Source organism: Nothobranchius furzeri, chromosome 8, assembly GCF_043380555.1.
Source record: "Nothobranchius furzeri strain GRZ-AD chromosome 8, NfurGRZ-RIMD1, whole genome shotgun sequence".
NCBI classification, from domain to species: Eukaryota; Metazoa; Chordata; class Actinopteri; order Cyprinodontiformes; family Nothobranchiidae; genus Nothobranchius; species Nothobranchius furzeri.
Genome location: NC_091748.1, coordinates 29,425,809 through 29,496,649, shown reverse-complemented (window position 1 = coordinate 29,496,649; position 70,841 = coordinate 29,425,809).

Below are 70,841 nucleotides of genomic sequence, written 5' to 3'. Positions count from 1 at the left end.
AGCAGAAAACAGCAGCAGGACCAGCGAAATCGCAGACACCGACGAGCAGAGCAGACGCAGACGAGCAGAGGTGAAAACAACAGCAGGACCAGCGCAGTCGCCGACGCCGATGAGCAGTGCAGAAACCACCAGCAGGACCAGCGCAGTCGCCGACAAGCAGAGCAGAAAACAGCAGCAGGACCAGCGCAGTCGCAGACACCGACGAGCAGAGCAGATGCCGACGAGCAGAGAAGAAAACAACAGCAGGACCAGCGCAGTCGTCGACGGCGACGAGCAGAGCAGGAAACAGCAGCAGGATCTGCGCATTCGCTGACGCAGACGAGCAGAGCAGAAAACAGCAGCAGGACCAGCGCAGTCGCCGACGCCAACGAGCAGAAAATAAATTAGCAGCAGGATCAGCGCAGTCGCCGACGCCGACGAGCAGAGCAAAAAACAGCAGCAGGAGATGCGCAGTCGCAGACGCCGACGAGCAGAGCAGAAAAAAAGCTGCAGGATCAGCGCAGTCGCTGACGCCGACGAGCAGAGTAGGAAATAGCTGCAGGAGATGTGCATTCGCAGAGGCCAACGAGCAGAGCAGAAAACAGTAGCAGGATCAACGCAGTCGCCAACACCAATGAGCAGTGCAGAAAACAGCAGCAGGACCAGCGCAGTCGCCGACGAGCAGAGCAGAAAACAGCAGCAGGACAAGCGCAGTCGGTGACGCCTACGAGCAGAGCAGAAAACAGCAGCAGGATCAGCACAGTCGCCGACGCCGATGAGCAGTGCAGAAAACAGCAGCAGGACCAGCGCAGTCGCCGAATCCTACGAGCAGAGCAGAAAACAGCAGCAGGATCAGCGCAGTCGCCGACGCCGATGAGCAGTGCAGAAAACACCATTAGGACCAGCGCAGTCGCCGACGAGCAGAGCAGAAAACAGCAGCAGGACCAGCGCAGTCGCAGACGCCGACGATCAGAGCAGACACAGACGAAGAGAGAAGAAAACAGCAGCAGGACCAGCGCAGTCGCCAACGGCGACGAGCAGAGCAGGAAACAGCAGCAGGATCAGCGCATTCGCTGACGCAGACGAGCAGAGCAGAAAACAGCAGCAGGACCAGCGCAGTCGCCGACGCCGACGAGCAGAAAATAGCAGCAGGATCAGCGCAGTCCCCGACGCCGACGAGCAGAGCAAAAAACAGCAGCAGGAGATGAGCAGTCGCAGACGAGCAGAGCAGAAAACAGCAGCAGGACCAGCGAAATCGCAGACACCGACGAGCAGAGCAGACGCAGACGAGCAGAGGTGAAAACAACAGCAGGACCAGCGCAGTCGCCGACGCCGATGAGCAGTGCAGAAACCACCAGCAGGACCAGCGCAGTCGCCGACAAGCAGAGCAGAAAACAGCAGCAGGACCAGCGCAGTCGCAGACACCGACGAGCAGAGCAGATGCCGACGAGCAGAGAAGAAAACAACAGCAGGACCAGCGCAGTCGTCGACGGCGACGAGCAGAGCAGGAAACAGCAGCAGGATCTGCGCATTCGCTGACGCAGACGAGCAGAGCAGAAAACAGCAGCAGGACCAGCGCAGTCGCCGACGCCAACGAGCAGAAAAGAAATTAGCAGGAGGATCAGCGCAGTCGCCGACGCCGACGAGCAGAGCAAAAAACAGCAGCAGGAGATGCGCAGTCGCAGACGCCGACGAGCAGAGCAGAAAAAAAGCTGCAGGATCAGCGCAGTCGCTGACGCCGACGAGCAGAGTAGGAAATAGCTGCAGGAGATGTGCATTCGCAGAGGCCAACGAGCAGAGCAGAAAACAGTAGCAGGATCAACGCAGTCGCCAACACCAATGAGCAGTGCAGAAAACAGCAGCAGGACCAGCGCAGTCGCCGACGAGCAGAGCAGAAAACAGCAGCAGGACAAGCGCAGTCGGTGACGCCTACGAGCAGAGCAGAAAACAGCAGCAGGATCAGCACAGTCGCCGACGCCGATGAGCAGTGCAGAAAACAGCAGCAGGACCAGCGCAGTCGCCGAATCCTACGAGCAGAGCAGAAAACAGCAGCAGGATCAGCGCAGTCGCCGACGCCGATGAGCAGTGCAGAAAACACCATTAGGACCAGCGCAGTCGCCGACGAGCAGAGCAGAAAACAGCAGCAGGACCAGCGCAGTCGCAGACGCCGACGATCAGAGCAGACACAGACGAAGAGAGAAGAAAACAGCAGCAGGACCAGTACAGTCGCCAACGGCGACGAGCAGAGCAGGAAACAGCAGCAGGATCAGCGCAATCGCTGACGCAGACGAGCAGAGCAGAAAACAGCAGCAGGACCAGCGCAGTCGCCGACGCCGACGAGCAGAAAATAGCAGCAGGATCAGCGCAGTCGCCGACGCCGACGAGCAGAGCAAAAAACAGCAGCAGGAGATGAGCAGTCGCAGACGCCGACGAGCAGAGCAGAAAACAGCAGCAGGACCAGCGCAGTCGCAGACACCGACGAGCAGTGCAGACGCAGAAGAGCAGAGGTGAAAACAACAGCAGGACCAGCGCAGTCGCCGACGCCGATGAGCAGTGTAGAAACCACCAGCAGGACCAGCGCAGTCGCCGACAAGCAGAGCAGAAAACAGCAGCAGGACCAGCGCAGTCGCAGACACCGACGAGCAGAGCAGATGCCGACGAGCAGAGAAGAAAACAGCAGCAGGACCAGTGCAGTCGCCGACGCAGACGATCAAAGCATAAAACAACAGCAGGACCAGCGCAGTCGTCGACGGCGACGAGCAGAGCAGGAAACAGCAGCAGGATCAGCGCAGTCGCCGACGCCAACGAGCAGAGCAGAAAATAGCAGCAGGTTCAGCGCAGTCGCCGACGCCGACGAGCAGAGCAAAAAACAGCAGCAGGAGATGCGCAGTCGCAGACGTCGACGAGCAGAGCAGAAAAAAAGCTGCACGATCAGCGCAGTCGCTGACGCCGACGAGCAGGGTAGGAAATAGCTGCAGGAGATGCGCAGTCGCAGAGGCCAACGAGCAGAGCAGAAAACAGCAGCAGGATCAACGCAGTCGCCAACACCGATGAGCAGTGCAGAAAACAGCAGCAGGACCAGCACAGTCGCCGACGAGCAGAGCAGAAAACAGCAGCAGGACCAGCGCAGTCGGCGACGCCTACGAGCAGAGCAGAAAACAGCAGCAGGATCAGCACAGTCGCCGACGCCGATGAGCAGTGCAGAAAACAGCAGCAGGACCAGCGCAGTTGCCGATTCCTACGAGCAGAGCAGAAAACAGCAGCAGGATCAGTGCAGTCATCGACGAGCAGAGCAGAAAACAGCAGCAGGACCAGCGCAGTCGCAGACGCCGATAAACAGTGCAGAAAACACCAGCAGGACCAGCGCAGACGCCGACGAGGAGAGCAGACGCCGACGAGCAGAGAAGAAAACAGCAGCAGGACCAGCGTAGTGGCCGACGCCGGCGATCAGAGCAGAAAACAAAAGCAGGTCCAGCGCAGCCGCCGACCGCGACGAGCAGAGCAGGAAACAGCAGCAGGATCAGCGCATTTGCTGACACAGATGAGCAGAGCAGAAAACAGCAGCAGGATCAGCCCAGTCGCTGACGCCGATGAGCAGAGCAGAAAAAAAAGCAGGATCAGCGCAGTCACTGACGCCGACGAGCAGAGCAGAAAAAAGAAGCAGGAGATGTGCAGTCGCAGACGCCAACGAGCAGAGCAGAAAACAGCAGCAGGATCAACGCAGTCGCCGACGCCGATGAGCAGTGCAGAAAACAGCAGCAGGACCAGCGCAGTCGCCGACGAGCAGAGCAGAAAACAGCAGCAGGATAAGCACAGTCGCCGACGCCGATGAGCAGTGCAGAAAACAGCAGCAGGACCAGCGCAGTCGCCGACGCCTACGAGCAGAGCAGAAAATAGCAGCAGGATCAGCACAGTCGCCGACGCCGATGAGCAGTGCACAAAACAGCAGCAGGAGATGCGCAGTCTCAGACGCCGACGAGCAGAGCAGAAAACAGCAGTAGGATCAGCGCAGTCGCTGACGCCGACGAGTAGAGCAAAAAAAAGCAGTAGGAGTTGCGCAGTCGTGGACGCCAACGAGCAGAGCAGAAAACAGCAGCAGGATCAACGCAGTCGCCGACGCCGGTGAGCAGTGCAGAAATCAGCAGCAGGACCAGCGCAGTCGCCGACGCCTACGAGCAGAGCAGAAAACAGCAGCAGGATCTTCGCAGTCACCGACGCCTACGAGCAGAGCAGAAAACAGCAGCAGGATCAGCGCAGTCGCCGACGCCGATGAGCAGTGCAGACGCCGAGGAGCAGAGGCGAAAACTACAGCAGGACCAGAGCAGACGCCGACGAGCAGAGAAGAAAACAGCAGCAGGATCAGCGCATTCGCTGACGCAGAAGAGCAGAGCAGAAAACAGCTGCAGGATCAGCGCAGTCGCTGACGCCGACGAGCAGAGCAGAAAAAAGCAGCAGGAGATGTGCAGTCGCAGACGCCAACGAGCAGTGCCGAAAACAGCAGCAGGTCCAGCACATTTGTCGACGAGCAGAGCAGAAAACAGCAGCAGGATCAGCGCAGTCGCCGACGCCGATGAGCAGTGCAGAAAACAGCAGCAGGACCAGCGCAGTCGCCGACGCCTACGAGCAGAGCAGAAAACAGCTGCAGGATCAGCACAGTCGCCGATGCCGATGAGCAGTGCAGAAAACAGCAGCAGGACCAGCGCAGTCGCCGACGAGCAGAGCAGAAAACAGCAGCAGGACCAGCGCAGTCGCTGACGCCGACGATCAGAGCAGAAAACAACAGCAGGACCAGCGCAGTCGCCGACGGCGATGAGCAGAGCAGGAAACAGCAGCAAGATCAGCGCATTCGCTGACGCAGAGGAGCAGAGCAGAAAACAGCAGCAGGATCAGCGCAGTAGCCGACGCCGATGAGCAGAGCAGAAAACAGCAGCAGGACAAGCGCAGTCACCGACGAGCAGAGCAAAAAACAGCAGCAGGAGATGCGCAGTCACAGACGCCGACGAGCAGAGCAGAAAACAGCAGCAGGATCAGTGCAGTCGCTGACGCAGACTAGCAGAGCAAAAAACAGCAGCAGGAGATGTGCAGACGCCAATGAGCAGAGCAGACACCGACGAGCAGATGCGAAAACAACAGCAGGACCAGCGCAGACGCCTACGAGCAGAGCAGAAAACAGCAGCAGGATCAACGCAGTCGCCGACGCCGATGAGCAGTGTAGAAAACAGCAGCAGTATCAGCGCAGTCGCCGACGCCGATGAGCAGTGCAGAAAACAGCAGCAGGACCAGCGCAGTCGCCGACGAGCAGAGCAGAAAACAGCAGCAGGACCAGCGCAGTCGCAGACACCGACGAGCAGAGCAGACGCAGATGAGCAGAGGTGAAAACAACAGCAGGACCAGCGCAGTCGCCGAAGCCGATGAGCAGTGCAGAAACCACCAGCAGGACCAGCGCAGTCGCCGACAAGCAGAGCAGAAAACAGCAGCAGGACCAGCGCAGTCGCAGACACCGACGAGCAGAGCAGATGCCGACGAGCAGAGAAGAAAACAACAGCAGGACCATCGCAGTCGTCGACGGCGAAGAGCAGAGCAGGAAACAGCAGCAGGATCTGCGCATTCGCTGACGCAGACGAGCAGAGCAGAAAACAGCAGCAGGACCAGCGCAGTCGCCGACGCCAATGAGCAGAGCAGAAAATAGCAGCAGGATCAGCGCAGTCGCCGACGTCGACGAGCAGAGCAAAAAACAGCAGCAGGAGATGCACAGTCGCAGACGCCGACGAGCAGAGCAGATAAAAAGCTGCAGGATCAGCGCAGTCGCTGACGCCGACGAGCAGAGTAGGAAATAGCTGCAGGAGATGTGCAGTCGCAGAGGCCAACGAGCAGAGCAGAAAACAGCAGCAGGATCAACGCAGTCGCCAACACCGATGAGCAGTGCAGAAAACAGCAGCAGGACCAGCGCAGTCGCCGACGAGCAGAGCAGAAAACAGCAGCAGGACAAGCGCAGTCGGTGACGCCTACGAGCAGAGCAGAAAACATTAGCAGGATCAGCACAGTTGCCGACGCCGATGAGCAGTGCAGAAAACAGCAGCAGGACCAGCGCAGTCGCCGACGCCTACGAGCAGAGCAGAAAACAGCAGCAGGATCAGCGCAGTCGCCGACGCCGATGAGCAGTGCATAAAACACCATTAGGACCAGCGCAGTCGCCGACGAGCAGAGCAGAAAACAGCAGCAGGACCAGCGCAGTCGCAGACGCCGAAGATCAGAGCAGACACAGACGAGCAGAGAAGAAAACAGCAGCAGGACCAGCGCAGTTGCCGACGCCGACGATCAAAGCAGAAAACAACAGCAGGACCAGCGCAGTCGCCGACGGCGACGAGCAGAGCAGGAAACAGCAGCAGGATCAGTGCATTCGCTGACGCAGACGAGCTGAGCAGAAAACAGCAGCAGGACCAGCGCAGTCGCCGACGCCGACGAGCAGAAAATAGCAGCAGGATCAGCGCAGTCGCCGACGCCGACGAGCAGAGCAAAAAACAGCAGCAGGAGATGAGCAGTCGCAGACGCCGACGAGCAGAGCAGAAAACAGCAGCAGGATCAGCGCAGTCGCTGACGCCGACGAGCAGAGCAGAAAAAAGCAGCAGGAGAAGCGCAGTCGTAGACGCCAACGAGCAGAGCAGAAAACAGCAGCAGGATCAACGCAGTCGCCGACGCCGATGAGCAGTGAAGAAAACAGCAGCAGGACCAGCGCAGTCGCCGACGAGCAGAGCAGAAAACAGCAGCAGGACCAGCGCAGTCGGCGACGGCTACGAGCAGAGCAGAAAACAGCAGCAGGACCAGCGCAGTCGGCGACGCCTACGAGCAGAGCAGAATACAGCAGCAGGATCAGCGCAGTCGCCGACGCCAATGAGCAGTGCAGAAAACAGCAGCAGGACCAGCGCAGTCACCGACGCCTACGAGCAGAGCAGAAAACAGCAGCAGGACCAGCGCAGTCGCCGACGCCGACGAGCAGAAAATAGCAGCAGGATCAGCGCAGTCGCCGACGCCGACGAGCAGAGCAAAAAACAGCAGCAGGATCAGCGCAGTCGCTGACGCCGACGAGCAGAGCAGAAAAAAGCAGCAGGAGAAGCGCAGTCGTAGACGCCAACGAGCAGAGCAGAAAACAGCAGCAGGATCAACGCAGTCGCCGACGCCGATGAGCAGTGAAGAAAACAGCAGCAGGACCAGCGCAGTCGCCGACAAGCAGAGCAGAAAACAGCAGCAGGACCAGCGCAGTCGGCGACGCCTACGAGCAGAGCAGTAAACAGCAGCAGGATCAGCGCAGTCGCCGACGCCGATGAGCAGTGCAGAAAACAGCAGCAGGACCAGCGCAGTCACCGACGCCTACGAGCAGAGCAGAAAACAGCAGCAGGATCAGCGCAGTCGCCGACTCCGATGAGCAGTGCAGAAAACAGCATCAGGACCAGCACAGTCGCCGACGAGCAGAGGAGAAAACAGCAGCAAGACCAGCGCAGTCGCAGACGCTGACGAGCAGAGCAGACGCCGACGAGCAGAGAAGAACATAGCAGCAGGACCAGCGCAGTCGCCGACGCCGGCAATCAGAGCAGAAAACAGCAGCAGGAGATGTGCAGTCTCAGACGCCGACGAGCAGAGCAGAAAACAGCAACAGGATCAGCGCAGTCGCTGACACCGACGAGTAGAGCAAAAAAAAAAGCAGCAGGAGATGCGCAGTCGCAGACGCCAACGAGCAGAGCAGAAAACAGCAGCAGGATCAACGCAGTCATCGACGCCGATGAGTTGTGCAGAAAACAGAACCAGGACCAGCGCAGTCGCCGACGAGCAGAGCAGAAAACAGCAGCAGGACCAGCGCAGTCGTCGACGCCTACGAGCAGAGCAGAAAACAGCAGCAGGATCAGAACAGTCACAGACGCCGATGAGCAGTGCAGAAAACAACAGCAGGACCAGGGCAGTCACCGACGCCTACGAGCAGAGCAGAAAACACCAGTAGGACCAGCGCAGTCGCCGACGAGCAGAGCAGAAAACAGCAGCAGGACCAGCGCAGTCGCAGACGCCGACGAGCAGAGCAGACACAGACGAGCAGAGAAGAAAACAGCAGCAGGACCAGCACAGTCGCCGACGCCGACGATCAAAGCAGAAAACAACAGCAGGACCAGCGCAGATGCCGACGGCGATGTGCAGAGCAGGAAACAGCAGCAGGATCAGCGAATTCGCTGACGCACACGAGCAGAGCAGAAAACAGCAGCAGGACCGGCGCAGTCCCCGACGCCGATGAGCAGAGCAGAAAATAGCAGCAGGATCAGCGCAGTCGCCGACGCCGGCGAGCAGAGCAAAAAACAGCAGCAGGAGATGCGCAGTCGCAGACGCCGACGAGCAGAGCAGAAAACAGCAGCAGGATCAGCGCAGTAGCTGACGCCGACGAGCAGAGCAGAAAAAAGCAGCAGGAGATGCGCAGTCGCAGACGCCAACGAGCAGAGCAGAAAACAGCAGCAGGACCAGCGCAGTCGGCGACGCCTACGAGCAGAGCAGAAAACAGCAGCAGGATCAGCGCAGTCGCCGACGCCAATGAGCAGTGCAGAAAACAGCAGCAGGACCAGCGCAGTCATCGACGCCTATGAGCAGAGCAGAAAACAGCAGCAGGATCAGCGCAGTCGCCGACTCCGATGAGCAGTGCAGAAAACAGCAGCAGGAGCAGCGCAGTCGCCGACGAGCAGAGGTGAAAACAGCAGCAAGACCAGCGCAGTCGCAGACACCGACGAGCAGAGCAGATGCCGACGAGCAGAGAAGAATACAGCAGCAGGACCAGCGCAGTCGCCTACGCCGACGATCAGAGCAGAAAACAGACGCATGAGATGCGCAGTCTCAGACGCCGACGAGCAGAGCAGAAAACAGCAGCAGGATCAGCGCAGTCGCTGACACCGACGAGTAGAGCAAAAAAAAGCAGCAGGAGATGCGCAGTCGCAGACGCCAACGAGCAGAGCAGAAAACAGCAGCAGGATAAACGCAGTCGCCGACGCCAATGAGCAGTGCAGAAAACAGCAGCAGGACCAGCGCAGTTGCCGACGAGCAGAGCAGAAAACAGCTGCAGGATCAGCACAGTCGCCGATGCCGATGAGCAGTGCAGAAAACAGCAGCAGGACCAGCGCAGTCGCCGACGAGCAGAGCAGAAAACAGCAGCAGGACCAGCGCAGTCGCTGACGCCGACGATCAGAGCAGAAAACAACAGCAGGACCAGCGCAGTCGCCGACGGCGACGAGCAGAGCAGGAAACAGCAGCAAGATCAGCGCATTCACTGACGCAGACGAGCAGAGCAGAAAACAGCAGCAGGATCAGCGCAGTAGCCGACGCCGATGAGCAGAGCAGAAAACAGCAGCAGGACAAGCGCAGTCGCCGACGAGCAGAGCAAAAAACAGCAGCAGGAGATGCGCAGTCACAGACGCCGACGAGCAGAGCAGAAAACAGCAGCAGGATCAGTGCAGTCGCTGACGCAGACTAGCAGAGCAAAAAACAGCAGCAGGAGATGCGCAGTCGCAGACGCCAATGAGCAGAGCAGACACCGACGAGCAGATGCGAAAACAACAGCAGGACCAGCTCAGACGCCTACGAGCAGAGCAGAAAACAGCAGCAGGATCAACGCAGTCGCCGACGCCGATGAGCAGTGTAGAAAACAGCAGCAGTATCAGCGCAGTCGCCGACGCCGATGAGCAGTGCAGAAAACAGCAGCAGGACCAGCGCAGTCGCCGACGAGCAGAGCAGAAAACAGCAGCAGGACCAGCGCAGTCGCAGACACCGACGAGCAGAGCAGACGCAGACGAGCAGAGGTGAAAACAACAGCAGGACCAGCGCAGTCGCCGAAGCCGATGAGCAGTGCAGAAACCACCAGCAGGACCAGCGCAGTCGCCGACAAGCAGAGCAGAAAACAGCAGCAGGACCAGCGCAGTCGCAGACACCGACGAGCAGAGCAGATGCCGACGAGCAGAGAAGAAAACAACAGCAGGACCAGCGCAGTCGTCGACGGCGAAGAGCAGAGCAGGAAACAGCAGCAGGATCTGCGCATTCGCTGACGCAGACGAGCAGAGCAGAAAACAGCAGCAGGACCAGCGCAGTCGCCGACGCCAATGAGCAGAGCAGAAAATAGCAGCAGGATCAGCGCAGTCGCCGACGCCGACGAGCAGAGCAAAAAACAGCAGCAGGAGATGCGCAGTCGCAGACGCCGACGAGCAGAGCAGAAAAAAAGCTGCAGGATCAGCGCAGTCGCTGACGCCGACGAGCAGAGTAGGAAATAGCTGCAGGAGATGTGCAGTCGCAGAGGCCAACGAGCAGAGCAGAAAACAGCAGCAGGATCAACGCAGTCGCCAACACCGATGAGCAGTGCAGAAAACAGCAGCAGGACCAGCGCAGTCGCCGACGAGCAGAGCAGAAAACAGCAGCAGGACAAGCGCAGTCGGTGACGCCTACGAGCAGAGCAGAAAACAGCAGCAGGATCAGCACAGTTGCCGACGCCGATGAGCAGTGCAGAAAACAGCAGCAGGACCAGCGCAGTCGCCGACGCGTACGAGCAGAGCAGAAAACAGCAGCAGGATCAGCGCAGTCGCCGACGCCGATGAGCAGTGCAGAAAACACCATTAGGACCAGCGCAGTCGCCGACGAGCAGAGCAGAAAACAGCAGTAGGACCAGCGCAGTCGCAGACGCCGACGATCAGAGCAGACACAGACGAGCAGAGAAGAAAACAGCAGCAGGACCAGCGCAGTCACCGACGCCGACGATCAAAGCAGAAAACAACAGCAGGACCAGCGCAGTCGCCGACGGCGACGAGCAGAGCAGGAAACAGCAGCAGGATCAGCGCATTCGCTGACGCAGACGAGCAGAGCAGAAAACAACAGCAGGACCAGCGCAGTCGCCGACGCCGTCGAGCAGAAAATAGCAGCAGGATCAGCGCAGTCGCCGACGCCGACGAGCAGAGCAAAAAACAGCAGCAGGATCAGCGCAGTCGCTGACGCCGACGAGCAGAGCAGAAAAAAGCAGCAGGAGAAGTGCAGTCGTAGACGCCAACGAGCAGAGCAGAAAACAGCAGCAGGATCAACGCAGTCGCCGACGCCGATGAGCAGTGAAGAAAACAGCAGCAGGACCAGCGCAGTCGCCGACAAGCAGAGCAGAAAACAGCAGCAGGACCAGCGCAGTCGGCGACGCCTACGAGCAGAGCAGTAAACAGCAGCAGGATCAGCGCAGTCGCCGACGCCGATGAGCAGTGCAGAAAACAGCAGCAGGACCAGCGCAGTCACCGACGCCTACGAGCAGAGCAGAAAACAGCAGCAGGATCAGCGCAGTCGCCGACTCCGATGAGCAGTGCAGAAAACAGCATCAGGACCAGCACAGTCGCCGACGAGCAGAGGAGAAAACAGCAGCAAGACCAGCGCAGTCGCAGACGCTGACGAGCAGAGCAGACGCCGACGAGCAGAGAAGAACATAGCAGCAGGACCAGCGCAGTCGCCGACGCCGACAATCAGAGCAGAAAACAGCAGCAGGAGATGTGCAGTCTCAGACGCCGACGAGCAGAGCAGAAAACAGCAACAGGATCAGCGCAGTCGCTGACACCGACGAGTAGAGCAAAAAAAAAGCAGCAGGAGATGCGCAGTCGCAGACGCCAACGAGCAGAGCAGAAAACAGCAGCAGGATCAACGCAGTCATCGACGCCGATGAGTTGTGCAGAAAACAGAACCAGGACCAGCGCAGTCGCCGACGAGCAGAGCAGAAAACAGCAGCAGGACCAGCGCAGTCGTCGACGCCTACGAGCAGAGCAGAAAACAGCAGCAGGATCAGAACAGTCACAGACGCCGATGAGCAGTGCAGAAAACAACAGCAGGACCAGGGCAGTCGCCGACGCCTACGAGCAGAGCAGAAAACACCAGTAGGACCAGCGCAGTCGCCGACGAGCAGAGCAGAAAACAGCAGCAGGACCAGCGCAGTCGCAGACGCCGACGAGCAGAGCAGACACAGACGAGCAGAGAAGAAAACAGCAGCAGGACCAGCGCAGTCGCCGACGCCGACGATCAAAGCAGAAAACAACAGCAGGACCAGCGCAGTCGCCGACGGCGATGTGCAGAGCAGGAAACAGCAGCAGGATCAGCGAATTCGCTGACGCAGACGAGCAGAGCAGAAAACAGCAGCAGGACCGGCGCAGTCCCCGACGCCGATGAGCAGAGCAGAAAATAGCAGCAGGATCAGCGCAGTCGCCGACGCCGGCGAGCAGAGCAAAAAACAGCAGCAGGAGATGCGCAGTCGCAGACGCCGACGAGCAGAGCAGAAAACAGCAGCAGGATCAGCGCAGTAGCTGACGCCGACGAGCAGAGCAGAAAAAAGCAGCAGGAGATGCGCAGTCGCAGACGCCAACGAGCAGAGCAGAAAACAGCAGCAGGACCAGCGCAGTCGGCGATGCCTACGAGCAGAGCAGAAAACAGCAGCAGGATCAGCGCAGTCGCCGACGCCAATGAGCAGTGCAGAAAACAGCAGCAGGACCAGCGCAGTCATCGACGCCTACGAGCAGAGCAGAAAACAGCAGCAGGATCAGCGCAGTCGCCGACTCCGATGAGCAGTGCAGAAAACAGCAGCAGGAGCAGCGCAGTCACAGACACCGACGAGCAGAGCAGATGCCGACGAGCAGAGAAGAATACAGCAGCAGGACCAGCGCAGTCGCCGACGCCGACGATCAGAGCAGAAAACAGACGCATGAGATGCGCAGTCTCAGACGCCGACGAGCAGAGTAGAAAACAGCAGCAGGATCAGCGCAGTCGCTGACACCGACGAGTAGAGCAAAAAAAAGCAGCAGGAGATGCGCAGTCGCAGACGCCAACGAGCAGAGCAGAAAACAGCAGCAGGATCAACGCAGTCGCCGACGCCAATGAGCAGTGCAGAAAACAGCAGCAGGACCAGCGCAGTTGCCGACGAGCAGAGCAGAAAACAGCAGCAGGACCAGCGCAGTCGGCGACTTCTACGAGCAGAGCAGAAAACAGCAGCAGGATCAGCGCAGTCGCCGACGCCGATGAGCAGTGCAGAAAACAGCAGCAGGACCAATGCAGTCACCGACGAGCAGAGCAGAAAACAGCAGCAGGACCAGCGCAGTCTCAGACGCCGATGAGCTCAGCAGACGCCGACGAGCAGAGGCGAAAACAACAGCAGGACCAGCGCAGTCGCCGACGCCGATGAGCAGTGCAGAAAACAGCAGCAGGACCAGCGCAGTCGCCGACGCCTACGAGCAGAGCAGAAAACAGCAGCAGGATCAACACAGTCACCGACGCCGATGAGCAGTGCAGAAAACAGCAGCAGGCCCAGCGCAGTCGCCGACGATCAGAGCAGAAAACAGAAGCAGGATCAACGCAGTCGCCGATGAGCAGAGCAGAAAACAGCAGCAGGACCAGCGCAGTCAGCGACGCCTACGAGCAGAGCAGAAAACAGCAGCAGGATCAGCGCAGTCGCCGACTCCGATGAGCAGTGCAGAACACAGCAGCAGGACCAGTGCAGTCACCGACGAGCAGAGCAGAAAACAGCAGCAGGACCAGCACAGTCGCAGACGACGATGAGCAGAGCAGACGCAGACGAGCAGAGGCGAAAACAACAGCAGGACCAGCGCAGTCGCCGACCGCGACGAGCAGAGCAGGAAACAGCAGCAGGATCTGCGCATTTGCTGACGCAGACGAGCAGAGCAGAAAACAGCAGCAGGATCAGCCCAGTCGCTGACGCCGATGAGCAGAGCAGAAAAAAGCAGCAGGAGATGCGCAGTCGCCGACACCGACGAGCAGAGCAAAAAACAGCAGCAGGAGATGTGCAGTCGCAGACGCCGACGAGCAGAGCAGAAAACAGCAGCAGGATCAGCGCAGTCGCTGTTGCCGACGAGCAGAGCAGAAAAAAGTAGCAGGAGATGCGCAGTCGCAGACGCCAACGAGCAGAGCAGAAAACAGCAGCAGGATCAACGCAGTCGCCGACGCCGATGAGCAGTGCAGAAAACAGCAGCAGGACCAGCCTTGTCGCCGACGAGCAGAGCAGAAAACAGCAGCAGGATCAGCGCAATCGCCGACGAGCAGAGCAGAAAACAGCAGCAGGACCAGCGCTGTCGCAGATGCCGATGAGCAGAGCCGACGCCGACGAGCAGAGGCGAAAACAACAGCAGGACCAGCGCAGTCGCCAACGCCGGCGATCAGAGCAGAAAACAACAGCAGGACCAGTGCAGGCGCCGACGGCGACGAGCAGAGCAGGAGACAGCAGCAGGATCAGCGCATTCGCTGACGCAGACGAGCAGAGCAGAAAACAGCAGCAGGATCAGCCCAGTCACTCACGCCGATGAGCAGAGCAGAAAACAGCAGCAGGATCAGCGCAGTCGCCGACGCCGATGAGCTGTGCAGAAAACAGCAGCAGGACCAGCGCGGTCGCCGACGCCTACGAGCAGAGCATAAAACAGCAGCAGGATCAGCACTGTCGCCGACGCTGATGAGCAGTGCAGAAAACAGCAGCAGGACCAGCGCAGTCGCCGAAGAGCAGAGCAGAAAACAGCAGCAGGATCAGCGCAGTCGCAGACGCCGACGAGCAGAGGCGAAAACAACAGCAGGACAAGTGCAGTCGCCGACGAGCAGATCAAAAAACAGCAGAAGGAGATGCGCAGTCGCAGACGCCGATGAGCAGAGCAAAAAACAGCAGCAGGAGATGCGCAGTCGCAGACAATCAGAGCAGAAAACAGCAGCAGGGTCAGCGCAGTCGCTGACGCTGACGAGCAGAGCAGAAAAAAGCAGCAGGATCAGAGCGGGCGCTGACACCGACGAGTAGAGCAAAAAACAGTAGCAGGAGATGCGTAGTCGCAGACGCCAACGAGCAGAGCAGAAAACAGCAGCAGGATCAGCGCAGTCGCTGACGCCGACGAGCAGAGAAGAAAAAAGTGGCAGGAGATGCGCAGTCGCAGACGCCAACGAGCAGAGCAGAAAACAGCAGCAGGACCAGCGCAGTCACCGACGCCGAAGATCAAAGCAGAAAACAACAGCAGGTCCAGCGCAGTCGCCGACGGCGACGAGCAGAGCAGGAAACAGCAGCAGGATCAGCGCATTCGCTGACGCAGACGAGCAGAGCAGAAAACAGCAGCAGGACCAGCGCAGTCGCCGACGCCGACGAGCAGAAAATAGCAGCAGGATCAGCGCAGTCGCCGACGCCGACGAGCAGAGCAAAAAACAGCAGCAGGAGATGAGCAGTCGCAGACGCCGACGAGCAGAGCAGAAAACAGCAGCAGGATCAGCGCAGTCGCTGACGCCGACGAGCAGAGCAGAAAAAAGCAGCAGGAGAAGCGCAGTCGTAGACGCCAACGAGCAGAGCAGAAAACAGCAGCAGGATCAACGCAGTCGCTGACGCCGATGAGCAGTGAAGAAAACAGCAGCAGGACCAGCGCAGTCGCCGACGAGCAGAGCAGAAAACAGCAGCAGGACCAGCGCAGTCGGTGACGCCTACGAGCAGAGCAGTAAACAGCAGCAGGATCAGCGCAGTCGCCGACGCCGATGAGCAGTGCAGAAAACAGCAGCAGGACCAGCGCAGTCACCGACGCCTACGAGCAGAGCAGAAAACAGCAGCAGGATCAGCGCAGTCGCCGACTCCGATGAGCAGTGCAGAAAACAGCAGCAGGACCAGCACAGTCGCCGACGAGCAGAGGAGAAAACAGCAGCAAGACCAGCGCAGTCGCAGACGCTGACGAGCAGAGCAGACGCCGACGAGCAGAGAAGAACATAGCAGCAGGACCAGCGCAGTCGACGACGCCGACAATCAGAGCAGAAAACAGCAGCAGGAGATGTGCAGTCTCAGACGCCGGCGAGCAGAGCAGAAAACAGCAACAGGATCAGCGCAGTCGCTGACACCGACGAGTAGAGCAAAAAAAAAGCAGCAGGAGATGCGCAGTCGCAGAAAACAGCAGCAGGTCCAGCGCAGTCGCCGACGAGCAGAGCAGAAAACAGCAGCAGGATCAGCACAGTCGCCGACGCCGATGAGCAGCGCAGAAAACAGCAGTAGGACCAGCGCTGTCGCCGACGCCTACGAGCAGTGCAGAAAACAGCAGCAGGACCAGCACTGTCGCCAACGAGCAGAGCAGAAAAAAGCTGCAGGACCAGCGCAGCCGCCGACGCCGATGAGCAGTGCAGAAAACAGCAGCAGGACCAGCTCAGTCGCCGACGCCTACGAGCAGAGCAGAAAACAGCAGCAGGATCAGCGCAGTCGCAGACGCCGATGAGCAGTGCAGAAAACAGCAGCAGGACAAGCGCAGTCGCCGACGCCTACGCCTACGAGCAGAGCAGAAAACAGCAGCAGGATCAACGCAGTCGCAGACGCCGATGAGCAGAGCAGAAAACAGCAGCAGGATCAGCGCAGTCGCCGACGCTGATGAGCAGTGCAGAAAACAGCAGCAGGACCAGCGCAGTCGCCAACATTGATGAGCAGTGCAGAAAACAGCAGCAGGACCAGCGCAGTCGCCGACGAGCAGAGCAGAAAACAGCAGCAGGACCAGCGCAGTCGCCAACGCCGATGAGCAGAGCAGAAAACAGCAGCAGGATCAGCGCAGTCGCCGACGCTGATGAGCAGTGCAGAAAACAGCAACAGGACCAGCGCAGTCGCCAACGAGCAGAGCAGAAAACAGCAGCAGGACCAGCGCAGTCGCAGACGACGATGAGCAGAGCAGACGCCGACGATCAAAGGCGAAAACAACATCAGGACCAGCGCAGTCGCCGACGCCGATGAGCAGTGCAGAAAACACCAGTAGGACCAGCGCAGTCACCGACGAGCAGAGCAGAAAACAGCAGTAGGATCAGTGCAGTCGCCGACGCTGATGAGCAGTGCAGAAAACAGCAGCAGGACCAGCGCAGTTGCCGACGAGCAGAGCAGAAAACAGTAGCTGGACCAGCGCAGACGCAGACGATGATGAGCAGAGCAGACGCCGACGAGCAGAGGCGAAAACAACAGCAGAATTAGCGCAGACGCCGACGCCGATGAGCAGTGCGGAAAACAGCAGCGTGACCAGCGCAGTCGCTGACCAGCAGAGCAGAAAACAGCAGCAGGACCAGCGCAGTCGCAGACGCCGATAAACAGTGCAGAAAACACCAGCAGGACCAGCGCAGACGCCGACGAGCAGAGAAGAAAACAGCAGCAGGACCAGGGTAGTCGCCGATGCCGGCGATCAGAGCAGAAAACAACAGCAGGTCCAGCGCAGCCGCCGACCGCGACGAGCAGAGCAGGAAACAGCAGCAGGATCAGCGCATTTGCTGACGCAGATGAGCAGAGCAGAAAACAGCAGCAGGATCAGCCCAGTCGCTGACGCCGATGAGCAGAGCAGAAAAAAAAGCAGGATCAGCGCAGTCTCCGACGCCGACGAGCAGAGCAAAAAACAGCAGCAGGAGATGCACAGTCGCAGACGCCTACGAGCAGAGCAGAAAACAGCAGCAGGATCAGCGCAGTCGCTGACGCCGACGAGCAGAGCAGAAAAAAGAAGCAGGAGATGCGCAGTCGCAGACGCCAACGAGCAGAGCAGAAAACAGCAGCAGGATCAACGCAGTCGCCGACGCCGATGAGCAGTGCAGAAAACAGCTGCAGGACCAGCGCAGTCGCCGACGAGCAGAGCAAAAAACAGCAGCAGGATCAGCACAGTCGCCGACGCCGATGAGCAGTACAGAAAACAGGAGCAGGACCAGCGCAGTCGCCGACGAGCAGAGCAGAAAACAGCAGCAGGATCAGCACAGTCGCCGACGCCGATGAGCAGTGCAGAAAACAGCAGCAGGACCAGCGCAGTCGCCGACGCATACGAGCAGAGCAGAAAACAGCAGCGGGAGATGTGCAGTCTCAGACGCCGATGAGCAGAGCAGAAAACAGCAGCAGGATCAGCGCAGTCGCTGACGCCGACGAGTAGAGCAAAAAAAAGCAGTAGGAGTTGCGCAGTTGCGGACGCCAACGAGCAGAGCAGAAAACAGCAGCAGGATCAACGCAGTCGCCGGCGCCGATGAGCAGTGCAGAAATCAGCAGCAGGACCAGCGCAGTCGCCGACGCCTACGAGCAGAGCAGAAAACAGCAGCAGGATCAACGCAGTCGCCGACGCCGATGAGCAGTGCAGAAAACAACAGCAGGACCAGCGCAGTCTCCGACGCCTAAGAGCAGAGCAGAAAACAGCAGCAGGATCAGCGCAGTTGCCAATGCCGATGAGCAGTGCAGAAAACAGCAGCAGGACCAGCCCAGTCGCCAACGAGCAGAGCAGAAAACAGCAGCAGGACCAGCGCAGTCGCTGACGCCGGCGATCAGAGCAGAAAATAACAGCAGGACCAGTGAAGTCGCCGATGGCGACGAGCAGAGCAGGAGACAGCAGCAGGATCAGCGCATTCACTGACGCAGATGAGCACAGCAGAAAACAGCAGCAGGATCAGCCCAGTCGCTGACGCCGATGAGCAGAGCAGAAAACAGCAGCAGGATCAGCGCAGTTGCCGACGCCGACGAGCAGAGCAAAAAACAGCAGCAAGAGATGCGCAGTCGCAGACGCTGACGAGCAGAGCAGAAAACAGCAGCAGGATCAGCGCAGTCGCTGAAGCCGACGAGCAGAGCAGAAAAAAGCGGTAGGAGATGCGCAGTCGAAGACGCCAACGAGCAGAGCAGAAAACAGCAGCAGGATCAACGCTGTCGCCAACGCCGATAAGCAGTGCAGAAAACAGCAGCAGGTCCAGCGCAGTCGCCGACGAGCAGAACAGAAAACAGAAGCAGGATCAGCGCAGTCGCCGACGCCGATGAGCAGTGCAGAAAACAGCAGCAGGACCAGCGCAGTCGCCGACGCCTACGAGCAGAGCAGAAAACAGCAGCAGGATCAACGCAGTCACCGACGCCGATGAGCAGTGCAGAAAACAGCAGCAGGACCAGCGCAGTCGCCGACGAGCAGAGCAGAAAACAGCAGCATGATCAACGCAGTCGCCGACGAGCAGAGCAGAAAACAGCAGCAGGACCAGCGCATTCGGCGACGCCTACGAGCAGAGCAGAATACAGCAGCAGGATCAGCGCAGTCGCCGACGCCGATGAGCAGTGCAGAAAACAGCAGCAGGACCAGCGCAGTCGCCGACGCCTACGCCTACGAGCAGAGCAGAAAACAGCAGCAGGATCAACGCAGTCGCAGACGCTGATGAGCAGTGCAGAAAACAGCAGCAGGAACAGCGCAGTCGCAGACGACGATGAGCAGAGCAGACGCCGACGAGCAGAGGCGAAAACAACAGCAGGACCAGCGCAGTCGCTGACGCCGATGAGCAGTGCAGAAAACAGCAGCAGAACCAGCGCAGACACCGACAAGCAGAGCAGACGCCGACGAGCAGAGAAGAAAACAGCAGCAGGACCAGCGCAGTTGCCGACGCCGGCGATCAGAGCAGAAAACAACAGCAGGACCAGCGCAGCCGCCGACCGCGACGAGCAGTGCAGAAAACAGCAGCAGGATCAACGCAGTCGCCGACGCCGATGAGCAGTGCAGAAAACAGCAGCAGGACCAGCGCAGTCGCCGACGAGCAGAGCAGAAAACAGCAGCAGGATCAGCACAGTCGCCGACGCCGATGAGCAGTGCAGAAAACAGCAGCAGGACCAGCGCAGTTGCTGACGCCTACGAGCAGAGCAGAAAACAGGAGCAGGAGATGCGCAGTCTCAGACGCCGACGAGCAGAGCAGAAAACAGCAGCAGGATCAGCGCAGTCGCTGACGCCGACGAGTAGAGCAAAAAAAAAGCAGTAGGAGTTGCGCAGTCGCGGACGCCAACGAGCAGAGCAGAAAACAGCAGCAGGATCAACGCAGTCGCCAACGCCGATGAGCAGTGCAGAAATCAGCTGCAGGACCAGCGCAGTCGCCGACGCCTACGAGCAGAGCAGAAAACAGCAGCAGGATCAACGCAGTCGCCGACGCCGATGAGCAGTGCAGAAAACAACAGCAGGACCAGCGCAGTCGCCGACGCCTACGAGCAGAGCAGAAAACAGCAGCAGGATCAGCGCAGTCGCCGACGCCGATGAGCAGTGCAGAAAACAGCAGCAGGACCAGCCCAGTCGCCAACGAGCAGAGCAGAAAACAGCAGCAGGACCAGCGCAGTCGCTGACGCCGGCGATCAGAGCAGAAAACAACAGCAGGACCAGTGCAGTCGCAGACGCCTACGAGCAGAGCAGAAAACAGCAGCAGGATCAGCGCAGTCGCTGACGCCGACGAGCAGAGCAGAAAAAAGATGCAGGAGATGCGCAGTCGCAGACGCCAACGAGCAGAGCAGAAAACAGCAGCAGGATCAACGCAGTCGCCGACGCCGATGAGCAGTGCAGAAAACAGTTGCAGGACCAGCGCAGTCGCCGACGAGCAGAGCAGAAAACAGCAGCAGGATCAGCACAGTCGCCGACGCCGATGAGCAGTACAGAAAACAGCAGCAGGACCAGCGCAGTCGCCGACGAGCAGAGCAGAAAACAGCAGCAGGATCAGCACAGTCGCCGACGCCGATGAGCAGTGCAGAAAACAGCAGCAGGACCAGCGCAGTCGCCGACGCATACGAGCAGAGCAGAAAACAGCAGCGGGAGATGTGCAGTCTCAGACGCCGACGAGCAGAGCAGAAAACAGCAGCAGGATCAGCGCAGTCGCTGACGCCGACGAGTAGAGCAAAAAAAAGCAGTAGGAGTTGCGCAGTCGCGGACGCCAACGAGCAGAGCAGAAAACAGCAGCAGGATCAACGCAGTCGCCGGCGCCGATGAGCAGTGCAGAAATCAGCAGCAGGACCAGCGCAGTCGCCGACGCCTACGAGCAGAGCAGAAAACAGCAGCAGGATCAACGCAGTCGCCGACGCCGATGAGCAGTGCAGAAAACAACAGCAGGACCAGCGCAGTCGCCGACGCCTAAGAGCAGAGCAGAAAACAGCAGCAGGATCAGCGCAGTCGCCAACGCCGATGAGCAGTGCAGAAAACAGCAGCAGGACCAGCCCAGTCGCCAACGAGCAGAGCAGAAAACAGCAGCAGGACCAGCGCAGTCACTGACGCCGGCGATCAGAGCAGAAAACAACAGCAGGACCAGTGAAGTCGCCGATGGCGACGAGCAGAGCAGGAGACAGCAGCAGGATCAGCGCATTCACTGACGCAGATGAGCACAGCAGAAAACAGCAGCAGGATCAGCCCAGTCGCTGACGCCGATGAGCAGAGCAGAAAACAGCAGCAGGATCAGCGCAGTTGCCGACGCCGACGAGCAGAGCAAAAAACAGCAGCAAGAGATGCGCAGTCGCAGACGCTGACGAGCAGAGCAGAAAACAGCAGCAGGATCAGCGCAGTCGCTGAAGCCGACGAGCAGAGCAGAAAAAAGCGGCAGGAGACGCGCAGTCGAAGACGCCAACGAGCAGAGCAGAAAACAGCAGCAGGATCAACGCTGTCGCCAACGCCGATAAGCAGTGCAGAAAACAGCAGCAGGTCCAGCGCAGTCGCCGACGAGCAGAGCAGAAAACAGAAGCAGGATCAGCGCAGTCGCCGACGCCGATGAGCAGTGCAGAAAACAGCAGCAGGACCAGCGCAGTCGCCGACGCCTACGAGCAGAGCAGAAAACAGCATCAGGATCAACGCAGTCACCGACGCCGATGAGCAGTGCAGAAAACAGCAGCAGGACCAGCGCAGTCGCCGACGAGCAGAGCAGAAAACAGCAGCATGATCAACGCAGTCGCCGACGAGCAGAGCAGAAAACAGCAGCAGGACCAGCGCAGTCGGCGACGCCTACGAGCAGAGCAGAAAACAGCAGCAGGATCAGAGCAGTCGCCGACGCCGATGAGCAGTGCAGAAAACAGCAGCAGGACCAGCGCAGTCGCCGACGCCTACGCCTACGAGCAGAGCAGAAAACAGCAGCAGGATCAACGCAGTCGCAGACGCCGATGAGCAGTGAAGAAAACAGCAGCAGGACCAGCGCAGTCGGCGACGCCTACGAGCAGAGCAGAAAACTGCAGCAGGATCAGCGCAGTCGCAGACGCTGATGAGCAGTGCAGAAAACAGCAGCAGGAACAGCGCAGTCGCAGACGACGATGAGCAGAGCAGACGCCGACGAGCAGAGGCGAAAACAACAGCAGGACCAGCGCAGTCGCTGACGCCGATGAGCAGTGCAGAAAACAGCAGCAGAACCAGCGCAGACACCGACAAGCAGAGCAGACGCCGACGAGCAGAGAAGAAAACAGCAGCAGGACCAGCGCAGTTGCCGACGCCGGCGATCAGAGCAGAAAACAACAGCAGGACCAGCGCAGCCGCCGACCGCGACGAGCAGTGCAGAAAACAGCAGCAGGATCAACGCAGTCGCCGACGCCGATGAGCAGTGCAGAAAACAGCAGCAGGACCAGCGCAGTCACCGACGAGCAGAGCAGAAATCAGCAGCAGGATCAGCACAGTCGCCGACGAGCAGAGCAGAAAACAGCAGCAGGACCAGCGCAGTCGCCGACGAGCAGAGCAGAAAACAGCAGCAGGACCAGCGCAGTCGCCGACGAGCAGAGCAGAAAACAGCAGCAGGATCAGCACAGTCGCCGACGCCGATGAGCAGTGCAGAAAACAGCAGCAGGACCAGCGCAGTTGCTGACGCCTACGAACAGAGCAGAAAACAGCAGCAGGAGATGCGCAGTCTCAGACGCCGACGAGCAGAGCAGAAAACAGCAGCAGGATCAGCGCAGTCGCTGACGCCGACGAGTAGAGCAAAAAAAAAGCAGTAGGAGTTGCGCAGTCGCGGACGCCAACGAGCAGAGCAGAAAGCAGCAGCAGGATCAACGCAGTCGCCGACGCCGATGAGCAGTGCAGAAATCAGCAGCAGGACCAGCGCAGTCGCCGACGCCTACGAGCAGTGCAGAAAACAGCAGCAGGATCAACGCAGTCGCCGACGCCGATGAGCAGTGCAGAAAACAACAGCAGGACCAGCGCAGTCGCCGATGCCTACAAGCAGAGCAGAAAACAGCAGCAGGATCAGCGCAGTCGCCGACGCCGATGAGCAGTGCAGAAAACAGCAGCAGGACCAGCCCAGTCGCCAACGAGCAGAGCAGAAAACAGCAGCAGGACCAGCTTAGTCGCTGACGCCGGCGATCAGAGCAGAAAACAACAGCAGGACCAGTGAAGTCGCCGATGGCGACGAGCAGAGCAGGAAACAGCAGCAGGATCAGCGCATTCGCTGAGGCAGACGAGCACAGCAGAAAACAGCAGCAGGATCAGCCCAGTCGCTGACGCCGATGAGCAGAGCAGAAAACAGCAGCAGGATCAGCGCAGTTGCCGACGCCAACGAGCAGAGCAAAAAACAGCAGCAAGAGATGCGCAGTCGCAGACGCCGACGAGCAGAGCAGAAAACAGCAGCAGGATCAGCGCAGTCGCTGACGCCGACGAGCAGAGCAGAAAAAAGCGGCAGGATCAACGCTGTCGCCAACGCCGATGAGCAGTGCAGAAAACAGCAGCAGGTCCAGCGCAGTTGCCGACGAGCAGAGCAGAAAACAGAAGCAGGATCAGCGCAGTCGCCGACGCCGATGAGCAGTGCAGAAAACAGCAGCAGGACCAGCGCAGTCGCCGACGCCTACGAGCAGAGCAGAAAACAGCAGCAGGATCAACGCAGTCACCGACGCTGATGAGCAGTGCAGAAAACAGCAGCAGGACCAGCGCAGTCGCCGACGAGCAGAGCAGAAAACAGCAGCAGGATCAACGCAGTCGCCGACGAGCAGAGCAGAAAACAGCAGTAGGACCAGCACAGTCGGCGACGCCTACGAGCAGAGCAGAAAACAGCAGCAGGATCAGCGCAGTCGCCGACGCCGATGAGCAGTGCAGAAAACAGCAGCAGGACCAGCGCAGTCGCCGACGCCTACGCCTATGAGCAGAGCAGAAAACAGCAGCAGGATCAACGCAGTCGCAGACGCCGATGAGCAGTGAATAAAACAGCAGCAGGACCAGCGCAGTCGCCGACGCCTACGAGCAGAGCAGAAAACAGCAGCAGGATCAGCGCAGTCGCAGACGCTGATGAGCAGTGCAGAAAACAGCAGCAGGAACAGCGCAGTCGCCGACGAGCAGAGCAGAAATCAGCAGCAGGACCAGCGCAGTCGCAAACGACGATGAGCAGAGCAGACGCCGACGAGCAGAGGCGAAAACAACAGCAGGACCAGCGCAGTCGCCGACGCCGATGAGCAGTGCAGAAAACACCAGCAGGACCAGCGCAGACGCCGACAAGCAGAGCAGACGCCGACGAGCAGAGATGAAAACAGCAGCAGGACCAGCGCAGTCGCCGACGCCGGCGATCAGAGCAGAAAACAACAGCAGGACCAGCGCAGCCGCCGACCGCGACAAGCAGTGCAGAAAACAGCAGCAGGATCAACGCAGTCGCCGACGCTGATGAGCAGTGCAGAAAACAGCAGCAGGACCAGCGCAGTCGCCGACGTGCAGAGCAGAAAACAGCAGCAGGATCAGCACAGTCGCCGACGCCGATGAGCAGTGCAGAAAACAGCAGCAGGACCAGCGCAGTCGCCGACGAGCAGAGCAGAAAACAGCAGCAGGATCAGCACAGTCGCCGACGCCGATGAGCAGTGCAGAAAACAGCAGCAGGACAAGCGCAGTCGCCGACGCCTACGAGCAGAGCAGAAAACAGCAGCAGGAGATGCGCAGTCTCAGACGCCGACGAGCAGAGCAGAAAACAGCAGCAGGATCAGCACAGTCGCTGACGCCGACCAGTAGAGCAAAAAAAAGCAGTAGGAGTTGCGCAGTCGCGGACGCCAATGAGCAGAGCAGAAAACAGCAGCAGGATCAACGCAGTCACCGACGCCGGTGAGCAGTGCAGAAATCAGCAGCAGGACCAGCGCAGTCGCGGACGCCTACGAGCAGAGCAGAAAACAGCAGCTTGATCAGCGCAGTCGCTGACGCCGACGAGCAGAGCAGAAAAAAGCAGCAGGAGATGCGCAGTCGTAGACGCCAACGAGCAGAGCAGAAAACAGCAGCAGGATCAACGCAGTCGCCGACGCCGATGAGCAGTAAAGAAAACAGCAGCAGGACCAGCGCAGTCGCCGACGAGGAGAGCAGAAAACAGCAGCAGGACCAGCGCAGTCGGCGACGCCTACGAGCAGAGCAGAAAACAGCAGCAGGATCAGCGCAGTCGCCGACGCCGATGAGCAGTGCAGAAAACAGCAGCAGGACCAGCACAGTCACCGACGCCTACGAGCAGAGCAGAAAACAGCAGCAGGATCAGCGCAGTCGCCGACTCCGATGAGCAGTGCAGAAAACAGCAGCAGGACCAGCGCAGTCGCCGACGAGCAGAGGAGAAAACAGCAGCAAGACCAGCGCAGTCACAGACGCTGACAAGCAGAGCAGACGCCGACGAGCAGAGAAGAAAACAGCAGCAGGACCAGCGCAGTCGCCGACGATCAGAGCAGAAAACAGCAGCAGGAGATGCGCAGTCTCAGACGCCGACGAGCAGAGCAGAAAACAGCAGCAGGATCAGCGCAGTCGCTGACACCGACGAGTAGAGCAAAAAAAAAGCAGCAGGAGATGCGCAGTCGCAGACGCCAACGAGCAGAGCAGAAAACAGCAGCAGGATCAATGCAGTCGCCGACGCCGTTGAGCAGTGCAGAAAACAGAACCAGGACCAGCACAGTCGCCGACGAGCAGAGCAGAAAACAGCAGCAGGACAAGCGCAGTCGGCGACGCCTACGAGCAGAGCAGAAAACAGCAGCAGGATCAGAACAGTCACCTACGCCGATGAGCAGTGCAGAAAACAGCAGCAGGACCAGCACAGTCGCCGACGCCTACGAGCAGAGCAGAAAACAGCAGCAGGACCAGCGCAGTCGCCGACGCCTACGAGCAGAGCAGAAAACAGCAGCAGGATCAGCGCAGTCGCCGACGCCGATGAGCAGTGCAGAAAACAGCAGCAGGACCAGCGCAGTCGCCGACGCCTACGAGCAGAGCAGAAAACAGCAGCAGGATCAACGCAGTCACTGACGCCGATGAGCAGTGCAGAAAACAGCAGCAGGACCAGCGCATTCGCCGACGAGCAGAGCAGAAAACAGCAGCAGGATCAACGCAGTCGCCGACGAGCAGAGCAGAAAACAGCAGCAGGACCAGCACAGTCGGCGACGCCTACGAGCAGAGCAGAAAACAGCAGCAGGATCAGCGCAGTCGCCGACGCCGATGAGCAGTGCAGAAAACAGCAGCAGGACCAGCGCAGTCGCCGACGCCTACGCCTACGAGCAGAGCAGAAAACAGCAGCAGGATCAACGCAGTCGCAGACGCCGATGAGCAGTGAAGAAAACAGCAGCAGGACCATCGCAGTCGGCGACGCCTACGAGCAGAGCAGAAAACAGCAGCAGGATCAGCGCAGTCGCAGACGCTGATGAGCAGTGCAGAAAACAGCAGCAGGAACAGCGCAGTCGCCGACGAGCAGAGCAGAAAACAGCAGCAGGACCAGCGCAGTCGCAAACGACGATGAGCAGAGCAGACGCCGACGAGCAGAGGCGAAAACAATAGCAGGACCAGCGCAGTCGCCGACGCCGATGAGCAGTGCAGAAAACACCAGCAGGACCAGCGCAGACGCCGACAAGCAGAGCAGACGCCGACGAGCAGAGAAGAAAACAGCAGCAGGACCAGCGCAGTCGCCGACGCCGGCGATCAGAGCAGAAAACAACAGCAGGACCAGCGCAGCCGCCGACCGCGACAAGCAGTGCAGAAAACAGCAGCAGGATCAACGCAGTCGCCGACGCCGATGAGCAGTGCAGAAAACAGCAGCAGGACCAGCGCAGTCGCCGACGAGCAGAGCAGAAAACAGCAGCAGGATCAGCACAGTCGCCGACGCCAATGAGCAGTGCAGAAAACAGCAGCAGGACCAGCGCAGTCGCCGACGAGCAGAGCAGAAAACAGCAACAGGATCAGCACAGTCGCCGACGCCGATGAGCAGTGCAGAAAACAGCAGCAGGACAAGCGCAGTCGCCGACGCCTACGAGCAGAGCAGAAAACAGCAGCAGGAGATGCACAGTCTCAGACGCCGACGAGCAGAGCAGAAAACAGCAGCAGGATCAGCACAGTCGCTGACGACGACGAGTAGAGCAAAAAAAAGCAGTAGGAGTTGCGCAGTCGCGGACGCCAACGAGCAGAGCAGAAAACAGCAGCAGGATCAACGCAGTCGCCGACGCTGATGAGCAGTGCAGAAATCAGCAGCAGGAACAGCGCAGTCGCCGACGCCTACGAGCAGAGCAGAAAACAGCAGCAGGATCAGCGCAGTCGCTGACGTCGACGAGCAGAGCAGAAAAAAGCAGCAGGAGATGCGCAGTCGTAGACGCCAACGAGCAGAGCAGAAAACAGCAGCAGGATCAGCGCAGTCGCCGACTCCGATGAGCAGTGCAGAAAACAGCAGCAGGACCAGCGCAGTCGCCGACGAGCAGAGGAGAAAACATCAGCAAGACCAGCGCAGTCACAGACGCTGACAAGCAGAGCAGACGCCGACGAGCAGAGAAGAAAACAGCAGCAGGACCAGCGCAGTCGCCGACGATCAGAGCAGAAAACAGCAGCAGGATCAACGCAGTCGCAGACGCCGATGAGCAGTGAAGAAAACAGCAGCAGGACCAGCGCAGTCGGCGACGCCTACGAGCAGAGCAGAAAACTGCAGCAGGATCAGCGCAGTCGCAGACGCTGATGAGCAGTGCAGAAAACAGCAGCAGGAACAGCGCAGTCGCAGACGACGATGAGCAGAGCAGACGCCGACGAGCAGAGGCGAAAACAACAGCAGGACCAGCGCAGTCGCTGACGCCGATGAGCAGTGCAGAAAACAGCAGCAGAACCAGCGCAGACACCGACAAGCAGAGCAGACGCCAACGAGCAGAGAAGAAAACAGCAGCAGGACCAGCGCAGTCGCCGACGCTGATGAGCAGTGCAGAAAACAGCAGCAGGACCAGCGCAGTTGCCGACGAGCAGAGCAGAAAACAGTAGCAGGACCAGCGCAGTCGCAGACGATGATGAGCAGAGCAGACGCCGACGAGCAGAGGCGAAAACAACAGCAGAACCAGCGCAGACGCCGACGCCGATGAGCAGTGCGGAAAACAGCAGCAGGACCAGCGCAGTCGCTGACGAGCAGAGCAGAAAACAACAGCAGGACCAGCGCAGTCGCCGACGCCGATGAGCAGTGCAGAAAACACCAGTAGGACCAGCGCAGTCACCGACGAGCAGAGCAGAAAACAGCAGTAGGATCAGTGCAGTCGCCGACGCTGATGAGCAGTGCAGAAAACAGCAGCAGGACCAGCGCAGTTGCCGACGAGCAGAGCAGAAAACAGTAGCAGGACCAGCGCAGTCGCAGACGATGATGAGCAGAGCAGACGCCGACGAGCAGAGGTGAAAACAACAGCAGAACCAGCGCAGACGCCGACGCCGATGAGCAGTGCGGAAAACAGCAGCAGGACCAGCGCAGTCGCTGACGAGCAGAGCAGAAAACAGCAGCAGGACCAGCGCAGTCGCAGACGCCGATAAACAGTGCAGAAAACACCAGCAGGACCAGCGCAGACGCCGACGAGCAGAGCAGACGCCGACGAGCAGAGAAGAAAACAGCAGCAGGACCAGGGTAGTCGCCGACGCCGGCGATCAGAGCAGAAAACAACAGCAGGTCCAGCGCAGCCGCCGACCGCGACGAGCAGAGCAGGAAACACCAGCAGGATCAGCGCATTTGCTGACGCAGATGAGCAGAGCAGAAAACAGCAGCAGGATCAGCCCAGTCGCTGATGCCGATGAGCAGAGCAGAAAAAAAGCAGGATCAGCGCAGTCTCCGACGCCGACGAGCAGAGCAAAAAACAGCAGCAGGAGATGCACAGTCGCAGACGCCTACGAGCAGAGCAGAAAACAGCAGCAGGATCAGCGCAGTCGCTGACGCCGACGAGCAGAGCAGAAAAAAGAAGCAGGAGAAGCGCAGTCGCAGACGCCAACGAGCAGAGCAGAAAACAGCAGCAGGATCAACGCAGTCGCCGACGCCGATGAGCAGTGCAGAAAACAGCTGCAGGACCAGCGCAGTCGCCGACGAGCAGAGCAGAAAACAGCAGCAGGATCAGCACAGTCGCCGACGCCAATGAGCAGTACAGAAAACAGCAGCAGGACCAGCGCAGTCGCCGACGAGCAGAGCAGAAAACAGCAGCTGGATCAGCGCAGTCGCCGACGCCGATGAGCAGTGCAGAAAACAGCAGCAGGACCAGCGCAGTCGCCGACGCCTACGAGCAGAGCAGAAAACAGCAGCAGGATCAACGCAGTCACCGACGCCGATGAGCAGTGCAGAAAACAGCAGCAGGACCAGCGCAGTCGCCGACGAGCAGAGCAGAAAACAGCAGCATGAGATGCGCAGTCGCAGACGCCAACAAGCAGAGCAGAAAACAGCAGCAGGATCAACGCAGTCGCTGACGCCGATGAGCAGTGCAGAAAACAGCAGCAGGACCAGCGCAGTCGCCGACGAGCAGAGCAGAAAACAGCAGCAGGACCAGCGCAGTCGGCGACGCCTACGAGCAAAGCAGAAAACAGCAGCAGGAACAGCGCAGTCGCCGAGGAGCAGTGCAGAAAACAGCAGCAGGACCAGCGCAGTCGCCGACGCCTACGAGCAGAGCAGAAAACAGCAGCAGGATCAGCGCAGTTGCCGACGAGCAGAGCAGAAAACAGCAGCAGGATCAGCGCAGTCGCCGACGAGCAGAGCAGAAAACAGCAGCAGGACCTGCGCAGACGCCGACGAGCAGAGCAGAAAACAGCAGCAGGATCAGCGCAGTCGCTGACACCGACGAGCAGAGCAAAAAACAGCAGCAGAAGATGCGCAGTCGCAGACAATCAGAGCAGAAATCAGCAGCACGTTCAGCGCAGTTGCAGACGCCGACGAGCAGAGCAGAAAACAGCAGCAGGATCAGCGCAGTCGCTGACGCAGACGAGCAGATTAAAAAACAGCAGCAGGAGATGCGCAGTCGCAGACGATCAGAGCAGAAAACAGCATTAGGGTCAGCGCAGTTGCTGACGCCAACGAGCAGAGCAGAAAAAAGCAGCAGGAGATGCGCCGTCGCAGACGCCAATGAGCAGAGCAGAAAACAGCAGCATGAACAGCGCAGTCGCAGACGCCGATTGGCAGAGCAGACGCCGACGAGCAGAGCAGAAAACAGCAGCAGGACCAGCGCAGACGCCGACGAGCAGAGCAGACGCCAACGAGCAGAGAAGAAAACAGCAGCAGGACCAGCGCAGTCGCCGACCCCGGCGATCAGAGCAGAAAACAACAGCAGGACCAGCCCAGTCGCAGACGCCAACGAGCAGAGCAGAAAACAGCAACAGGATCAACTTAGTCGCCGACGCCGATGAGCAGTGCAGAAAACAGCAGCAGGATCAGCGGATTCGCTGACGCAGACAAGCAGAGCAGAAAACAGCAGCTGGATCAGCCCAGTCGCTGACGCCAATAAGCAGAGCAGAAAACAGCAGCAGGATCAGCGCAGTCGCCAACGCCGACGAGCAGAGCAAAAAACATCAGCAGGAGATGCGCAGTCGCAGGCGCCGACGAGCAGAGGCGAAAACAACAGCAGGACCAGCGCAGTCGCCGACGCCGATGAGCAGTGCAGAAAACACCAGCAGGACCAGCGCAGTCGCCGACGAGCAGAGCAGAAAACAGCAGCAGGCCCAGCGCAGTCTTAGACGCCGATGAGCAGAGCAGACGCCGACGAGCAGAGAAGAAAACAGCAGCAGGACAAGCGCAGTCGCCGACTCCGACGATCAGAGCAGAAAACAACAGCAGGACCAGCGCAGTCGCCGACGGCGACGAGCAGAGCAGGAAACAGCAGCAGGATCAGCGCATTCTCTGACGCAGACAAGCAGAGCAGAAAACAGCAGAAGGATCAGCACAGTAGCCGACGCCGATGAGCAGAGCAGAAAACAGCAGCAGGACCAGCGCAGTCGCCGACGAGCAGAGCAAAAAACAGCAGCAGGAGATGCGCAGTCGCAGACGCCGACGAGCAGAGCAGAAAACAGCAGCAGGATAAGCGCAGTCGCTGACGCCGACGAGCAGAGCAAAAAACAGCAGCAGGAGATGTGCAGTCGCAGACGCCAATGAGCAGAGCAGAAAACAGCAGCAGGATCAACGCAGTCGCCGACGCAAACGAGCAGAGCAGAAAACAGCAGCAGGATCAGCACAGTCGCCGACGCCAATGAGCAGTGCAGAAAACAGCAGCAAGACCAGCGCAGTCGCCGGCGAGCAGAGCAGAAAACAGCAGCAGGACAAGCGCAGTCGCAGACGCCGACGAGCATAGGTGAAAACAACAGCAGGACCAGTGCAGTCGCCGACGCCGATGAGCAGTGCAGAAAATACCAGCAGGACCAGTGCAGTCGCCGATGAGCAGAGCAGAAAACAGCAGCAGGACCAGCGCAGTCGCAGACGCTGACGAGCAGAGCAGACGCCGACGAGCAGAGAAGAAAACAGCAGCAGGACCAGCGCAGTCGCTGACGCCGACGAGCAGAGCAAAAAACAGCAGCAGGAGATGCGCAGTCGCAGACGATCAGAGCAGAAAACAGCAGCAGGGTCAGCGCAGTCGGCAACGCCTACGAGCAGAGCAAAAAACAGCAGCAGGATCAGCGCAGTTGCTGACGCCGATGAGCAGAGCAGAAAATGGCATCGGCGACTGCGCTGATGCCGACGCCGACGACCAGAGCAGGAAACAGCAGCAGGTCCAGCGCAGTCGCTGACGCCGACGAGCAGAGCAGAAAACAGCAGCAGGACCAGCGCAGTCCCCGACGCCGACGAGCAGAGCAGAAAACAGCAGCAGGATCAGCCCAGTCGCTGACACCGATGAGCAGAGCAGAAAATTGCAGCAGGATCAGCGCAGTAGCCGACGCCGATGAGCAGAGCAGAAAACAGCAGCAGGACCAGCGCAGTTGCCGACGCCGACGAGCAGAGAAGAAAACAGCAGCAGGACCAGCGCAGTCGCCGACGAGCAGAGCAGAAAACAGCAGCAGGATCAGCGCAGTCGCCGACGCCGACGAGCAGAGCAAAAAACAGCAGCAGTAGATGTGCAGTCGCAGACGATCAGAGCAGAAAACAGCAGCAGGGTCAGCGCAGTCGCTGACGCTGACGAGCAGAGCAGAAAAAAGCAGCAGGAGATGCGCAGTCGCAGACGCCAATGAGCAGAGCAGAAAACAGCAGCAGGATCAACGCAGTCGCCAACGCCGATGAGCAGTGCAGAAAACAGCAGCAAGACCAGCGCAGTCGCCGATGAGCAGAGCAGAAAACAGCAGCAGGATCAGCGCAGTCGCCGACGCCGACGAGCAGAGCAAAAAACAGCAGCAGGATATGCGCAGTCACAGACGCCGATGGGGAGAGCAGAAAACAGCAGCAAGATCACCGCAGTCGCTGACGCCGACGAGCAGAGCAAAAAACAGCAGCAGGAGATGCGCAGTCGCAGACGATCAGAGCAGAAAACAGCAGCAGGGTAAGCGCAGTCAGTCACTGACGCCGACGAGCAGAGCAGAAAAAAGCAGCAGGAGATGCGCAGTCGCAGACGCCAATGAGCAGAGCAGAAAAAAGCAGCAGAACCAGCGCAGTCGCAGACGCCGATGAGCAGAGCAGACGCTGACGAGCAGAGGCGAAAGCAACTGCAGGACCAGCGCAGTCGCCGACGAGCAGATTAGAAAACAGGAGCAGGACCAGCGCAGTCGCCGACGAGCGGAGCAGAAAACAGCAGCAGGACCAGCGCAGTCGCCGACGAGCAGAGCAGAAAACAGCAGCAGGATCAACGCAGTCGCAGACGCCGATGCGCATTGCAGAAAACAGCAGCAGGTCCAGCGCAGTCGCCGACAAGCAGAGCAGAAAACAGCAGCAGGACCAGCGCAGTCGCCGACGAGCAGAGTAGAAAACAGCAGCAGGACCAGCGTAGTCGCAGACGCCGACGAGCAGAGGCGAAAACAAAAGCAGGAGCAGCGCAGTCGCCGACGCTGATGTGCAGTGCAGAAAACACCAGCAGGACCAGCACAGTCGCCGATGAGCAGAGCAGAAAACAGCAGCAGGACCAGCTCTGTCGCAGATGCCGACGAGCAGAGCAGACGCCAACGAGCAGAGAAGAAAACAGCAGCAGGACCAGCGCAGTCGCCGACGATCTGAGCAGAAAACAACAGCAGGACCAGTGCAGTCGCCGACGGGGACGAGCAGAGCAGGAAACAGCAGCAGGATCAGCGCATTCACTGACGCAGACGAGCAGAGCAGAAAACAGCAGCAGGATCAGCGCAGTAGCCGACGCCAATGAGCAGAGCAGAAAACAGCAGCAGGACAAGTGCAATCGCCGACGAGCAGAGCAAAAAACAGCAGCAGGATATGCGCAGTCACAGACGCCGATGAGGAGAGCAGAAAACAACAGCAGGATCACCGCAGTCGCTGACGCCGACGAGCAGAGCAAAAAACAGCAGCAGGAGATGCGCAGTCGCAGACGATCAGAGCAGAAAACAGCAGCAGGGTCAGCGCAGTCAGTCGCTGACGCCGACTAGCAGAGCAGAAAAAAGCAGCAGGAGATGCGCAGTCGCAGACGCCAATGAGCAGAGAGGAAAACAGCAGCAGGACCAGCGCAGTCGCAGACGCCGATGAGCATAGCAGACGCTGACGAGCAGAGGCAAAAGCAACTGCAGGACCAGCGCAGTCGCCGACGAGCAGAGCAGAAAACAGCAGCAGGACCAGCGCAGTCGCCGTCGAGCAGAGCAGAAAACAGCAGCAGGATCAACGCAGTCGCCGACGCCGATGAGCAGTGCAGAAAACAGCAGCAGGTACAGCGCAGTCGCCGACAAGCAGAGCAGAAAACAACAGCAGGACCAGCGCAGTCGCCGACGCCGATGAGCAGTGCAGAAAACACCAGCAGGACCAGCGCAGTCGCCGACGAGCAGAGCAGAAAACAGCAGCAGGCCCAGCGCAGTCGCAGACGCCGACGAGCAGAGCAGACGCCGACGAGCAGAGAAGAAAACAGCAGCAGGACAAGCGCAGTCGCCGACTCCGACGATCAGAGCAGAAAACAACAGCAGGACCAGCGCAGTCGCCGACGGCGACGAGCAGAGCAGGAAACAGCAGCAGGATCAGCGCATTCTCTGACGCAGACAAGCAGAGCAGAAAACAGCAGAAGGATCAGCACAGTAGCCGACGCCGATGAGCAGAGCAGAAAACAGCAGCAGGACCAGCGCAGTCGCCGACGAGCAGAGCAAAAAACAGCAGCAGGAGATGCGCAGTCGCAGACGCCGACGAGCAGAGCAGAAAACAGCAGCAGGATAAGCGCAGTCGCTGACGCCGACGAGCAGAGCAAAAAACAGCAGCAGGAGATGTGCAGTCGCAGACGCCAATGAGCAGAGCAGAAAACAGCAGCAGGATCAACGCAGTCGCCGACGCAAACGAGCAGAGCAGAAAACAGCAGCAAGACCAGCGCAGTCGCCGGCAAGCAGAGCAGAAAACAGCAGCAGGACAACCGCAGTCGCAGACGCCGACGAGCATAGATGAAAACAACAGCAGGACCAGTGCAGTCGCCGACGCCGATGAGCAGTGCAGAAAACACCAGCAGGACCAGTGCAGTCGCCGATGAGCAGAGCAGAAAACAGCAGCAGGACCAGCGCAGTCGCAGACGCTGATGAGCAGAGCAGACGCCGACGAGCAGAGAAGAAAACAGCAGCAGGACCAGCGCAGTCGCTGACGCCGACGAGCAGAGCAAAAAACAGCAGCAGGAGATGCGCAGTCGCAGACGATCAGAGCAGAAAACAGCAGCAGGGTCAGCGCAGTCGGCAACGCCTACGAGCAGAGCAAAAAACAGCAGCAGGATCAGCGCAGTTGCTGACGCCGATGAGCAGAGCAGAAAACGGCATCGGCGACTGCGCTGATGCCGACGCCGACGACCAGAGCAGGAAACAGCAGCAGGTCCAGCGCAGTCGCTGACGCCGACGAGCAGAGCAGAAAACAGCAGCAGGACCAGCGCAGTCCCCGACGCCGACGAGCAGAGCAGAAAACAGCAGCAGGATCAGCCCAGTCGCTGACACCGATGAGCAGAGCAGAAAATTGCAGCAGGATCAGCGCAGTAGCCGACGCCGATGAGCAGAGCAGAAAACAGCAGCAGGACCAGCGCAGTTGCCGACGCCGACGAGCAGAGAAGAAAACAGCAGCAGGACCAGCGCAGTCGCCGACGAGTAGAGCAGAAAACATCAGCAGGATCAGCGCAGTCGCCGACGCCGACGAGCAGAGCAAAAAACAGCAGCAGTAGATGTGCAGTCGCAGACGATCAGAGCAGAAAACAGCAGCAGGGTCAGCGCAGTCGCTGACGCTGACGAGCAGAGCAGAAAAAAGCAGCAGGAGATGCGCAGTCGCAGACGCCAATGAGCAGAGCAGAAAACAGCAGCAGGATCAACGCAGTCGCCAACGCCGATGAGCAGTGCAGAAAACAGCAGCAAGACCAGCGCAGTCGCCGATGAGCAGAGCAGAAAACAGCAGCAGGATCAGCGCAGTCGCCGACGCCGACGAGCAGAGCAAAAAACAGCAGCAGGATATGCGCAGTCACAGACGCCGATGAGGAGAGCAGAAAACAGCAGCAAGATCACCGCAGTCGCTGACGCCGACGAGCAGAGCAAAAAACAGCAGCAGGAGATGCACAGTCGCAGACGATCAGAGAAGAAAACAGCAGCAGGGTAAGCGCAGTCAGTTGCTGACGCCGACGAGCAGAGCAGAAAAAAGCAGCAGGAGATGCGCAGTCGCAGACGCCAATGAGCAGAGCAGAAAAAAGCAGCAGAACCAGCGCAGTCGCAGACGCCGATGAGCAGAGCAGACGCTGACGAGCAGAGGCGAAAGCAACTGCAGGACCAGCGCAGTCGCCGACGAGCAGAGCAGAAAACAGCAGCAGGACCAGCGCAGTCGCCGACGAGCGGAGCAGAAAACAGCAGCAGGACCAGCGCAGTCGCCGACGAGCAGAGCAGAAAACAGCAGCAGGATCAACGCAGTCGCAGACGCCGATGCGCATTGCAGAAAACAGCAGCAGGTCCAGCGCAGTCGCCGACAAGCAGAGCAGAAAACAGCAGCAGGAGATGCGCAGTCGCAGACGATCAGAGCAGAAAACAGCAGCAGGGTCAGCGCAGTCAGTCGCTGACGCCGACTAGCAGAGCAGAAAAAAGCAGCAGGAGATGCGCAGTCGCAGACGCCAATGAGCAGAGCAGAAAACAGCAGCAGGACCAGCGCAGTCGCAGACGCCGATGAGCAGAGCAGACGCTGACGAGCAGAGGCAAAAGCAACTGCAGGACCAGCGCAGTCGCCGACGAGCAGAGCAGAAAACAGCAGCAGGACCAGCGCAGTCGCCGTCGAGCAGAGCAGAAAACAGCAGCAGGATCAACGCAGTCGCCGACGCCGATGAGCAGTGCAGAAAACAGCAGCAGGACCAGCGCAGTCGCCGACGCCTACGAGCAGAGCAGAAAACAGCAGCAGGATCAGCACAGTCGCCGACGCCGATGAGCAGTGCAGAAAACAGCAGAAGGACCAGCGTAGTCGCCGACGAGCAAAGCAGAAAACAGCAGCAGGACCAGCGCAGTCGCAGACGCCGAAAGAGCAGAGGCGAAAACAACAGCAGGACCAGCGCAGTCGCCGACGCCGATGTGCAGTGCAGAAAACATCAGCAGGACCAGCGCAGTCGCCGACGAGCAGAGCAGAAAACAGCAGCAGGACCAGCGAAGTCGCAGATGCCGACGAGCAGAGCAGACGCCGACGAGCAGAGAAGACAACAGCAACAGGACCAGCGCAGTCGCCGACGCCGACGATCAGAGCAGAAAACAACAGCAGGACCAGTGCAGTCGCCGACGGGGACGAGCAGAGCAGGAAACAGCAGCAGGATCAGCGCAGTAGCCGATGCCGATGAGCAGTGCAGAAAACAGCAGCAGGACCAGCGCAGTCGCCAACGAGCAGAGCAGAAAACAGCAGCAGGACCAGCGCAGTCGCAGACGCCGATGAGCAGAGCAGACGCCGACGAGCAAAGGCGAAAACAACAGCAGGACCAGCGCAGTCGCCGACGAGCAGAGCAGAAATCAGCAGCAGGACCAGCGCAGACGCCGACGAGCAGAGCATACGCCGACGAGCAGAGAAGAAATCAGCAGCAGGACCAGCGCAGTCGCCGACACCGGCAATCAGAGCAGAAAACAACAGCAGGACCAGCGAAGTCGCCGACGGCGACGAGCAGAGCAGGAAACAGCAGCAGTACAGCGCATTCGCTGACACAGACGAGCAGAGCAGAAAACAGCAGCAGCATCAGCGCAGTCGCCGACGCTAACGAGCAGAGCAGAAAAAAGCAGCATGAGATGCGCAGACGCCAACGAGCAGAGCAGAAAACAGCAGCAGGATCAACGCAGTCGCCAACGCCGATGAGCAGTGCAAAAAACAGCAGCAGGACCAGCGTATTCGCCGACGAGCAGAGCAGAAAACAGCAGCAGGACCAGCGCAGTCGTAGACACCGACGAGCAGAGGCGAAAACAACAGCAGGACCAGCGCAGTCGCCGACGCCGATGTGCAGTGCAGAAAACTCCAGCAGGACCAGCGCAGTCGCCGATGAGCAGAGCAGAAAACAGCAGCAGGACCAGCACAGTCGTAGACGCCGACGAGCAGAGCAGACGCCGACGAGCAGAGAAGAAAACAGCAGCAGGACCAGCGCAGTCGCCGACGCCGATGATCAGAGCAGAAAACAACAGCAGGACCAGCACAGTCGCCGAGGGGACGAGCAGAGCAGGAAACAGCAGCAGGATCAGCGCATTCGCTGACGCAGACGAGCAGAGCAGAAAACAGCAGCAGGATCAGCGCAGTAGCCGACGCCGATGAGCAGAGCAGAAAACAGCAGCAGGACAAGCGCAATCGCCGACGAGCAGAGCAAAAAACAGCAGCAGGAGATGCGCAGTCACAGACGCCGACGAGGAGAGCAGAAAACAGCAGCAGGATCAGCGCAGTCGCTGACGCCGACGAGCAGAGAAAAAAACAGCAGCAGGAGATGCGCAGTCGCAGACGATCAGAGCAGAAAACAGCAGCAGGGTCAGCGCAGTCGCTGACGCCGACGAGCAGAGCAGAAAACAGCAGCAGGACCAGCGCAGTCGCAGACGCCGACGAGCAGAGGTGAAAGCAACTGCAGGACCAGCGCAGTCGCCGACGAGCAGAGCAGAAAACAGCAGCAGGACCAGCGCAGTCGCCGACGAGCAGAGCAGAAAACAGCAGCAGGATCAACGCAGTCGCAGACGGGGACGAGCAGAGCAGGAAACAGCAGCAGGATCAGCGCATTCGCTGACGCAGACGAGCAGAGCAGAAAACAGCAGCAGGACCAGCGCAGTCGCAGATGCCGACGAGCAGAGCAGACGCCGACGAGCAGAGAAGAAAACAGCAACAGGACCAGCGCAGTCGCCGACGCCGACGATCAGAGCAGAAAACAACAGCAGGACCAGTGCAGTCGCCGACGGGGACGAGCAGAGCAGGAAACAGCAGCAGGATCAGCGCAGTAGCCGACGATCAGAGGCGAAAACAACAGCAGGACCAGCGCAGTCGCCGACGCCGATGTGCAGTGCAGAAAACACCAGCAGGACCAGCGCAGTCGCCGACGAGCAGAGCAGAAAACAGCAGCAGGACCAGCGCAGTCGCAGACGCCGACGAGCAGAGCAGACGCCGACGAGCAGAGAAGAAAACAGCAGCAGGATCAGTGCATTCGCTGACGCAGATGAGCAGAGCAGAAAACAGCAGCAGGATCAGCGCAGTAGCCGACGCCGACGAGCAGAGCAAAAAACAGCAGCAGGAGATGCGCAGTCACAGATGCCGACGAGGAGAGCAGAAAACAGCAGCAGGATCAGCGCAGTCGCTGATGCCGACGAGCAGAGCAAAAAACTGCAGCAGGAGATGCACAGTCGCAGATGATCAGAGCAGAAAACAGCAGCAGGACCAGCGCAGTCACCGACGAGCAGAGCAGAAAAAAGCAGCAGGAGATGCGCAGTCGCAGACGCCAATGAGCAGAGCAGAAAACAGCAGCAGGACCAGCGCAGTCGCAGACGTCGATGAGCAGAGCAGATTCTGACGAGCAGAGGCGAAAGCAACTGCAGGACAAGCGCAGTCGCCGCCGAGCAGAGCAGAAAACAGCAGCAGGACCAGCGCAGTCGCCGACGAGCAGAGCAGAAAACAGCAGCAGGACCAGCGCATTCGCCGACGAGCAGAGCAGAAAAAACAGCAGCAGGACCAGCGCAGTCGCCGACGCCGGCGATCGGAGCAGAAAACAGCAGCAGGACCAGCGAAGTCGCTGACGCCGATGAGCAGAGCAGAAAAAAGCAGCAGGATCAGTGCAGTCGCCAACGCCGACGTGCAGAGCAAAAAACAGCAGCAGGAGATGCACAGAGGCCGACGCCTACGAGCAGAGCAGAAAACAGCAGCATAATCAGCACAGTCGCCGACGCCGATGAGCAGTGCAGAAAACAGCAGCAGGACCAGCGTAGTCGCCGACGAGCAGAGCAGAAAACAGCAGCAGGACCAGCGCAGTCGCAGACGCCGACGAGCAGAGGCGAAAACAACACCAGGACCACCGCAGTCGCCGACGCCGATGTGCAGTGCAGACACCGACGAGCAGAGCAAAAAACAGCAGCAGGAGATGTGCAGTCGCCGACTCCTACGAGCAGAGCAGAAAACAGCAGCAGGATCAGCGCAGTCGCTGACGCCGATAAGCAGAGCAGAAAAAAGCGGCAGGAGATGCGCAGTCGCAGACGCCAACGAGCAGAGCAGAAAACAGCAGCAGGATCAACGCAGTCGCCGACGAGCAGAGCAGAAAACAGCAGCAGGATCAGTGCAGTCGCTGACGAGCAGAGCAGAAAACAGCAGCAAGATCAGCGCAGTCGCCGACGCCGATGAGCAGTGCAGAAAACAGAAGCAGGACCAGCGCAGTCGTCGACGCCTACGAGCAGGGCAGAAAACAGCAGCAGGATCAGCACAGTCGCTGACGCCGATGAGCAGTGCAGAAAACAGCAGCAGGAGATCCGCAGTCGCAGACGATCAGAGCAGAAAACAGCAGCAGGGTCAACGTAGTCGCCGACGCCGATGAGCATTGCAGAAAACAGCAGCAGGACCAGCGCAGTCGCCGACGCCTACGAGCAGAGCAGAAAACAGCAGCAGGATCAGCACAGTCACCGACGCTTATGAGCAGTGCAGAAAACAGCAGCAAGACCAGGGCAGTCGCCGACGAGCAGAACAGAAAACAGCAGCAGGACCAGCGGAGTCGCAGACGCCGACGAGCAGAGGCGAAAACAACAGCAGGACCAGAGCAGTCGCCGACGCCGATGAGCAGTGCAGAAAACAGCAGCAGGACAAGCGCAATCGCCGACGAGCAGAGCAAAAAACAGCAGCAGGAGATGAGCAGTCGCAGACACCGACGAGCAGAGCACAAAACAGCTGCAGGATCAGCGCCGTCGTTGACGCCGACGAGCAGAGCAGAAAAAAGCAGCAGGAGATGTGCAGACGCCAACAAGCAGAGCAGAAAACAGCAGCAGGATCAACGCAGTCGCCGACGCCGATGAGCAGTGCAGAAAACAGCAGCAGGACCAGCGTAGTCGCCGACGAGCAGAGCAGAAAACAGCAGCAGGACCAGCGCAGTCGCAGACGCCGACGAGCAGAGGCGAAAACAACAGCAGGACCAGCGCAGTCGCCGACGCTGATGTGCAGTGCAGAAAACACCAGCAGGACCAGCACAGTCGCCGACGAGCAGAGCAGAAAACAGCAGCAGGACCAGCGCAGTCACAGACGCCGACGAGCAGAGCAGACGCCGACGAGCAGAGAAGAAAACAGCAGCAGGACCAGCGCAGTCGCCGATGGCGACGAGCAGAGCAGGAAACAGCAGCAGGATCAGCGCATTCGCTGACGCAGACGAGCAGAGCAGAAAACAGCAGCAGGATCAGCGCAGTAGCCGACGCCGATGAGCAGAGCAGAAAACAGCAGCAGGAGATGCACAGTCACAGACGCCGACGAGGAGAGCAGAAAACAGCAGCAGGATCAGCGCAGTCGCTGACGCCGACGAGCAGAGCAAAAAACAGCAGCAGGAGATGCGCAGTCGCAGACGATCAGAGCAGAAAACAGCAGCAGGGTCAGCGCAGTCGCTGACGCCGACGATCAGAGCAGAAAAAAGCAGCAGGAGATGCGCAGTCGCAGACGCCAATGAGCAGAGCAGAAAACAGCAGCAGGACCAGCGCAGTCGCAGACGCCGATGAGCAGAGCAGACGCCGACGAGCAGAGGCGAAAGCAACTGCAGGACCAGCGCAGTCTCCGACGAGCAGAGCAGAGAACAGCAGCAGGACCAGCGCAGTCGCCGACGAGCAGAGCAGAAAACAGCAGCAGGATCAACGCAGTCGCCGACGGGGACGAGCAGAGCAGGAAACAGCAGCAGGATCAGCACATTCGCTGACGCAGACGAGCAGAGCAGAAAACAGCAGCAGGACCAGCGCCGTCGCAGATGCCGACGAGCAGAGCAGACGCCGACGAGCAGAGAAGAAAACAGCAACAGGACCAGCGCAGTCGCCGACGCCGACGATCAGAGCAGAAAACAACAGCAGGACCAGTGCAGTCGCCGACGGGGACGAGCAGAGCAGGAAACAGCAGCAGGATCAGCGCAGTAGCCGACGCCGATGAGCAGTGTAGAAAACAGAAACAGGACCAGCGCAGTCCCCAACGAGCAGAGCAGAAAACAGCAGCAGGACCAGCGCAGTCGCAGACGCCGATGAGCAGAGCAGACTCCGCAGAGCAGAGGCGAAAACAACAGAAGGACCAGCGCAGTCGCCGACGAGCAGAGCAGACGCCGACGAGCAGAGAAGAAAACAGCAGCAGGACCAGCGCAGTCGCCAACGCCGGCAATCAGAGCAGAAAACAATAGCAGGACAAGCAAAGTCGCCGGCGGCGACGAGCAGAGCAGGAAACAGCAGCAGGATCAGCGCATTCGCTGACACAGACGAGCAGAGCAGAAAACAGCAGCAGGATCAGCCCAGTCGCTGACGCCGATGAGCAGAGCAGAAAACAGCAGCAGCATCAGCGCAGTCGCCGACGCCAACGAGCAGAGCAAAAAACAGCAGCAGGAGATGCGCAGTCGCAGACGCCGACGAGCAGAGCAGAAAACAGCTGCAGGATCAGCGCCGTCGTTGACGCCAATGAGCAGAGCAGAAAACAGCAGCAGGATCAACGTAGTCGCCGACGCCGATGAGCATTGCAGAAAAAAGCAGCAGGAGATGCACAGTCGCAGATGCCAACGAGCAGAGCAGAAAACAGCAGCAGGATCAACGCAGTCGCCGACGCCGATGAGCAGTGCAGAAAACAGCAGCAGGTCCAGCGCAGTCGCCGACGAGCAGAGCAGAAAACAGCAGCAGGATCAGCACAGTCGCCGACGCCGATGAGCAGTGCAGAAAACAGCAGCAGGACCAGCGCAGTCGCAGACGCCGACGAGCAGAGGCGAAAACAACAGCAGGACCAGCGCAGTCGCCGAGGCCGATGTGCAGTGCAGAAAACACCAGCAGGACCAGCGCAGTCGCCGATGAGCAGAGCAGAAAACAGCAGCAGGACCAGCGCAGACGCCGACGAGCAGAGAAGAAAACAGCAGCAGGACCAGCGCAGTCGCCGACGCCGACGATCAGAGCAGAAAACAACAGCAGGACCAGTGCAGTCGCCGAAGGGGATGAGCAGAGCAGGAAACAGCAGCAGGATCAGCGCATTCGCTGACGCAGACGAGCAGAGCAGAAAACAGCAGCAGGATCAGCGCAGTAGCCGACCCCGATGAGCAGAGCAGAAAACAGCAGCAGGACAAGCGCAATCGCCGACGAGCAGAGCAAAAAACAGCAGCAGAAGATGCGCAGTCACAGACGCCGACGAGGAGAGCAGAAAACAGCAGCAGGATCAGCGCAGTCGCTGACGCCGACGAGCAGAGCAAAAAACAGCAGCAGGACATGCGCAGTCGCAGACGATCAGAGCAGAAAACAGCAGCAGGGTCAGCGCAGTCGCTGATGCCGACGAGCAGAGCAGATAAAAGCAGCAGGAGATGCGCAGTCGCAGACGCCAATGAGCAGAGCAGAAAACAGCAGCAGGACCAGCGCAGTCGTAGACGCCGATGAGCAGAGCAGACGCCGACGAGAAGAGGCAAAAGCAACAGCTTGACCAGCGCAGTCGCCAACAAGCAGAGCAGAAAACAGCAGCAGGACCAGCGCAGTCGCCGACGAGCAGAGCAGAAAACAGCAGCAGGACCAGCGCAATCGCCGACGAGCAGAGCAGAAAACAGCACAGGACCAGCGCAGTCGCCGACGCCGGCGATCAGAGCAGAAAACAACAGCAGGACCAGCGAAGTCGCCGACGGCGAGTAGCAGAGCAGGAAACAGCAGCAGGATCAGCGCATTCGCTGACGCAGACGAGCAGAGCAGAAAACAGCAGCAGGATCAGCGCAGTAGCCGACCCCGATGAGCAGAGCAGAAAACAGCAGCAGGACAAGCACAATCGCCGACGAGCAGAGCAAAAAACAGCAGCAGGAGATGCGCAGTCACAGACGCCGACGAGGGGAGCAGAAAACAGCAGCAGGATCAGCGCAGTCGCTGACGCTGACGAGCAGAGCAAAAAACAGCAGCAGGAGATGCGCAGTCGCAGACGATCAGAGCAGAAAACAGCAGCAGGGTCAGCGCAGTCGCTGACGCCGACGAGCAGAGCAGAAAAAAGCAGCAGGAGATGCGCAGTCGCAGACGCCAATGAGCAGAGCAGAAAACAGCAGCAGGACCAGCGCAGTCGCAGACGCCGATGAGCAGAGCAGACGCCGACGAGCAGAGGCTAAAGCAACACCAGGACCAGCGCAGTCGCCAACGAGCAGAGCAGAAAACAACAGCAGCATCAGCGCAGTCGCCGACGCTAACGAGCAGAGCAGAAAAAAGCAGCATGAGATGCGCAGACGCCAACGAGCAGAGCAGAAAACAGCAGCAGGATCAACGCAGTCGCCAACGCCGATGAGCAGTGCAAAAAACAGCAGCAGGACCAGCGTATTCGCCGACGAGCAGAGCAGAAAACAGCAGCAGGACCAGCGCAGTCGTAGATGCCGACGAGCAGAGGCGAAAACAACAGCAGGACCAGCGCAGTCGCCGACGCCGATGTGCAGTGCAGAAAACTCCAGCAGGACCAGCGCAGTCGCCGATGAGCAGAGCAGAAAACAGCAGCAGGACCAGCGCAGTCGTAGACGCCGACGAGCAGAGCAGACGCCGACGAGCAGAGAAGAAAACAGCAGCAGGACCAGCGCAGTCGCCGACGCCGATGATCAGAGCAGAAAACAACAGCAGGACCAGCACAGTCGCCGACGGGGACGAGCAGAGCAGGAAACAGCAGCAGGATCAGCGCATTCGCTGACGCAGACGAGCAGAGCAGAAAACAGCAGCAGGATCAGCGCAGTAGCCGACGCCGATGAGCAGAGCAGAAAACAGCAGCAGGACAAGCGCAATCGCCGACGAGCAGAGCAAAAAACAGCAGCAGGAGATGCGCAGTCACAGACGCCGACGAGGAGAGCAGAAAACAGCAGCAGGATCAGCGCAGTCGCTGACGCCGACGAGCAGAGAAAAAAACAGCAGCAGGAGATGCGCAGTCGCAGACGATCAGAGCAGAAAACAGCAGCAGGGTCAGCGCAGTCGCTGACCCCGACGAGCAGAGCAGAAAACAGCAGCAGGACCAGCGCAGTCGCAGACGCCGACGAGCAGAGGTGAAAGCAACTGCAGGACCAGCGCAGTCGCCGACGAGCAGAGCAGAAAACAGCAGCAGGACCAGCGCAGTCGCCGACGAGCAGAGCAGAAAACAGCAGCAGGATCAACGCAGTCGCAGACGGGGACGAGCAGAGCAGGAAACAGCAGAAGGATCAGCGCATTCGCTGACGCAGACGAGCAGAGCAGAAAACAGCAGCAGGACCAGCGCAGTCGCAGATGCCGACGAGCAGAGCAGACGCCGACGAGCAGAGAAGAAAACAGCAACAGGACCAGCGCAGTCGCCGACGCCGACGATCAGAGCATAAAACAACAGCAGGACCAGTGCAGTCGCCATAGGGGACGAGCAGAGCAGGAAACAGCAGCAGGATCAGCGCAGTAGCCGACGATCAGAGGCGAAAACAACAGCAGGACCAGCGCAGTCGCCGACGCCGATGTGCAGTGCAGAAAACACCAGCAGGACCAGCGCAGTCGCCGACGAGCAGAGCAGAAAACAGCAGCAGGACCAGCGCAGTCGCAGACGCCGACGAGCAGAGCAGACGCCGATGAGCAGAGAAGAAAACAGCAGCAGGATCAGTGCATTCGCTGACGCAGATGAGCAGAGCAGAAAACAGCAGCAGGATCAGCGCAGTAGCCGACGCCGACGAGCAGAGCAAAAAACAGCAGCAGGAGATGCGCAGTCACAGATGCCGACGAGGAGAGCAGAAAACAGCAGCAGGATCAGCGCAGTCGCTGACGCCGACGAGCAGAGCAAAAAACTGCAGCAGGAGATGCACAGTCGCAGATGATCAGAGCAGAAAACAGCAGCAGGACCAGCGCAGTCACCGACGAGCAGAGCAGAAAAAAGCAGCAGGAGATGCGCAGTCGCAGACGCCAATGAGCAGAGCAGAAAACAGCAGCAGGACCAGCGCAGTCGCAGACGTCGATGAGCAGAGCAGATTCTGACGAGCAGAGGCGAAAGCAACTGCAGGACCAGCGCAGTCGCCGCCGAGCAGAGCAGAAAACAGCAGCAGGACCAGCGCAGTCGCCGACGAGCAGAGCAGAAAACAGCAGCAGGACCAGCGCATTCGCCGACGAGCAGAGCAGAAAACAGCAGCAGGACCAGCGCAGTCGCCGACGCCGGCGATCGGAGCAGAAAACAACAGCAGGACCAGCGAAGTCGCTGACGCCGATGAGCAGAGCAGAAAAAAGCAGCAGGATCAGTGCAGTCGCCAACGCCGACGTGCAGAGCAAAAAACAGCAGCAGGAGATGCACAGAGGCCGACGCCTACGAGCAGAGCAGAAAACAGCAGCATAATCAGCACAGTCGCCGACGCCGATGAGCAGTGCAGAAAACAGCAGCAGGACCGGCGTAGTCGCCGACGAGCAGAGCAGAAAACAGCAGCAGGACCAGCGCAGTCGCAGACGCCGACGAGCAGAGGCGAAAACAACACCAGGACCACCGCAGTCGCCGACGCCGATGTGCAGTGCAGACACCGACGAGCAGAGCAAAAAACAGCAGCAGGAGATGTGCAGTCGCCGACGCCTACGAGCAGAGCAGAAAACAGCAGCAGGATCAGCGCAGTCGCTGACGCCGATAAGCAGAGCAGAAAAAAGCGGCAGGAGATGCGCAGTCGCAGACGCCAACGAGCAGAGCAGAAAACAGCAGCAGGATCAACGCAGTCGCCGACGAGCAGAGCAGAAAACAGCAGCAGGATCAGTGCAGTCGCTGACGAGCAGAGCAGAAAACAGCAGCAAGATCAGCGCAGTCGCCGACGCCGATGAGCAGTGCAGAAAACAGAAGCAGGACCAGCGCAGTCGTCGACGCCTACGAGCAGGGCAGAAAACAGCAGCAGGATCAGCACAGTCGCTGACGCCGATGAGCAGTGCAGAAAACAGCAGCAGGAGATCCGCAGTCGCAGACGATCAGAGCAGAAAACAGCAGCAGGGTCAACGTAGTCGCCGACGCCGATGAGCATTGCAGAAAACAGCAGCAGGACCAGCGCAGTCGCCGACGCCTACGAGCAGAGCAGAAAACAGCAGCAGGATCAGCACAGTCACCGACGCTTATGAGCAGTGCAGAAAACAGCAGCAAGACCAGGGCAGTCGCCGACGAGCAGAACAGAAAACAGCAGCAGGACCAGCGGAGTCGCAGACGCCGACGAGCAGAGGCGAAAACAACAGCAGGACCAGCGCAGTCGCCGACGCCGATGAGCAGTGCAGAAAACAGCAGCAGGACAAGCGCAATCGCCGACGAGCAGAGCAAAAAACAGCAGCAGGAGATGCACAGTCGCAGACGATCAGAGCAGAAAACAGCAGCACGGTCAGCGCAGTCGCTGACGCCGACGAGCAGAGCAAAAAACAGCAGCAGGAGATGCGCAGTCGCAGACACCGACGAGCAGAGCACAAAACAGCTGCAGGATCAGCGCCGTCGTTGACGCAGACGAGCAGAGCAGAAAAAAGCAGCAGGAGATGTGCAGACGCCAACAAGCAGAGCAGAAAACAGCAGCATGATCAACGCAGTCGCCGACGCCGATGAGCAGTGCAGAAAACAGCAGCAGGACCAGCGTAGTCGCCGACAAGCAGAGCAGAAAACAGCAGCAGGACCAGCGCAGTCGCAGACGCCGACGAGCAGAGGCGAAAACAACAGCAGGACCAGCGCAGTCGCCGACGCTGATGTGCAGTGCAGAAAACACCAGCAGGACAAGCACAGTCGCCGACGAGCAGAGCAGAAAACAGCAGCAGGACCAGCGCAGTCGCAGACGCCGACGAGCAGAGCAGACGCCGACGAGCAGAGAAGAAAACAGCAGCAGGACCAGCGCAGTCGCCGACGCAGACGAGCAGAGCAGAAAACAGCAGCAGGATCAGCGCAGTAGCCGACGCCGATGAGCAGAGCAGAAAACAGCAGCAGGAGATGCACAGTCACAGACGCCGACGAGGAGAGCAGAAAACAGCAGCAGGATCAGCGCAGTCGCTGACGCCGCCGAGCAGAGCAAAAAACAGCAGCAAGAGATGCGCAGTCGCAGACGATCAGAGCAGAAAACAGCAGCAGGGTCAGCGCAGTCGCTGACGCCGACGATCAGAGCAGAAAAAAGCAGCAGGAGATGCGCAGTCGCAGACGCCAATGAGCAGAGCAGAAAACAGCAGCAGGACCAGCGCAGTCGCAGACGCCGATGAGCAGAGCAGACGCCGACGAGCAGAGGCGAAAGCAACTGCAGGACCAGCGCAGTCTCCGACGAGCAGAGCAGAGAACAGCAGCAGGACCAGCGCAGTCGCCGACGAGCAGAGCAGAAAACAGCAGCAGGATCAACGCAGTCGCCGACGGGGACGAGCAGAGCAGGAAACAGCAGCAGGATCAGCGCATTCGCTGACGCAGACGAGCAGAGCAGAAAACAGCAGCAGGACCAGCGCCGTCGCAGATGCCGACGAGCAGAGCAGACGCCGACGAGCAGAGAAGAAAACAGCAACAGGACCAGCGCAGTCGCCGACGCCGACGATCAGAGCAGAAAACAACAGCAGGACCAGTGCAGTCGCCGACGGGGACGAGCAGAGCAGGAAACAGCAGCAGGATCAGCGCAGTAGCCGATGCCGATGAGCAGTGTAGAAAACAGAAACAGGACCAGCGCAGTCCCCAACGAGCAGAGCAGAAAACAGCAGCAGGACCAGCGCAGTCGCAGACGCCGATGAGCAGAGCAGACTCCGCAGAGCAGAGGCGAAAACAACAGAAGGACCAGCGCAGTCGCCGACGAGCAGAGCAGAAAACAGCAGCAGGACCAGCGCAGACGCCGACGAGCAGAGCAGACGCCGACAAGCAGAGAAGAAAACAGCAGCAGGACCAGCGCAGTCGCCAACGCCGGCAATCAGAGCAGAAAACAATAGCAGGACAAGCAAAGTCGCCGGCGGCGACGAGCAGAGCAGGAAACAGCAGCAGGATCAGCGCATTCGCTGACACAGACGAGCAGAGCAGAAAACAGCAGCAGGATCAGCCCAGTCGCTGACGCCGATGAGCAGAGCAGAAAACAGCAGCAGCATCAGCGCAGTCGCCGACGCCAACGAGCAGAGCAAAAAACAGCAGCAGGAGATGCGCAGTCGCAGACGCCGACGAGCAGAGCAGAAAACAGCTGCAGGATCAGCGCCGTCGTTGACGCCAATGAGCAGAGCAGAAAACAGCAGCAGGATCAACGTAGTCGCCGACGCCGATGAGCATTGCAGAAAAAAGCAGCAGGAGATGCACAGTCGCAGATGCCAACGAGCAGAGCAGAAAACAGCAGCAGGATCAACGCAGTCGCCGACGCCGATGAGCAGTGCAGAAAACAGCAGCAGGTCCAGCGCAGTCGCCGACGAGCAGAGCAGAAAACAGCAGCAGGATCAGCACAGTCGCCGACGCCGATGAGCAGTGCAGAAAACAGCAGCAGGACCAGCGCAGTCGCAGACGCCGACGAGCAGAGGCGAAAACAACAGCAGGACCAGCGCAGTCGCCGAGGCCGATGTGCAGTGCAGAAAACACCAGCAGGACCAGCGCAGTCGCCGATGAGCAGAGCAGAAAACAGCAGCAGGACCAGCGCAGACGCCGACGAGCAGAGAAGAAAACAGCAGCAGGACCAGCGCAGTCGCCGACGCCGACGATCAGAGCAGAAAACAACAGCAGGACCAGTGCAGTGGCCGACGGGGACGAGCAGAGCAGGAAACAGCAGCAGGATCAGCGCATTCGCTGACGCAGACGAGCAGAGCAGAAAACAGCAGCAGGATCAGCGCAGTAGCCGACCCCGATGAGCAGAGCAGAAAACAGCAGCAGGACAAGCGCAATCGCCGACGAGCAGAGCAAAAGACAGCAGCAGAAGATGCGCAGTCACAGACGCCGACGAGGAGAGCAGAAAACAGCAGCAGGATCAGCGCAGTCGCTGACGCCGACGAGCAGAGCAAAAAACAGCAGCAGGACATGCGCAGTCGCAGACGATCAGAGCAGAAAACAGCAGCAGGGTCAGCGCAGTCGCTGACGCCGACGAGCAGAGCAGATAAAAGCAGCAGGAGATGCGCAGTCGCAGACGCCAATGAGCAGAGCAGAAAACAGCAGCAGGACCAGCGCAGTCGTAGACGCCGATGAGCAGAGCAGACGCCGACGAGAAGAGGCAAAAGCAACAGCTTGACCAGCGCAGTCGCCAACAAGCAGAGCAGAAAACAGCAGCAGGACCAGCGCAGTCGCCGACGAGCAGAGCAGAAAACAGCAGCAGGACCAGCGCAATCGCCGACGAGCAGAGCAGAAAACAGCACAGGACCAGCGCAGTCGCCGACGCCGGCGATCAGAGCAGAAAACAACAGCAGGACCAGCGAAGTCGCCGACGGCGAGTAGCAGAGCAGGAAACAGCAGCAGGATCAGCGCATTCGCTGACGCAGACGAGCAGAGCAGAAAACAGCAGCAGGATCAGCGCATTCGCTGACGCAGACGAGCAGAGCAGAAAACAGCAGCAGGATCAGCGCAGTAGCCGACCCCGATGAGCAGAGCAGAAAACAGCAGCAGGACAAGCACAATCGCCGACGAGCAGAGCAAAAAACAGCAGCAGGAGATGCGCAGTCACAGACGCCGACGAGGGGAGCAGAAAACAGCAGCAGGATCAGCGCAGTCGCTGACGCTGACGAGCAGAGCAAAAAACAGCAGCAGGAGATGCGCAGTCGCAGACGATCAGAGCAGAAAACAGCAGCAGGGTCAGCGCAGTCGCTGACGCCGACGAGCAGAGCAGAAAAAAGCAGCAGGAGATGCGCAGACGCCAATGAGCAGAGCAGAAAACAGCAGCAGGACCAGCGCAGTCGCAGACGCCGATGAGCAGAGCAGACGCCGACAGAGAAGAGGCTAAAGCAACATCAGGACCAGCGCAGTCGCCAACGAGCAGAGCAGAAAACAACAGCAGGACCAGCGCAGTCGCCGACGAGCAGAGCAGAAAACAGCAGCAGGACCAGCGCAGTCGCCGACGAGCAGAGCAGAAAACAGCAGCTGGACCAACGCAGTCGCCGACGCCGGCGATCAGAGCAGAAAACAACAGCAGGACCAGCGAAGTCGCCGACGGCGACGAGCAGAGCAGGAAACAGCAGCAGGATCAGCGCATTCGCTGACGCAGACGAGCAGAGCAGAAAACAGCAGCAGGATCAGCCCAGTCGCTGACGCCGATGAGCAGAGCAGAAAACAGCAGCAGGATCAGCGCAGTCGCCGACGCCGACGAGCAGAGCAAAAAACAGCAGCAGGAGATGCGCAGTCGCAGACGCCGACGAGCAGAGCAGAAAACAGCAGCAGGATCAGCGCAGTCGCTGACGCCGACAGCAGAGCAGAAAAAAGCGGCAGGAGATGCGCAGTCGCAGACGCCAACGAGCAGAGCAGAAAACAGCAGCAGGATCAACACAGTCGCCGACGAGCAGAGCAGAAAACAGCAGCAGGATCAGCGCAGTCGCCGATGAGCAGAGCAGGAAACAGCAGCAGCATCAGCGCAGTCGCCGACGCCGATTAGCAGTGCAGAAAACAGCAGTAGGACCAGCGCAGTCGTCGACGCCTACGATCAGAGCAGAAAATAGCAGCAGGGTCAGAGCAGTCGCTGACGCCGACGAGCAGAGCAGAAAAAAGCAGCAGGAGATGCGCAGTCGCAGACGCCAATGAGCAGAGCAGAAAACAGCAGCAGGATCAACGTAGTCGCCGACGCCGATGAGCATTGCAGAAAACAGCAGCAGGACCAGCGCAGTCACTTACGCCTACGAGCAGAGCAGAAAACAGAAGCAGGATCAGCACAGTCTCCGACGCCGATGAGCAGTGCAGAAAACAGCAGCAGGACCAGCGCAGTCGCCGACGAGCAGAACAGAAAACAGCAGCAGGACCAGCGGAGTCGCAGACGCCGACGAGCAGAGGCGAAAACAACAGCAGGACCAGCGCAGTCGCCGAAGCCGATGAGCAGTGCAGAAAACACAAGCAGGACCAGCGCAGTCGCCGATGAGCAGAGCAGAAAACAGCAGCAGGACCAGCGCAGTCGCAGACGCCGACGAGCAGAGCAGACGTCGACGAGCAGAGAAGAAAACAGCAGCAGGACCAGCACAATGATCGATGCCGACGATCAGAGCAGAAAACAACAGCAGGACCAGCGCAGTAGCCGACGGCGACGAGCAGAGCAGGAAACAGCAGCAGGATCAGCGCATTCGCTGACGCAGACAAGCAGAGCAGAAAACAGCAGCAGGATCCGTGCAGTAGCCGACGCCGATGAGCAGAGCAGAAAACAGCAGCAGGACCAGCGTAGTCGCCGACGAGCAGAGCAAAAAACAGCAGCAGGAGATGCGCAGTCGCAGACGCCGACGAGCAGAGCAGAAAACAGCAGCAGGATCAGCGCAGTCGCTGACGCGGAGGAGCAGAGCAAAAAACAGCGGCAGGAAATGCGCAGTCGCAGACGATCAGAGCAGAAAACAGCAGCAGGGTCAGCGCAGTCGCTGACGCCGACGAGCAGAGCAGAAAAAAGCAGCAGGAGATGCGCAGTCTAAGACGCCAATGAGCAGAGCAGTAAACAGCAGCAGGATCAACGCAGTCGCCGACGCAGATGAGCAGTGCAGAAAACAGCAGCAGGACCTGCGCAGTCGCCGACGAGCAGAGCAGAAAACAGCAGCAGGACCATCGCAGTCGCAGTCGCCGATGAGCAGTGAAGAAAAAAGCAGCAGGACCAGCGCAGTCACAGACGCCTACGAGCAGAGCAGAAAACAGCAGCAGGATCAGCACAGTCGCCGACGACAATAAGCAGTGCAGAAAACAGCAGCAGGACCAGCGCAGTCGCCGACGAGCAGATCAGAAAACAGCAGCAGGACCAGCGCAGTCCCAGACGCCGATGAGCGGAGGCGAAAACAACAGCAGGACCAGCGCAGTCGCCGACGCCGATGAGCAGTGCAGAAAACACCAGCAGGACCAGCGCAGTCGCAGACGCCGACGAGCAGAGCAGACGCCGACGAGCAGAGAAGAAAACAGCAGCAGAACCAGCGCAGTCGCCGACGCCGACGATCAGAGCAGAAAACAACAGCAGGACCAGCGCAGTCGCCGACGGCGATGAGCAGAGCAGGAAACAGCAGCAGGATCAGCGCATTCGCTGACGCCGATGAGCAGTGCAGAAAACAGCAGCAGGACCAGCGCAGTCGCCGACGCCTACGAGCAGAGCAGAAAACAGCAGCAGGATCAGCACAGTCGCCGACGCCGATGAGCAGTGCAGAAAACAGCAGCAGGACCAGCGCAGTCACCGACGAGCAGAGCAGAAAACAGCAGCAGGACCAGCGCAGTCTCAGATGCCGACGAGCAGAGGCGAAAACAACAGCAGGACCAGCGAAGTCGCAGACGCCGATGAGCAATGCAGAAAACACCAGCAGGACCAGCGCAGTCGCAGACGCCGACGAGCAGAGCAGACGCCGACGAGCAGAGAAGAAAACAGCAGCAGGACCAGCGCAGTCGCCGACGCCGACGATCAGAGCAGAAAACAACAGCAGGACCAGTGCAGTCGCCAACGCAGATGAGCAGTGCAGAAAACAAAAGCAGGACCAGCGCAGTCACCGATGAGCAGAATAGAAAACAGCAGCAGGACCAGCGCAGTCGCAGACGCCGACGAGCAGAGCAGACGCCGACGAGCAGAGAAGAAAACAGCAGCAGGACCAGCGCAGTTGCCGGCGCCGACGATCAGAGCAGAAAACAACAGCAGGACCAGCGCAGTAGCCGACGCCGATGAGCAGAGCAGAAAACAGCCACAGGACCAGCGTAGTCGCCGACGAGCAGAGCAAAAAACAGCAGCAGGAGATGTGCAGTCACAGACGCCGACGAGCAGAGCAGAAAACAGCAGCAGGATCAGCGCAGCCGCTGACGCCGACGAGCAGAGCAAAAAACAGAAGCAGGAGATGCGCAGTCGCAGACGATCAGAGCAGAAAACAGCAGCAGGGTCAGCGCAGTCGCTGACGCCGACGAGCAGAGCAGAAAAAAGCAGCAGGAGATGCGCAGACGCCAATGAGCAGAGCAGAAAACAGCAGCAGGACCAGCGCAGTCGCAGACGCCGATGAGCAGAGCAGACGCCGACAGAGAAGAGGCTAAAGCAACATCAGGACCAGCGCAGTCGCCAACGAGCAGAGCAGAAAACAACAGCAGGACCAGCGCAGTCGCCGACGAGCAGAGCAGAAAACAGCAGCTGGACCAACGCAGTCGCCGACGCCGGCGATCAGAGCAGAAAACAACAGCAGGACCAGCGAAGTCGCCGACGGCGACGAGCAGAGCAGGAAACAGCAGCAGGATCAGCGCATTCGCTGACGCAGACGAGCAGAGCAGAAAACAGCAGCAGGATCAGCCCAGTCGCTGACGCCGATGAGCAGAGCAGAAAACAGCAGCAGGATCAGCGCAGTCGCCGACGCCGACGAGCAGAGCAAAAAACAGCAGCAGGAGATGCGCAGTCGCAGACGCCGACGAGCAGAGCAGAAAACAGCAGCAGGATCAGCGCAGTCGCTGACGCCGACAGCAGAGCAGAAAAAAGCGGCAGGAGATGCGCAGTCGCAGACGCCAACGAGCAGAGCAGAAAACAGCAGCAGGATCAACACAGTCGCCGACGAGCAGAGCAGAAAACAGCAGCAGGATCAGCGCAGTCGCCGATGAGCAGAGCAGGAAACAGCAGCAGCATCAGCGCAGTCGCCGACGCCGATTAGCAGTGCAGAAAACAGCAGTAGGACCAGCGCAGTCGTCGACGCCTACGATCAGAGCAGAAAACAGCAGCAGGGTCAGAGCAGTCGCTGACGCCGACGAGCAGAGCAGAAAAAAGCAGCAGGAGATGCGCAGTCGCAGACGCCAATGAGCAGAGCAGAAAACAGCAGCAGGATCAACGTAGTCGCCGACGCCGATGAGCATTGCAGAAAACAGCAGCAGGACCAGCGCAGTCACCGACGCCTACGAGCAGAGCAGAAAACAGAAGCAGGATCAGCACAGTCACCGACGCCGATGAGCAGTGCAGAAAACAGCAGCAGGACCAGCGCAGTCGCCGACGAGCAGAACAGAAAACAGCAGCAGGACCAGCGGAGTCGCAGACGCCGACGAGCAGAGGCGAAAACAACAGCAGGACCAGCGCAGTCGCCGAAGCCGATGAGCAGTGCAGAAAACACAAGCAGGACCAGCGCAGTCGCCGATGAGCAGAGCAGAAAACAGCAGCAGGACCAGCGCAGTCGCAGACGCCGACGAGCAGAGCAGACGTTGACGAGCAGAGAAGAAAACAGCAGCAGGACCAGCACAATGATCGATGCCGACGATCAGAGCAGAAAACAACAGCAGGACCAGCGCAGTAGCCGACGGCGACGAGCAGAGCAGGAAACAGCAGCAGGATCAGCGCATTCGCTGACGCAGACAAGCAGAGCAGAAAACAGCAGCAGGATCCGTGCAGTAGCCGACGCCGATGAGCAGAGCAGAAAACAGCAGCAGGACCAGCGTAGTCGCCGACGAGCAGAGCAAAAAACAGCAGCAGGAGATGCGCAGTCGCAGACGCCGACGAGCAGAGCAGAAAACAGCAGCAGGATCAGCGCAGTCGCTGACGCGGAGGAGCAGAGCAAAAAACAGCGGCAGGAAATGCGCAGTCGCAGACGATCAGAGCAGAAAACAGCAGCAGGGTCAGCGCAGTCGCTGACGCCGACGAGCAGAGCAGAAAAAAGCAGCAGGAGATGCGCAGTCTAAGACGCCAATGAGCAGAGCAGTAAACAGCAGCAGGATCAACGCAGTCGCCGACGCAGATGAGCAGTGCAGAAAACAGCAGCAGGACCTGCGCAGTCGCCGACGAGCAGAGCAGAAAACAGCAGCAGGACCATCGCAGTCGCAGTCGCCGATGAGCAGTGAAGAAAAAAGCAGCAGGACCAGCGCAGTCACAGACGCCTACGAGCAGAGCAGAAAACAGCAGCAGGATCAGCACAGTCGCCGACGACAATAAGCAGTGCAGAAAACAGCAGCAGGACCAGCGCAGTCGCCGACGAGCAGATCAGAAAACAGCAGCAGGACCAGCGCAGTCGCAGACGCCGATGAGCAGAGGCGAAAACAACAGCAGGACCAGCGCAGTCGCCGACGCCGATGAGCAGTGCAGAAAACACCAGCAGGACCAGCGCAGTCGCAGACGCCGACGAGCAGAGCAGACGCCGACGAGCAGAGAAGAAAACAGCAGCAGAACCAGCGCAGTCGCCGATGCCGACGATCAGAGCAGAAAACAACAGCAGGACCAGCGCAGTCGCCGACGGCGATGAGCAGAGCAGGAAACAGCAGCAGGATCAGCGCATTCGCTGACGCCGATGAGCAGTGCAGAAAACAGCAGCAGGACCAGCGCAGTCGCCGACGCCTACGAGCAGAGCAGAAAACAGCAGCAGGATCAGCACAGTCGCCGACGCCGATGAGCAGTGCAGAAAACAGCAGCAGGACCAGCGCAGTCACCGACGAGCAGAGCAGAAAACAGCAGCAGGACCAGCGCAGTCTCAGATGCCGACGAGCAGAGGCGAAAACAACAGCAGGACCAGCGAAGTCGCAGACGCCGATGAGCAATGCAGAAAACACCAGCAGGACCAGCGCAGTCGCAGACGCCGACGAGCAGAGCAGACGCCGACGAGCAGAGAAGAAAACAGCAGCAGGACCAGCGCAGTCGCCGACGCCGACGATCAGAGCAGAAAACAACAGCAGGACCAGTGCAGTCGCCAACGCAGATGAGCAGTGCAGAAAACAAAAGCAGGACCAGCGCAGTCACCGATGAGCAGAATAGAAAACAGCAGCAGGACCAGCGCAGTCGCAGACGCCGACGAGCAGAGCAGACGCCGACGAGCAGAGAAGAAAACAGCAGCAGGACCAGCGCAGTTGCCGGCGCCGACGATCAGAGCAGAAAACAACAGCAGGACCAGCGCAGTAGCCGACGCCGATGAGCAGAGCAGAAAACAGCCGCAGGACCAGCGTAGTCGCCGACGAGCAGAGCAAAAAACAGCAGCAGGAGATGTGCAGTCACAGACGCCGACGAGCAGAGCAGAAAACAGCAGCAGGATCAGCGCAGCCGCTGACGCCGACGAGCAGAGCAAAAAACAGAAGCAGGAGATGCGCAGTCGCAGACGATCAGAGCAGAAAACAGCAGCAGGGTCAGCGCAGTTGCTGACGCCGACGAGCAAAGCAGAAAACAGCAGCAGGACCTGCGCAGTCGCCGACGAGCAGAGCAGAAAACAGCAGCAGGACCAGCGCAGTCGCAGACGCCGATGAGCAGTGCAGAAAACAGCAGCAGGACCAGCGCAGTCGCCGACGCCAATGAGCAGTGCAGAAAACAGCAGCAGGACCAGCGCATTTGCTGACGAGCAGAGCAGAAAACAGCAGCAGGACCAGCGCAGTCGCAGACGCCGACGAGCAGAGGCGAAAACAACAGCAGGATCAGCGCAGTCGCCGACGCCGATGAGCAGTGCAGAAAACACCAGCAGGACCAGCGCAGTCGCCGATGAGCAGAGCAGAAAACAGCAGCAGGACCAGCGCAGACGCCGACGAGCAGAGCAGACGCCGATGAGCAGAGAAGAAAACAGCAGCAGGACCAGCGCAGTCGCCGACGCCTGACGATCAGAGCAGAAAACAACAGCAGGACCAGCGCAGGCGCCAACGGCGACGAGCAGAGCAGGAAACAGCAGCAGGATCAGCGCATTCGCTGACGCAGACAAGCAGCGCAGAAAACAGCAGCAGGATCAGCGCAGTAGCCGACGCCGATGAGCAGAGCAGAAAACAGCAGCAGGACCAGCGCAGTCGCCGACGAGCAGAGCAAAAAACAGCAGCAGGAGATGCGCAGTCGCAGACTCCGACGAGCAGAGCAGAAAACAGCAGCAGGATCAGAGAAGTCGCTGACGCCGACGAGTAGAGCAAAAAACAGCAGCAGGAGATGCACAGTCGCAGACGATCAGAGCAGAAAACAGCAGCAGGGTCAGCGCAGTTTTCTGACGCCGACGAGCAGAGCAGAAAAAAGCAGCAGGAGATGCGCAGTCGCAGACGAAAATGAGCAGAGCAGAAAACTGCAGCAGGATCAACGCAGTCGCCGACGCCAATGAGCAGTGCAGAAAACAGCAGCAGGACCAGCGCAGATGGTGACGAGCAGAGCAGAAAACAGCTGCAGGATCAGCACAGTCGCTGACGCCGACGAGCAGAGCAGAAAAAAGCAGCAGGAGATGCGCAGTTGCAGACGCCAACGAGCAGAGCAGAAAACAGCAGCAGGATCAGCACAGTTGCCGACGCCGACGATCAGAGCAGAAAACAACAGCAGGACAAGCAGCAGTCGCAGACGCCGACGAGCAGAGCAACAAACAGCAGCAGGATCAGCGCAGTCGCTGACGCCGACAAGCAGAGCAAAAAACAGAAGCAGGAGATGCGCAGTCGCTGACGCAGACGATCAGAGCAGAAAACAGCAGCAGGGTCAGTGCAGTCCCTGACTCCGACGAGCAGAGCAGAAAAAAGCAGCAGGAGATGCGCAGTCGCAAACGCCAATGAGCAGGGCAGAAAACAGCAGCAGGATCAACGCAGTCGCCGACGCCGATGAGCAGTGCAGAAAACAGCAGCAGGACCTGCGCAGTCGCCGACGAGCAGAGCAGAAAACAGCAGCAAGACCAGCGCAGTCGCAGTCGCCGATGAGCAGTGAAGAAAACAGCAGCAGGACCAGCACAGTCGTCGACGCCTACGAGCAGAGCAGAAAACAGCAGCAGGACCAGCACAGTCGCCGACGCCAACGATCAGAGCAGAAAACAACAGCAGGACCAGCGCAGTAGCCGACGGCGACGAGCAGAGCAGGAAACAGCTGCAGGATCAGCGCATTCGCTGACTCAGACAAGCAGAGCAGAAAACAGCAGCAGGATCCGCGCAGTAGCCGACGCCGATGAGCAGAGCAGAAAACAGCAGCAGGAGATGCGCAGTCGCAGACGCCGACGAGCAGAGCAGACGCCGACGAGCAGAGAAGAAAACAGCAGCAGGACCAGCGCAGTCGCCGACGCCGACGATCAGAGCAGAAAACAACAGCAGGACCAGCGCAGTCGCCGACCTAGATGAGCAGTGCAGAAAACACAAGCAGGACCAGCGCAGTCACCGATGAGCAGAGCAGAAAACAGCAGCAGGACCAGCGCAGTCGCAGACGCCGACAAGCAAAGCAGACGCCGACGAGCAGAGAAGAAAACAGCAGCAGGACCAGCGCAGTCGCCGGCGCCGACGATCAGAGCAGAAAACAACAGCAGGACCAGCGCAGTCGCCGACGGCGACGAGCAGAGCAGGAAACAACAGCAGGATCAGCGCAGTAGCCGACACCGATGAGCAGAGCAGAAAACAGCAGCAGGACCAGCGCAGTCGCCGACGAGCAGAGCAGAAAACAGCAGCAGGACCAGCGCAATCGCCGACGAGCAGAGCAGAAAACAGCACAGGACCAGCGCAGTCGCCGACGCCGGCGATCAGAGCAGAAAACAACAGCAGGACCAGCGAAGTCGCCGACGGCGAGTAGCAGAACAGGAAACAGCAGCAGGATCAGCGCATTCGCTGACGCAGACGAGCAGAGCAGAAAACAGCAGCAGGATCAGCGCAGTAGCCGACCCCGACGAGCAGAGCAGAAAACAGCAGCAGGATCAGCGCAGTCGCTGACGCGGAGGAGCAGAGCAAAAAACAGCGGCAGGAAATGCGCAGTCGCAGACGATCAGAGCAGAAAACAGCAGCAGGGTCAGCGCAGTCGCTGACGCCGACGAGCAGAGCAGAAAAAAGCAGCAGGAGATGCGCAGTCTAAGACGCCAATGAGCAGAGCAGTAAACAGCAGCAGGATCAACGCAGTCGCCGACGCAGATGAGCAGTGCAGAAAACAGCAGCAGGACCTGCGCAGTCGCCGACGAGCAGAGCAGAAAACAGCAGCAGGACCATCGCAGTCGCAGTCGCCGATGAGCAGTGAAGAAAAAAGCAGCAGGACCAGCGCAGTCACAGACGCCTACGAGCAGAGCAGAAAACAGCAGCAGGATCAGCACAGTCGCCGACGACAATAAGCAGTGCAGAAAACAGCAGCAGGACCAGCGCAGTCGCCGACGAGCAGATCAGAAAACAGCAGCAGGACCAGCGCAGTCGCAGACGCCGATGAGCAGAGGCGAAAACAACAGCAGGACCAGCGCAGTCGCCGACGCCGATGAGCAGTGCAGAAAACACCAGCAGGACCAGCGCAGTCGCAGACGCCGACGAGCAGAGCAGACGCCGACGAGCAGAGAAGAAAACAGCAGCAGAACCAGCGCAGTCGCCGATGCCGACGATCAGAGCAGAAAACAACAGCAGGACCAGCGCAGTCGCCGACGGCGATGAGCAGAGCAGGAAACAGCAGCAGGATCAGCGCATTCGCTGACGCCGATGAGCAGTGCAGAAAACAGCAGCAGGACCAGCGCAGTCGCCGACGCCTACGAGCAGAGCAGAAAACAGCAGCAGGATCAGCACAGTCGCCGACGCCGATGAGCAGTGCAGAAAACAGCAGCAGGACCAGCGCAGTCACCGACGAGCAGAGCAGAAAACAGCAGCAGGACCAGCGCAGTCTCAGATGCCGACGAGCAGAGGCGAAAACAACAGCAGGACCAGCGAAGTCGCAGACGCCGATGAGCAATGCAGAAAACACCAGCAGGACCAGCGCAGTCGCAGACGCCGACGAGCAGAGCAGACGCCGACGAGCAGAGAAGAAAACAGCAGCAGGACCAGCGCAGTCGCCGACGCCGACGATCAGAGCAGAAAACAACAGCAGGACCAGTGCAGTCGCCAACGCAGATGAGCAGTGCAGAAAACAAAAGCAGGACCAGCGCAGTCACCGATGAGCAGAATAGAAAACAGCAGCAGGACCAGCGCAGTCGCAGACGCCGACGAGCAGAGCAGACGCCGACGAGCAGAGAAGAAAACAGCAGCAGGACCAGCGCAGTTGCCGGCGCCGACGATCAGAGCAGAAAACAACAGCAGGACCAGCGCAGTAGCCGACGCCGATGAGCAGAGCAGAAAACAGCCGCAGGACCAGCGTAGTCGCCGACGAGCAGAGCAAAAAACAGCAGCAGGAGATGTGCAGTCACAGACGCCGACGAGCAGAGCAGAAAACAGCAGCAGGATCAGCGCAGCCGCTGACGCCGACGAGCAGAGCAAAAAACAGAAGCAGGAGATGCGCAGTCGCAGACGATCAGAGCAGAAAACAGCAGCCAGGTCAGCGCAGTTGCTGACGCCGACGAGCAAAGCAGAAAACAGCAGCAGGACCTGCGCAGTCGCCGACGAGCAGAGCAGAAAACAGCAGCAGGACCAGCGCAGTCGCAGACGCCGATGAGCAGTGCAGAAAACAGCAGCAGGACCAGCGCAGTCGCCGACGCCTACGAGCAGAGCAGAAAACAGCAGCAGGATCAGCACAGTCGCCGACGCCAATGAGCAGTGCAGAAAACAGCAGCAGGACCAGCGCATTTGCTGACGAGCAGAGCAGAAAACAGCAGCAGGACCAGCGCAGTCGCAGACGCCGACGAGCAGAGGCGAAAACAACAGCAGGATCAGCGCAGTCGCCGACGCCGATGAGCAGTGCAGAAAACACCAGCAGGACCAGCGCAGTCGCCGATGAGCAGAGCAGAAAACAGCAGCAGGACCAGCGCAGACGCCGACGAGCAGAGCAGACGCCGATGAGCAGAGAAGAAAACAGCAGCAGGACCAGCGCAGTCGCCGACGCCTGACGATCAGAGCAGAAAACAACAGCAGGACCAGCGCAGGCGCCAACGGCGACGAGCAGAGCAGGAAACAGCAGCAGGATCAGCGCATTCGCTGACGCAGACAAGCAGCGCAGAAAACAGCAGCAGGATCAGCGCAGTAGCCGACGCCGATGAGCAGAGCAGAAAACAGCAGCAGGACCAGCGCAGTCGCCGACGAGCAGAGCAAAAAACAGCAGCAGGAGATGCGCAGTCGCAGACTCCGACGAGCAGAGCAGAAAACAGCAGCAGGATCAGAGAAGTCGCTGACGCCGACGAGTAGAGCAAAAAACAGCAGCAGGAGATGCACAGTCGCAGACGATCAGAGCAGAAAACAGCAGCAGGGTCAGCGCAGTTTTCTGACGCCGACGAGCAGAGCAGAAAAAAGCAGCAGGAGATGCGCAGTCGCAGACGAAAATGAGCAGAGCAGAAAACTGCAGCAGGATCAACGCAGTCGCCGACGCCAATGAGCAGTGCAGAAAACAGCAGCAGGACCAGCGCAGATGGTGACGAGCAGAGCAGAAAACAGCTGCAGGATCAGCACAGTCGCTGACGCCGACGAGCAGAGCAGAAAAAAGCAGCAGGAGATGCGCAGTTGCAGACGCCAACGAGCAGAGCAGAAAACAGCAGCAGGATCAGCACAGTTGCCGACGCCGACGATCAGAGCAGAAAACAACAGCAGGACAAGCAGCAGTCGCAGACGCCGACGAGCAGAGCAACAAACAGCAGCAGGATCAGCGCAGTCGCTGACGCCGACAAGCAGAGCAAAAAACAGAAGCAGGAGATGCGCAGTCGCTGACGCAGACGATCAGAGCAGAAAACAGCAGCAGGGTCAGTGCAGTCCCTGACTCCGACGAGCAGAGCAGAAAAAAGCAGCAGGAGATGCGCAGTCGCAAACGCCAATGAGCAGGGCAGAAAACAGCAGCAGGATCAACGCAGTCGCCGACGCCGATGAGCAGTGCAGAAAACAGCAGCAGGACCTGCGCAGTCGCCGACGAGCAGAGCAGAAAACAGCAGCAAGACCAGCGCAGTCGCAGTCGCCGATGAGCAGTGAAGAAAACAGCAGCAGGACCAGCACAGTCGTCGACGCCTACGAGCAGAGCAGAAAACAGCAGCAGGAGATGCGCAGTCGCAGACGCCGACGAGCAGAGCAGACGCCGACGAGCAGAGAAGAAAACAGCAGCAGGACCAGCGCAGTCGCCGACGCCGACGATCAGAGCAGAAAACAACAGCAGGACCAGCGCAGTCGCCGACCTAGATGAGCAGTGCAGAAAACACAAGCAGGACCAGCGCAGTCACCGATGAGCAGAGCAGAAAACAGCAGCAGGACCAGCGCAGTCGCAGACGCCGACAAGCAAAGCAGACGCCGACGAGCAGAGAAGAAAACAGCAGCAGGACCAGCGCAGTCGCCGGCGCCGACGATCAGAGCAGAAAACAACAGCAGGACCAGCGCAGTCGCCGACGGCGACGAGCAGAGCAGGAAACAACAGCAGGATCAGCGCAGTAGCCGACACCGATGAGCAGAGCAGAAAACAGCAGCAGGACCAGCGCAGTCGCCGACGAGCAGAGCAGAAAACAGCAGCAGGACCAGCGCAATCGCCGACGAGCAGAGCAGAAAACAGCACAGGACCAGCGCAGTCGCCGACGCCGGCGATCAGAGCAGAAAACAACAGCAGGACCAGCGAAGTCGCCGACGGCGAGTAGCAGAACAGGAAACAGCAGCAGGATCAGCGCATTCGCTGACGCAGACGAGCAGAGCAGAAAACAGCAGCAGGATCAGCGCAGTAGCCGACCCCGATGAGCAGAGCAGAAAACAGCAGCAGGACAAGCACAATCGCCGACGAGCAGAGCAAAAAACAGCAGCAGGAGATGCGCAGTCACAGACGCCGACGAGGGGAGCAGAAAACAGCAGCAGGATCAGCGCAGTCGCTGACGCTGACGAGCAGAGCAAAAAACAGCAGCAGGAGATGCGCAGTTGCAGACGATCAGAGCAGAAAACAGCAGCAGGGTCAGCGCAGTCGCTGACGCCGACGAGCAGAGCAGAAAAAGCAGCAGGAGATGCGCAGTCGCAGACGCCAATGAGCAGAGCAGAAAACAGCAGCAGGACCAGCGCAGTCGCAGACGCCGATGAGCAGAGCAGACGCCGACGAGCAGAGGCTAAAGCAACAGCAGGACCAGCGCAGTCGCCAACGAGCAGAGCAGAAAACAACAGCAGGACCAGCGCAGTCGCCGACGAGCAGAGCAGAAAACAGCAGCAGGACCAGCGCAGTCGCCGACGAGCAGAGCAGAAAACAGCAGCTGGACCAACGCAGTCGCCGACGCCGGCGATCAGAGCAGAAAACAACAGCAGGACCAGCGAAGTCGCCGACGGCGACGAGCAGAGCAGGAAACAGCAGCAGGATCAGCGCATTCGCTGACGCAGACGAGCAGAGCAGAAAACAGCAGCAGGATCAGCCCAGTCGCTGACGCCGATGAGCAGAGCAGAAAACAGCAGCAGGATCAGCGCAGTCGCCGACGCCGACGAGCAGAGCAAAAAACAGCAGCAGGAGATGCGCAGTCGCAGACGCCGACGAGCAGAGCAGAAAACAGCAGCAGGATCAGCGCAGTCGCTGACGCCGACAGCAGAGCAGAAAAAAGCGGCAGGATAAACACAGTCGCCGACGAGCAGAGCAGAAAACAGCAGCAGGATCAGCGCAGTCGCCGATGAGCAGAGCAGGAAACAGCAGCAGCATCAGCGCAGTCGCCGACGCCGATTAGCAGTGCAGAAAACAGCAGTAGGACCAGCGCAGTCACAGACGCCTACGAGCAGAGCAGAAAAAAGCAGCAGGAGATGCGCAGTCGCAGACGCCAATGAGCAGAGCAGAAAACAGCAGCAGGATCAACGTAGTCGCCGACGCCGATGAGCATTGCAGAAAACAGCAGCAGGACCAGCGCAGTCACCGACGCCTACGAGCAGAGCAGAAAACAGAAGCAGGATCAGCACAGTCACCGACGCCGATGAGCAGTGCAGAAAACAGCAGCAGGACCAGCGCAGTCGCCGACGAGCAGAACAGAAAACAGCAGCAGGACCAGCGGAGTCGCAGACGCCGATGAGCAGAGGCGAAAACAACAGCAGGACCAGCGCAGTCGCCGAAGCCGATGAGCAGTGCAGAAAACACAAGCAGGACCAGCGCAGTCGCCGATGAGCAGAGCAGAAAACAGCAGCAGGACCAGCGCAGTCGCAGACGCCGACGAGCAGAGCAGACGTCGACGAGCAGAGAAGAAAACAGCAGCAGGACCAGCACAATGATCGATGCCGACGATCAGAGCAGAAAACAACAGCAGGACCAGCGCAGTAGCCGACGGCGACGAGCAGAGCAGGAAACAGCAGCAGGATCAGCGCATTCGCTGACGCAGACAAGCAGAGCAGAAAACAGCAGCAGGATCCGTGCAGTAGCCGACGCCGATGAGCAGAGCAGAAAACAGCAGCAGGACCAGCGTAGTCGCCGACGAGCAGAGCAAAAAACAGCAGCAGGAGATGCGCAGTCGCAGACGCCGACGAGCAGAGCAGAAAACAGCAGCAGGATCAGCGCAGTCGCTGACGCGGAGGAGCAGAGCAAAAAACAGCGGCAGGAAATGCGCAGTCGCAGACGATCAGAGCAGAAAACAGCAGCAGGGTCAGCGCAGTCGCTGACGCCGACGAGCAGAGCAGAAAAAAGCAGCAGGAGATGCGCAGTCTAAGACGCCAATGAGCAGAGCAGTAAACAGCAGCAGGATCAACGCAGTCGCCGACGCAGATGAGCAGTGCAGAAAACAGCAGCAGGACCAGAGCAGTCGCCGACGAGCAGAGCAGAAAACAGCAGCAGGACCAGCGCAGTCGCAGACGCCGATGAGCAGTGCAGAAAACAGCAGCAGGACCAGCGCAGTCGCCGACGCCTACGAGCAGAGCAGAAAACAGCAGCAGGATCAGCACAGTCGCCGACGCCGATGAGCAGTGCAGAAAACAGCAGCAGGACCAGCGCAGTCGCCGACGAGCAGAGCAGAAAACAGCAGCAGGACCAGCGCAGTTGCCGACGCCGAAGAACAGTGCAGAAAACACCAGCAGGACCAGCGCATACGTCGATGAGCAGAGCAGAAAACAGCAGCAGGACCAGCGCAGTCGCAGACGCCGACGAGCAGAGCAGAAAACACCAGCAGGACCAGCGCAGTGGCCGATGAGAAGAGCAGGAAACAGCAGCAGGACCAGTGCAGTCACAGACGCCGTCGAGCAGAGCAGACGCCGACGAGCAGAGAAGAAAACAGCAGCAGGACCAGCGCAGCCGCCGGCGCAGACGATCAGAGCAGAAAACAACAGAAGGACCAGCGCAGTTGCCGACGGCGACGAGAAGAGCAGGAAACAACAGCAGGATCAGCGTAGTAGCCGACGCCGATGAGCAGAGCAGACAACAGCAGCAGGACCAGCGCAGTCGCCGAGGAGCAGTGCAAAATTCAGCAGCAGGAGATGCGCAGACGCCGACGAGCAGAGCAGAAAACAGCAGCAGGATCAGCGCAGTCGCTGACGCCGACGAGCAGAGGAAAAAACATAAGCAGGAGATGCGCAGTCGCAGACGATCAGAGCAGAAAACAGCAGCAGGATCAACGCAGTCGCCGAGGCCGATGAGCAGTGCAGAAAACAGCAGCAGGACCTGCGCAGTCGCCGACGAGCAGAGCAGAAAACAGCAGCAGGACCATCGCAGTCGCAGTCGCCGATGAGCAGTGAAGAAAAAAGCAGCAGGACCAGCGCAGTCACAGACGCCTACGAGCAGAGCAGAAAACAGCAGCAGGATCAGCACAGTCGCCGACGACAATAAGCAGTGCAGAAAACAGCAGCAGGACCAGCGCAGTCGCCGACGAGCAGATCAGAAAACAGCAGCAGGACCAGCGCAGTCGCAGACGCCGATGAGCAGAGGCGAAAACAACAGCAGGACCAGCGCAGTCGCCGACGCCAATGAGCCGTGCAGAAAACACCAGCAGGACCAGCGCAGTCGCAGACGCCGACGAGCAGAGCAGACGCCGACGAGCAGAGAAGAAAACAGCAGCAGAACCAGCGCAGTCGCCGACGCCGACGATCAGAGCAGAAAACAACAGCAGGACCAGCGCAGTCGCCGACGGCGATGAGCAGAGCAGGAAACAGCAGCAGGATCAGCGCATTCGCTGACGCCGATGAGCAGTGCAGAAAACAGCAGCAGGACCAGCGCAGTCGCCGACGCCTACGAGCAGAGCAGAAAACAGCAGCAGGATCAGCACAGTCGCCGACGCCGATGAGCAGTGCAGAAAACAGCAGCAGGACCAGCGCAGTCACCGACGAGCAGAGCAGAAAACAGCAGCAGGACCAGCGCAGTCTCAGATGCCGACGAGCAGAGGCGAAAACAACAGCAGGACCAGCGAAGTTGCAGACGCCGATGAGCAATGCAGAAAACACCAGCAGGACCAGCGCAGTCGCAGACGCCGACGAGCAGAGCAGACGCCGACGAGCAGAGAAGAAAACAGCAGCAGGACCAGCGCAGTCGCCGACGCCGACGATCAGAGCAGAAAACAACAGCAGGACCAGTGCAGTCGCCGACGCAGATGAGCAGTGCAGAAAACAAAAGCAGGACCAGCGCAGTCACCGATGAGCAGAATAGAAAACAGCTGCAGGACCAGCGCAGTCGCAGACGCCGACGAGCAGAGCAGACGCCGACGAGCAGAGAAGAAAACAGCAGCAGGACCAGCGCAGTTGCCGGCGCCGACGATCAGAGCAGAAAACAACAGCAGGACCAGCGCAGTAGCCGACGCCGATGAGCAGAGCAGAAAACAGCCGCAGGACCAGCGTAGTCGCCGACGAGCAGAGCAAAAAACAGCAGCAGGAGATGTGCAGTCACAGACGCCGACGAGCAGAGCAGAAAACAGCAGCAGGATCAGCGCAGCCGCTGACGCCGACGAGCAGAGCAAAAAACTGAAGCAGGAGATGCGCAGTCGCAGACGATCAGAGCAGAAAACAGCAGCAGGGTCAGCGCAGTTGCTGACGCCGACGAGCAAAGCAGAAAACAGCAGCAGGACCTGCGCAGTCGCCAACGAGCAGAGCAGAAAACAGCAGCAGGACCAGCGCAGTCGCAGACGCCGATGAGCAGTGCAGAAAACAGCAGCAGGACCAGCGCAGTCGCCGACGCCTACGAGCAGAGCAGAAAACAGCAGCAGGATCAGCACAGTCGCCGACGCCAATGAGCAGTGCAGAAAACAGCAGCAGGACCAGCGCATTTGCTGACGAGCAGAGCAGAAAACAGCAGCAGGACCAGCGCAGTCGCAGACGCCGACGAGCAGAGGCGAAAACAACAGCAGGATCAGCGCAGTCGCCGACGCCGATGAGCAGTGCAGAAAACACCAGCAGGACCAGCGCAGTCGCCGATGAGCAGAGCAGAAAACAGCAGCAGGACCAGCGCAGACGCCGACGAGCAGAGCAGACGCCGATGAGCAGAGAAGAAAACAGCAGCAGGACCAGCGCAGTCGCCGACGCCTGACGATCAGAGCAGAAAACAACAGCAGGACCAGCGCAGGCGCCAACGGCGACGAGCAGAGCAGGAAACAGCAGCAGGATCAGCGCATTCGCTGACGCAGACAAGCAGCGCAGAAAACAGCAACAGGATCAGCGCAGTAGCCGACGCCGATGAGCAGAGCAGAAAACAGCAGCAGGACCAGCGCAGTCGCCGACGAGCAGAGCAAAAAACAGCAGCAGGAGATGCGCAGTCGCAGACTCCGACGAGCAGAGCAGAAAACAGCAGCAGGATCAGAGAAGTCGCTGACGCAGACGAGTAGAGCAAAAAACAGCAGCAGGAGATGCACAGTCGCAGACGATCAGAGCAGAAAACAGCAGCAGGGTCAGCGCAGTTTTCTGACGCCGACGAGCAGAGCAGAAAAAAGCAGCAGGAGATGCGCAGTCGCAGACGAAAATGAGCAGAGCAGAAAACTGCAGCAGGATCAACGCAGTCGCCGACGCCAATGAGCAGTGCAGAAAACAGCAGCAGGACCAGCGCGAATGGTGACGAGCAGAGCAGAAAACAGCTGCAGGATCAGCACAGTCGCTGATGCCGACGAGCAGAGCAGAAAAAAGCAGCAGGAGATGCGCAGTTGCAGACGCCAACGAGCAGAGCAGAAAACAGCAGCAGGATCAGCACAGTTGCCGACGCCGACGATCAGAGCAGAAAACAACAGCAGGACAAGCAGCAGTCGCAGACGCCGACGAGCAGAGCAACAAACAGCAGCAGGATCAGCGCAGTCGCTGACGCCGACAAGCAGAGCAAAAAACAGAAGCAGGAGATGCGCAGTCGCTGACGCAGACGATCAGAGCAGAAAACAGCAGCAGGGTCAGTGCAGTCCCTGACTCCGACGAGCAGAGCAGAAAAAAGCAGCAGGAGATGCGCAGTCGCAAACGCCAATGAGCAGGGCAGAAAACAGCAGCAGGATCAACGCAGTCGCCGACGCCGATGAGCAGTGCAGAAAACAGCAGCAGGACCTGCGCAGTCGCCGACGAGCAGAGCAGAAAACAGCAGCAAGACCAGCGCAGTCGCAGTCGCCGATGAGCAGTGAAGAAAACAGCAGCAGGACCAGCACAGTCGTCGACACCTACGAGCAGAGCAGAAAACAGCAGCAGGACCAGCACAGTCGCCGACGCCAACGATCAGAGCAGAAAACAACAGCAGGACCAGCGCAGTAGCCGACGGCGACGAGCAGAGCAGGAAACAGCTGCAGGATCAGCGCATTCGCTGACTCAGACAAGCAGAGCAGAAAACAGCAGCAGGATCCGCGCAGTAGCCGACGCCGATGAGCAGAGCAGAAAACAGCAGCAGGAGATGCGCAGTCGCAGACGCCGACGAGCAGAGCAGACGCCGACGAGCAGAGAAGAAAACAGCAGCAGGACCAGCGCAGTCGCCGACGCCGACGATCAGAGCAGAAAACAACAGCAGGACCAGCGCAGTCGCCGACCTAGATGAGCAGTGCAGAAAACACAAGCAGGACCAGCGCAGTCACCGATGAGCAGAGCAGAAAACAGCAGCAGGACCAGCGCAGTCGCAGACGCCGACGAGCAAAGCAGACGCCGACGAGCAGAGAAGAAAACAGCAGCAGGACCAGCGCAGTCGCCGGCGCCGACGATCAGAGCAGAAAACAACAGCAGGACCAGCGCAGTCGCCGACGGCGACGAGCAGAGCAGGAAACAACAGCAGGATCAGCGCAGTAGCCGACACCGATGAGCAGAGCAGAAAACAGCAGCAGGACCAGCGCAGTCGCCGACGAGCAGAGCAAAAAACAGCAGCAAGAGATGTGCAGTCGCAGACGCCGACGAGCAGAGCAGAAAACAGCAGCAGGATCAGCGCAGTCGCTGACGCCGACGAGCAGAGCAGAAAAAAGCAGCAGGAGATGCGCAGTCGCCGACGAGCAGAGCAAAAAACAGCAGCAAGAGATGTGCAGTCGCAGACGCCGACGAGCAGAGCAGAAAACAGCAGCAGGACCAGCGCAGTCGCAGACGCCGATGAGCAGTGCAGAAAACAGCAGCAGGACCAGCGCAGTCGCCGACGCCTACGAGCAGAGCAGAAAACAGCAGCAGGATCAGCACAGTCGCCGACGCCAATGAGCAGTGCAGAAAACAGCAGCAGGACCAGCGCAGTCGCCGACGAGCAGAGCAGAAAACAGCAGCAGGACCAGCGCAGTCGCAGACGCCGACGAGCAGAGCAGACGCCGACGAGCAGAGAAGAAAACAGCAGCAGGACCAGCGCAGTCGCCGACGCTGACGATCAGAGCAGAAAACAACAGCAGGACCAGCGCAGTCGCCGACGGCGACGAGCAGAGCAGGAAACAGCAGCAGGATCAGTGCATTCGCTGACGCAGACAAGCAGAGCAGAAAACAGCACCAGGACCAGCGCAGTCGCCGACTCTCAGAGCGAAAAACAGCAGCAGGAGATGCGCAGTCGCAGACTCCGACAAGCAGAGCAGAAAACAGCAGCAGGATCAGCGCAGTCGCTGACGCCGACGAGCAGAGCAAAAAACAGCAGCAGGAGATGCGCAGTCGCAGACGATCAGAGCAGAAAACAGCAGCAGGGTCAGCGCAGTCGCTGACGCCGACGAGCAGAGCAGAAAAAAGCAGCAGGAGATGCGCAGTCGCAGACGCAAATGAGCAGTGCAGAAAACAGCAGCAGGATTAACGCAGTCGCCGACGCCAATGAGCAGTGCAGAAAACAGCAGCAGGACCAGCGCAGTCGCCGACGAGCAGAGCAGAAAACAGCAACAGGACCAGCACAGTCGCAGACGGTGACGAACAGAGCAGAAAACAGCTGCAGGATCAGCGCAGTCGCTGACGCCGACGAGCAGAGCAGAAAAAAGCTGCAGGAGATCCGCAGTCGCAGACGCCAACGAGCAGAGCAGAAAACAGCAGCAGGATCAGCGCAGTAGCCGACGCCGATG